Below are 72,089 nucleotides of genomic sequence, written 5' to 3' on the forward strand. Positions count from 1 at the left end.
AAATTCCCACGTACATGCGTCAACGAAGAAGTCACCAATGAACAATAAGCCCACCGATCGAATAACACATATTTTAGAAGAGGAGATGTATTCAAATTTCGACGAGGAACGCCACCAGCTTAGACAAGAGGCCAAGACCAATATTCAGCGGGCACAGGATTCGTACAAGAAGAACTTTGATTCGAATCGAAAACCAGAAGTGAATTATCAAGTTGGAGACCTAGTTGCTATTCGCCGGACACAGTTTATTGCAGGAACGAAACTGGCTGCCGAATATTTGGGGCCGTACGAAAATTTCAAAAGCCAAAAGAAATGGCCGTTACGATGTTCGAAAAGCAGCTGACCCACCAACACTACCACCAGCTGTGATCACATGAAGTTGTGGCGTTACGTGCAGCACAATGATGATGTTTGGTCATCTGAGACAGATGAGTAATCAGGATTTACTGAATGTAAGATGGTGAAGCAGCGGAGCGTCAGCAGAAAGGCAGCAGAATACAAGCAGAAAAAGCAGCAGAATACTAGCAGAAAAAACAGCAGAATATCAGCAGAGGATTAAGCAGTTTATCATTAACATTACAGCAGCAGCTGAAGAGTACATGACGCGCTATGACGTTGGGGAAAAAAAGGATGGCAACGCGGAAGCAAGAGGAAGCGAGATATGAGGAGAAGGAGGAATCGAGAGAGACAGGGAATTGACGCCGAAGCAGAAAAAGTGAAGAAAGCGGAAATAGCCGAACAATCTTGTAGCATTACCAACAATATATAAATACTTATACGTTATAAAAATAAATCGAGTTGAGCATAATAACTCAGCTCATATATATATATATATGTACGTTTGTATGAATGTTTTCGGTGGCACGCTTCGGCCGCTACCCGAATTTCAGATTACTTGAATTGTGCACTTGTTTGGGTAAGTCACTGCTGTTATTTTGTCTTTGTAGGCGAGCGAGTTTTTCGTTGACGGATTGTTTTGCCCGATACACTGCTCATCTTGAGATTCTGTAGGATTGTGGTTTTTCTTCAAGAGTATTCCTCATGCTGGTTCTTGATCCTCCCAGCCTAAGTCCTGGGGGTTGGTGTAGGATTGACTCCTCGCTCTTCTCGGAAGTTTTCTTTTGACCGAAGTTCTTGGCGTTTAAGACATTCCTCACTTAAGCATATATTGTGTTCAGACGAACATAAATATATAAAAGGATTTACATAAGAAATGTATGTATAGCTAGTGAAACGCTGCAGCAATGCCTTATCTAAAAATAAACAACGCCTGAGCGTTAGGATATAGATATTTGGGATAAACAACGAACTCCTGCGTGGGTTTCATTCCTTAAATAAAGATGCAAGCGATCACGTCGCATTTCCTTGAAAATAAGGGATATCTTGCAGTGGAAAATTTCTGCACTTGATACAGTTTTCCACATCTGGAAAACAGATGGCCACTGCGTTGGTCTAGTTAGAGATAAGATTAGAATATATAAAATTTCATGTTAGCTACCTAAGCTAGGACTTAGAAAATAAAGATTGAGTTTGAAATTATCAACTCACAAGTAAAGTCTTCTTATTTGGAACCTTTACATTTGGTCAATCGAGCCTTCGAATAAATTAAACGTCGTAAAACTCTGCAGTTTTCCCCTATATGGTAAGGGACTCAGAATAAGGCCAGCTCCTTTAAGCATTGCTAAGTTTATCTTGCAGCTAAAGGTAGCGAAAATAATTAACTCTTGTTTCCCCCTATATGGTAAGGGACAGAGTATAAAAAAAAAGCAAAAAGATACAAAAGAATCTTTTATGTTTTAAATTAAAACAAACACCTTATAGTGTTTTAATAACTAAAGGTTGTTGTGTTTACCATAATAATTTGTGGTAAGGCGTGCTTGAGGCCATACATCAGCAACTGTGAAAATAAAAAGTGCATAAAATAAAAAGATAAAGTGGCAAATAAATGCCATAGAGCATTATAAATGAACAGCTCATTAATTGAGTGCAGTGTAAATGCCATTAAAGCATTAGTGGAGAAAATGAGTGCTAAATAAATGCCTCTTCTGACTGGACTACTAAAATAAAAAGTGCCAAAAACAAAATCATCGATTAACATCGACGAGAAGAAAGACCAGAACCCTGTGAGAAGATCATCGCCAACAACAGCAGCAGTTAAAACGACAGCGGCGACGTCAGCAGCAGCAACAACAACAGCAGCAGCAAAAACAACAACAGAGCAACGTACCAACATCCAAAAGGACGCAAAAAGATAAGCTCAATATTACTTATTTTAATTGTATTACTCCTAAGAATTTTTTTTCGTATTAAAAAAAAAAATCTTTATAAAAAATCATTATAATGATGTCGGAAAAAAGTATATAATTTTTAAAGAAGCAGTCCGAAATTATTTTGGAAATAAGGAAGTTGGAAGCAAAACCAACATTGTCAGATCCCGATTTAGTAAGCTTAGAGGAGCTTTAAAAATGCTTTATTGCTAATCATAGCAATTTGATAAAGATCGGCGTTGCCGATCATGAATATTTTAATTCAAAGCAGTATGACCTAATAATGATGGTCTTAGCACAGATTAAAATTAAAACTGAAAAAAGTAAAAAGAGTAGTAGTTCCGTTGAGCTCCCAGTCACCATATCAAACCCGGAGAAGAAGGGCATTCAAAAAACAGAGGGTATGACAAAAGAGCCAAGTGAAAACACTTTAAAAATAGAGCAGGCGTTCGGTACTAATGTTGGTCAATTTAGGGTATACCTAGAAGATACGTCAAAAATAATAGACAGTTGTCCAGATTTCCTTCAAATAAAGAAAAACAAAATAGAGTTCCTTTGGAACAAAATATATAACCTGATAGAACAGGTTAATACTTATTTTGAAAGTTCGCTTTTTGATGAAGAAATAAGCGAACTTAAATTTGACAGGCAGAATGTTTTAGCAGCCAAAAATAGTCGACTCAGTGGAGCAAACAACAAAGCTGAAATGTCGACGGTTGTAAAGGCAGAGCAGTTAATTACGAAGGAGAGAATTACGAAGCCACTTGGGAGTTTTTGACCAAGCGGTTTGAAAATAAAAGGAACATTTTCTCAGAGCACATGAATAGGCTAATCGATATGCCAACTTTAAATTTGGAATCGAATAAGCAAATTAAGTCATTTATTGACACAATTAACGAGTCAATTTACATTGTCAAATTAAAGGCCCAGTTGCCAGAAGAAGTGGATGCAATTTTTGCTTACATAATTCTTCGAAAATTTAACAAAGAGTCGCTCAGTTTATTTGAAAGCCATGTCAAAAAAACTAAAGAAATCCAGGCACTTTCTGATGTCATGAACTTTTTAGAGCAAAGGCTCAATTCTATTTCATCATTTTCACCGGAAGTTAAACCTGTAAAGAAAGTTAGCATGAATAAAAATGATAATTGTGCATATTGCAGACTACCAGGGCATTATTTAATGATCTTGTAATTTGTTGACCAATGGCAGATTTCCAATATTTATCAAATTAAATATTATATCAAACTATGTACTGTAAAATTTATAGGGTATACCGAAATAGATCACTTTATCGAATACAAGAGAGATAGCATTTATTATACCCGTTACTCGTAGAGTTACTATACTTATACTTATATAAAGTATATATATTCTTGATCAGGATCAATAGCCGAGTCAAACCGGCCGTCTGTCCGTGAATGCAGCTTCCAGAGACAGACCCGGAGCGCTAGTTTCTTTCAAACAAATGCTGCACGCCCACACTTTTCAACAAGAGAGAACGCTATAGTCGAGTTCCCCGACTATCTGATACCCGTTACTCAGCTATTCGAAGTGCGAAGGAGAGTCTTCAGCACATACAGTTTTTGGCGGTTTTGTGGGCGTTCGAGTGGACGTGGCAAAAAGTTTTTTGGCAAATCGATAGAAATTTACAAGACTAATACAAAATTGAAAAAATATCAAAACATTTTTCAAAAGTGTGGGCGTGGCAGCTTTGGGCGGTTTGTGGGCGTTAGAGGGGCGTGGCAAAAAGTTTTTTGGCAAATCGTTAGAAACTTACAAGACTAATACAAAAATGAAAAAATATCGAAACATTTTTCAAAATTGTGGACGTGGCAGTTTTTTGCGGTTTGTGGGCGTTAGAGCGGGCGTGGCAACATGAATCGACAAACTTGCGCTGCTTCTATGTCTTTGGAGTCTGTATGCTTAATCTCAACTTTCTAGCTTTTGTAGTTCCTGAGATCTCGACGTTCATACGGACAGACGGCCAGACGGACAGACGGACAGACGGACATGGCCAGATCGACTCGGCTACTGATCCTGATCAAGAATATATTTATATGGTCGGAAACACATCCTTCTGCCTGTTACATACTTTTCAACGAATCTAGTATACCCTTTTACTCTACGAGTAACGGGTATAAAAATAGTTTGATATTGTTTAATTATTTTGTTGTAAATTAGTACAGATTTGCAGATAAACTTTTTGCCGCGCCCACTCGAACGTCTACAAACCGCCCAAAACTGCCACATCCAATCTCCAGAAACTTAGACGCAGCGCAAGTTTGTTGACCCATGTTGCCACGCCCACTCTAACGCCGAAAACTGCCCGCCCACACTTTTGATAAATGTTTTAAATTTTTAAAAGTTTTTATTAGTCTTATAAATTTCTATCTATATGCAAAAATATTTTTATCACGAACAAAGCTGCCACGCACACACTTTTGAAAAATGTTTAGATATTTATTCAAATTTTAGTTAGTCTTGTAAATCTCTTTCGATTTGCTAAAAATCTTTTTGCCTCGCCCACTCTCATGCCCACAAACCGCCAAAAAACGGTCAGTGGTAAAATTTCTCCTTCGCACTTTCACTAGCTGAGTAACAGGTATCAGATAGACGGGGAACTCGACAATAGCGTTCTCCCTAGTTATATCCGTTACTCGTAGAGTAAAAGGGTATACTAGATTCGTTGAAAATGTAGTAAAAGGCAGAAGGAAGCGTTTCCGTCGATCTGGCCATGTCCATCCGTCTGTCCGTATGAACGGCGAGATCTCAGGAACTACAAAAGCTAGAAAGATTGAGATTAAGCATACAAACTCCAGAGATATAGACGCATCGCAACTTTGTTGACCCATGTTGCCATGCCCACTCTTACGCCCACAATCCGCCCAAAACTGACACGCCCACAATTTTGAAAACAGTTTTTATATATTTTCCTTTTTTTTATTAGTCTTGTAAATTTCTCTCGATTTGCTTAAAATTTATTTGCCACGCCACAAACCGCCCAAAGCTGCCACGCCCACACTTTCGTAAAATGTTGTGATATTTATTCACTTTTTATTAGTAATGTAAATTTCTATCGATCTGCAGAAAAACTTTTTGCCACGCCCACCATAACGCCCATAAACCGCCCAAAACTGCCACGCCCACACTTTTTGAAAATGTTTTGATTTTTTTTCATAGTTTTATTAGTCTTGCCAATTTCTATCGATTAGCCAAACAACTTTTTGCAACGGCCACGCTAACGCCCACAAACCGCCAAAAACTTTCAGTGTTTAAAAGCCTCCTTCGCAATTCCACTAGCTGCGTAACAGGTATCAGATAGTCGGGGAACTCGACTATAGCGTTCTCTCCTGTTTTTGAAATGAATTTCTATCTTACTTGGTAAAAGTTACTTATCCTATATAGATTCCACAACCACGTGGTGGTAACTATTATTGCTCTTATAAACCAATATCATGAATTTCTATGAATTTCTATCTTACTTGGTAAAAGTTACTTATCCTATATAGATTCCACAACCACGTGGTGGTAACTATTATTGCTCTTATAAACCAATATCATCACTGTATGCTGGCTTCAACCCCTATCAGTGAAATAAACCAATGGAAGATTTTCATACACTCTCCCAAGCTGTCGAGGCGGCGCATCAGAGTATCGTGTTTACAAATTGTAGTGCACGAGGGCCACCCTTTTTAAGACTTTCAACGACGACTTACAGTATCTGTGTAACATCGTTTTAGTCCCAATCTAAGCTTTAAGCGCGACGGTCGAATACAATAAGGGAGATAAATAAACGGAATCACAGTCACCCCTGTAAAATTACCGCAAGCTGATATCGTAATAATTTGTTTTGGATAAAACCATTATAAATAAACGCAAATGTATAAAGCCACGATTCACGGTTAATGCAAATATCTTAACGCGGTTAGTTTTTTTAAAATAAATTTAAATCAATAAATAATAATCTTATATTAATAACTAACTTATGCTTCTTTTAAATACTATTTTTTACCTTTATAATGCAAAGCGGGTTTTAACTTTATTTAGGAAAAAATGACTTGATTTTTTTATTTTAGTTTTCTTGCCTCCAAAATGGGTCAAAAAGAATGTGCCGTATTTAAACTTCCGGTTCCTTTCCTATAAATTTCTGCACTGCTTCTGATTTTATAATAAATGCTAAATTATTTGGGATCTTATATATAACAACAAGCAACATTTGAATAATATCTTTTATAATTTTGCATTGAATAAAAGTTAAGATCGGAAATATTGTAAAAGTAAAAATTGTAAATTACTGGTTGGTCTTGTAGGGAGAAAGCCATAACAAATATTTGTCAATGTATAAATCCGATTTTAAAGATATTTTCAAGGCACCTATTGAAAATTAACAATGTCTGAAATTAAAAAGATTTTGGGTGTCCTAAATGGCGACATTTTTCCACCAACTATATGCTACATGTCATGTTTATGTTGTCTAAATACCGCAAATTAAAATCAAAAGAGAACGTTTTAGTCGAGTTCCTCGACTATCAGATACCTGGTACCCAGCTGAGAGTGCGAACGAACGTTACAAATAAGTTATAAAATGAAAAAAAAATCGTTATAAATTTTCAAAGTATCCGCGTAACACGCTGTTGATGACTGCGGTTCGTGGGCGTTTAAGCGGGGTTTTAAGTAGACCATCTTGCACTGCAAAAGAGGTCCTAGAATCTGCTTGCCTAATCTTGACTCTGAATCTTTTATAGTTCCCAAAATCACAGGGTTTATATGGACGTGCGGACATGCCCATATCGACTCGGCCAGTAATCCTGATCAATTATATAAATACTTTTTAGAGTGGATAACATTTCCGTCTACCTGTTACACTTTTTTTGATAGTATTTTTATAGTATAAATTATAGTATACATTTTATAAAGTATAGTTCGTATGTCCTTTTACTCGACGAGTAACGGCTATTACTATGGAAAACAAAAAAAGCGTTATTCCTTTTTGGCTAAATTATAGAACACGGTAAAGATATTTTATACATTTATTTAGTTCTACAATTTTTTCCGCCGGTTTAAGTTATTAAGAAAAACAATAGACTCTTTTTTTGAAAACCAATAACATTACATACATGATAAATGAATTCTCTTTGTAAAAAAACTTATTAAATTCGGCAAGCCAGCACGATATAAAAACCTTTACCACTCTGACATTTGGAAGACCCACCCTGCTTAGCGGGAAAACCATAAGAAAAATAATAAAAATAAAAACAAAACATTGTTCAAAAGTTCATATGCGCAGACGCATCCGGCTCTGTAAGAAACTGTGTTAATACTGACTGCATGGTTGCCAAATAAAACTGCAAAACATTTGATCAGCAAATATTTTTTATTGATTTTGCAGAATGTTTAAAATGATGGCGAGAAAATAAATTTAAGCAATGTGGCATCATCGTTTACTCAGGGTCCAAAAATTAGGGTTGAACAATATGACACCAACGAGCGATAGCTGGTTTTTGAAGCTAAATATAAATGCCTGAAATAAATTAGCAATTTGTGTGGAAACTGGATTTGGAAACTAAAGAGATCTACGAAGGACCCGTAATAGTTTTTAGGGTCAGACCCCTTCCTTCTACCCATTAAATACGTTTCAACGATTTTAGTATATCCTTATTCATCGAAACTAGTAAGTAGCTTGTGATAATCTGTTTCAGCACCCAAAATATCTTTTATAATTTATTTGTGACGAAAAAGTGAAGAATATTTATTTATGAAATTTATGACATTTACTCACTCGGCGAGAAAATTATCAAAACATTTTTCAAAGGTGTGGGCGTGGATGTTTTGGGAGGTTTGTGGGCGTTAGAGTGGGCGTGCCTCTGGAGTTTGCATGCTGAAACTCAACTTTCTAGCATTTATAGTTCCTAAGATCTCGACGTTCATATGGAAGGACAGACGGACGGACATGGCCAGATCGAGTCGGCTATTGATCCTGATCAAGAATATATATACTTTATATGGTCGGAAACGCATCCTTCTGCCTGTTACATACTTTTCAAGAATCTAGTATACCCTTTTACTCGTAGAGTAAAACTGGTTTTGTGAATGTGAAACTTAATTCACAAATCCACTATTCTCATAACTATGGCTTTTAGCGAGGCGAGAAGCAAAAATAGAAAAATAGAATAGAAGGAAAACAGACAGAAGGAAGCGTTTCCAAAGCGTTATTCCTAATAAGGATCAATAGCCGAGTCGATCTGGCCATGTCCGTCTGTCCGTCCGTCTGTCTGTCCGTATGAACGTAGAGATCTCAGGAACTACAAAAGCTAGAAAGTTGAGATTAAGCATGCAGAGATATAAACGCGGACCCATGCTGCCACACCCACTCTAACGCCCACAAACCGCCAACAACTGCCATGCCCACACTTTTGAAAAATGTTTTGATATATTTTTCTTTTTTTTATTAGTCTGGTAAATTTCTATTGATTGCCAAAAAACTTTTTGCCACTCCCACTCTATCGCCCACAGTGTTGAAATTTCTCCTTCGCACTTCAACTATTTGAGTTACTCAAATAATCGGGAAACTTGACTATAGCGTTCTCTCTTGTTTTTATACCCGTTACTCGTAGAGTAAAAGGGTATACTAGATTCGTTGAAAAGTATGTAACAGGCAGAAGAAAGCGTTTCCGACCATATAAAGTATATATATTCTTGATCAGGATCAATAGCCGAGTCGATCAGACCATGTCCGTCTGTCTGTCTGTCTGTCTGTCTGTCTGTCTGTCCGTCCGTATGAACGTCGAGATCTCAGGAACTATAAAAGCTAGAAAGTTGAGAATAAGCATACAGACTCCAGAGGCATAGGCGCAGCGTAAGTTTGTCGATTCATGTTGCCACGCCCACTCTAACGCCCACAAACCGCCCAAAGCTGCCACGCCCACACTTTTGAAAAATGTTTTGATACTTTCTAGCTTTTATAGTTCCTGAGATCTCAACGTTCATACGGACAGACGGACATGGCCAGATCGACTCGGCTATTGATCCTGATCAAGAATATATATACTTTATATGGTCAGAAACGCTTCCTTCTGCCTGTTACATTCTTTTTAACGAATTTAGTATAGACTTTTAATATACGAGTAACGGGTATAAGTATGGTACTTCGATTCCGCCTTCGTTATAAAACGGGTGCCTTCACTTATTTGACTTTAAGCGTTTTCCCCAAAGCGAAATTTTTCGTCCTTTCTTAACATATTATATAATGGTTAAGAAATGATAGATGAATGAATCTGCGAAAATATGGACATAATATAAGAAATATTTGGAGTGACTGTGTTTTTTTTTGTTTTTTTATATGCGCGAGTCCCACGGCCACACCGCCCAACCGACCGAGGGGCGCGAAGCGCGGGAAGATAGACGCGATATAGAAGACAGTAAAGGACGAGGAAATATATGTTTACTAGTAGTAAGATCTAAGAATTTGTTAAATACATTAGTATTGATCGCTTTAAGATAGGCAGAGAGTCAGAATTAGAGATAATAGGATAAAATCTATTATAGTCAGAACATAATTCTCTGTAGGGATCATGCAACTCATAGTTAGATCTACATTGATTTAAAATTAGAGGTACGTAATTTCTAGTAAATCTGTAATAAGGAGGTAATCTAAGGTTTGCATACCAAGGCGCCGTAAGGCAAAAAGTAAAAAGTTCTTTTGAACCGATTCAATGCGGTCCGAGTAAACTTCATATTGTGGACTCCAAACAGGTGATCCATACTCGAGGATCGAACGGACTAGAGAAATAAATAATTTGCCCGATTCGTTTTACCAATATATCTAACAGGTCATCGATCTGTGGAATAAGGTAGTTGTCCTTAATTAAAAGTTTCCAAAACTCGATGCATAATCTTATGCCTCTTGATTCTTAACTAATACTAGCATAATACAAGCATATTTAAATTTACTAGGTCCTATAATTCCATTTCTTAAGTAGTCATCTAGCAACTGTTTTACAAACAATCTTTTCTAACTGTAAAACTAACCGTCCTAACGGTTTCAAAATCGGTTAACGCGAGCCGGTTCCGTCTTGTCATAGATTTCAAAAGTGTTTTTAAGTTTTCATAATTTTGCATCAGTGTTTTCCTTATTAATTTGTGTATCCGTAAAATTAACTGTAACCGTATTCAAGGTGTTTAGATCTAGCTTTAGCTCGCAAGCATAAAATAAAAGTGCTTCCAAGCACTACTTATGGCTCATAGACTCGTTTGGCATAATATGCAATTAAAAATAACATTTTATTGAACATTAATTTTCAATTGGCTTTTATTCAGCCCAAAATAGTTTTCGGTAACGTTTTCTATATGAATTTTATTTGGTAAAGTACTTATTTTAGCGAACGAGATTGGGCTTCCCGTGCCTATGAGGCATGCTGCAATGAGTGAGAACTTAGAACTGTTATTAAACAACATTTTAACGTATCTTACATAATTACTAGTATTTGCGTTTCTTCACTCTGGAAATTGTCCGACGAAGTGCCCAAAGGTTTCGCAAAATCTGCGCTGCCTTTTTGGCTTGCAGCAATCCCTAGCGTAGTGTACTTTGGAATTGCAGTTATCGCACCGCGCATCCTTCCTGTCTTCAACCTTCTCCGATGTATGTTGCTCGAACGATGCCTGCTCGAGCTGCAGAAACCGCTTTCAAGATCTGCCGTGGTTCGGTAAAACATTGTATGTGAGCCTTGTCTCGCAATCCCAGAATGTGTTCCCTAATTCTCCCTTAGACTTCTTGGTTTCAAATGGCATGATCAGCTGCTCGCATAGGCGATCTGCCGACTCCAGAATACTTGTCTCATTTTCATGTAGCCAATACTGAGCATTTCCTTTGAGCCTAGCGATAAAGAGCAGACGCATCGAAAATGGGTCCAGATTATAGACCTTCGTAATGTTGTGGAACTGTATGATCCAGTCTCGAGCACATAGGCTGCCGTCAAAGTCCATCGTTACTGTCTTTGCTACTAAAAGTGATGCCGCGAGCGATACTAAAGTTTGTTTGCTGTGTAACTTTTTCTCTTTGGCTTTATTGCGGCTGCCCTTCTGTGAATTTGTTAAATGCGGCGGCTCGTTGCCGCGTGGTTCTGGTTTAAGGGCCTGCAGGCGCTCCACTAATTCGGCTTTGAACCTGCTGTTTGCAGTCCGACAGCTGCCAGCCAGGCATAAGTTAGGACTACTTCTTATGTAAAAGACTAAACACACACTCTTGCTTTAATATAACTTTATTTCAACTGTTCCCTTTAAGAGCACGCCACCGAATGACACCTCGAAACGCTACTCTTCTTCCTCTTTCCAAACGAGCCAAAACAAATTCGATTTTATATACTGAATCTACTTGAAAGAAAGGGATGACAATGATGTGCTTAATTCTTACGGGGATTTGTGCTTTTTACTCCATTGCTTCTTATTATATTTTAGAGTGACGCATATACGTATCTGTCGGAGATTAAGTTGGTCTAACGTATTATTTTTGAATATAACCTAAATTGTTATTATTATGTTATAATAAGAATAAAGGACGAGTTACATTTATCAAAGAGAGCGTTCCGTTATTGAGAGAGTCATTATTTGAAGGTATACTCAAATGAGCATGGCGACTGTTGTTGTTTTTGTAGAGCTGGGTGGTAACTAACGCTCCGTGACATGTACAATGCAAATTCTAGCTACCGTAAATATTTGTAATTATACCCGTTACTCGTAGAGTAAAAGGGTATACTAGATTCGTTGAAAAGTATGTAACAGGCAGAAGGAAGCGATTCCGACCATATAAAGTATATATATTCTTGATCAGGATCAATAGCCGAGTCGATCTGACCATGTCCGTCTGTCCGTCCGTCTGTCTGTCCGTCTGTCTGTCCGTCTGTCTGTCCGTCTGTCTGTCCGTCTGTCTGTCCGTCCGTATGAACGTCGAGATCTCAGGAACTATAAAAGCTAGAAAGTAGCATACATGCTGAGAATAAGCATACAGACTCCAGAGACATAGACGCAGCGCAAGTTTGTCGATTCATGTTGCCACGCCCCCTCTAACGCCCACAAACCGCCCAAAACTGCCACGCCCACACTTTTGAAAAATGTTTTAATATTTTTTCATTTTTGTATTAGTCTTGTAAATTTCTATCGATTTGCCAAAAAACTTTTTGCCACGCCCACACTTTAAAAAAATGTTTTAATATTTTTTCATTTTTGTATTAGTCTTGTAAATTTTTATCGATTTGCTAAAAAACTTTTTGCCACGCCCACTCTAACGCCCACAAACCGTCAAAAACTGTCAGTGATGAAGACTCTTCTTCACACTTTCACTAGCTGAGTAACGGGTATCAGATAGTCGGGGAACTCGACTATAGCGTTCTCTCTTGTTTTTCCTTAGAAATCATGTTCCATGTAATCATGTTCAAATATTTGAAGTATGATGTGTTGCTTGGCCCTGAGATTTTAGGTCAAGGTTTTGGTGTGACAATAAGTGCCAGCGATTTTGTGATTATTATTAAACTAATACCGTCAATACACTCACTAGCATTGCCAACATAAATTAAATGGATTCTAGAAATAGAGATAGTAAACGGAGTCAGACCGACAAAGATGAACTTGCAGAAATATTGAAGTCCTATTCACCAAAATTTTTAAATGGTATACCAAATAGCCTTGTTACTACGTCTATTTCATGCTAGTAAAACAATAATGAGGCGTCCATATAGGTTAAGTAATGAAGAAAAGTTGTTGGTGAAAAGTAAAATTCAGGATCTTTTAGCTTCAAATGTTATACACTCAAGCTGCTCCCCATTTGCGAGTCCAATGTTATTGGTAAAAAAAAGGATGGCTGTGATCGTTTGTGCATTGATTACCGAGAATTAAACTCAAATAAAATCTCCGATACATGAACATGTAGTCATTTCTAAAGACGAGCGTTGAGTATCTTGGCTACAAAATTGAGAATAGCGAAATAAAGCCAAATCCACACAAAATTCAAGCATTGACTGCATTGCCGCCGCCCCACACAGTTACACAACTGAGACAGTTTATAAGCTTATCATGTTGCATAAGAAAATACAGAGAAATGGCCGAAATAGTTGCCTGCCAGTAATACCAAATAGAATTGCAGTCCATACCTTAAGTCTCCACACCATGGCATACAGTGCATATGGACATCAGTGGCAAATTAAGTGGTAAAGATAACATCAAAGAATACGTGATAGTTAAAATAGACGCTTTCACTAAATATGTTCATTTGCATTACGCATAAAGCCTTGACACTAACTGCTGCATTGAGACATTCAAAGTTTACCAGCAATGACTTCAAACAGTGCTGTTAGTTAAAAAAAAATTAATTTACATATAATTGCAACGGGTGCTAGTCGCCCGTTAGGCCCTTAAAAGGGTATACTAGATTCGTTCAAAAGTATGTAACAGTATGTATGTACGCCAAAACAGCTAACAATGTCAGTGTTGAAGTCTCTCCTTTTTACCGCACTTACACTAGCTGATTAAAGGGTATCAGATAGTCGGGGAACTCGACTATAGCGTTCTGTCTTGGTTTTCATTGAATTGGGTGTGCCTAGGTATGGATACCATTACAATTGGATTGCAATATGTAGCTTTGCATTTTCTAATAATGCATTACCTAATCTTTTATAAAATTTCGTCTACTACTATTATGTTGTACATGTAGAGATAATGATAACTTTTCACAAGATGCCTAATTTTATCCCTGAAAGTCAAAATGTCAACTTCATGATACTGAATTACAAAGTATTTCACCATTAAATAATGAAGTCATTTGCTCCCTGAACGTGATCGTGCACAGACGTCCGTCTCGGTGCGCAATTAAGTTTCGGTGATTCTTGTGCATTCTTATTCAAAGTTTACCGTTAACAATTGAAATTGAATTTTGTATAAGGAAACAAACTTTTACTACCATTAAGCGTCGTAATTTAATAACGGGTGTTGCCCAGGCACCAGCCAGTTTTAAAATGCCATGTTAAACAAGAGAGAACGCTATAGTCGAGTTCCCCGACTATCTGATACCCGTTACTCAGCTATTCGAAGTGCGAAGGCGAGTCTTCAGCACATACAGTTTTGGCGGTTTTGTGGGCGTTTGAGTGGGCGTGGCAAAAAGTTTTTCGGCAAATCGATAGAAATTTACAAGACTAATACAAAAATGAAAAAATATTAAAACATTTTTCATAAGTGTGGGCGTGGCAGCTTTTGGCGGTTAGTGGGCGTTAGAGGGGGCGTGGCAAAAAGTTTTTTGGCAAATCGTTAGAAATTTACAAGACAAATACAAAAATGAAAAAATATCGAAACATTTTTCAAAAGTGTGGACGTGGCAGTTTTGGGCGGTTTGTGGGCGTTAGAGTGGGCGTGGTAACATGAATCGACAAACTTGCGCTGCGTCTGTGCCCCTGGAGTCTGTATGCTTAATCTAAACTTTCTAGCTTTTGTAGTTCCTGAAATCTCGACGTTCATACGGACGGACAGACGGACGGACAGACGGACAGACGGACGGACAGACGGACATGGCCAAATCGACTCGGCTACTGATCCTGATCAAGAATATATATACTTTATATGGTCGGAAACGCTTCCTTCTGCCTGTTACATACTTTTCAACGAATCTAGTATACCCTTTTACTCTACGAGTAACGGGTATAACAAGAGAGAACGCTATAGTCGAGTTACCCGACTATCTGATACCCGTTACTCAGCTGTCAACACTGACAGTTGTTGGCGGTTTGTGGGCGTTAGAGTGGGCGTGGCAAAAATTTTTTTGGCAAATCAATAGAAATTTTTAAGACTAATTCAAAAATGAAAAAATATCAAAATATTTTTCAAAAGTGTGGGCGTGATAGCTATGGGCGATTTGTGGGAGTTAAAGTGGGCGTGGAAAAAAAGTTTTTTTGGCAAATCGATAGAAATTTACAAGACTAATACAGAAATGAAAAAATATCAAAACATTTTTTAAAAATGTGGGAGTGGCAGCTTTGTGCGGTTTTTGGGCGTTAAGGTGGGCGTGGCAAAAAGTTTTTTGGCAAATCGATAGAAATTTACAAGACTAATACAAAAATGAAAAAATATCAAAACATTTTTAAAAAATGTGGGCGTGGCAGTTTTGGGCGGTTTGTGGGCGTTAGAGTGGGCGTGGCAACATGAATCGACAAACTTGCGCTGCTTCTATGTCTCTGGAGTCTGTATGCTTAATCTGAACTTTCTAGCTCTTATAGTTCCTGAGATCTCGACGTTCATACGGACGGACAGACGGACGGACAGACGGACAGACGAACGGACAGACGGACGGACAGACGAACATGGCCAGATCGTCTCGGCTATTGATCCTGATCAAGAATATATATACTTTATATGGTCGGAAACGCTTCCTTCTGCCTGTTACATACTTTTCAACGAATCTAGTATACCCTTTTACTCTACGAGTAACGGGTATAAAAAGTAATTAAAAGAAGTGAATACGGTAATTATTTTCGCACATCACAAACAATAATGGATGAAAACGAGGTTGGTGACCCTACGGTAGCCGCTTATATAGCTGTTGATAAACCTGCTGATAATACTACTGAAAAAATGACACCTATTACAGTTTATACATTACCTTTTTGCTGTTTTTAACATTCCTGATAATTGCATCAAAACCATATCCATTGGAATTAAAAGTTTTGTTAATGGAGCTAACAATTATGATGTAGACTGAGCAAATCTAAAAGAACTATGCTTACGTACTTAAAAACAATAAACCTTAAAAGGTAGTTCTCTCCGGCCTTGACAAATACTCTGAATCAGAGGTGAAATCAATGCTATGTGAGTTGGGTTTACATTGCATGTATGCTAAAACTGTAGAAAAAATTACAAGAAACAATCACAATTCGCTTTTATACGTAGTGTACCTCGCTCATAAGAGCACAAATTTACAGTTACTGAGAAAAGATTACAAATAAATCAAACAAAGGTTCAATGGGAGTACAAGTCAAAATCACCAAACAAGCTTACCCAATACTACAACTGCCATATATTTGGTCACGGATCGCTACAGTGTGCTGTTAAAATATAATTTGCCTACAGTGCCGGTCGCCATAAAACAATAGACTGCCAGAATAACACAGTCAAAAAATAAAATAGATATTTTATACATTTATTTAGTTCTAAAATTTTTTCCGCCGGTTTTAGTTCTTAAAAAAAACAATAAACTCCTTTTTTGAAATCCAATAACATTACATGATAAATTAATTCTCTTTGTAACTAAACGCTATTTTAGGGTCATAAAACTTATTAAATTCGGCAAGCCAGCACGATATAAAAACCTTTACCACTCTGACATTTGGAAGACCCACCCTGCTTAGCGGGAAAACCATAAGAAAAATAATAAAAATAAAAACAAAACATTGTTCAAATGTGTTCATATGCGCAGACGCATCCGGCTCTGTAAATAGCCTGTGTTTTTAATTCCGCGAAAAATGTAATAAAGAGTTCTTAGCAGTTTAAGAAACTGTTTCAATACTGACTGCATGGTTGCCAAATAAAACTGCAAAACATTTGATCAGCAAATATTTTTTATTGATTTTGCAGAATGTTTAAAATGATGGCGAGAAAATAAATTTAAGCAATGTGGCATCATCGTTTACTCAGGGTCCAAAAATTAGGGTTGAACAATATGACACCAACGAGCGATAGCTGGTTTTTGAAGCTAAATATAAATGCCTGAAATAAATTAGCAATTTGTGTGGAAACTGGATTTGGAAACTAAAGAGATCTACGAAGGACCCGTAATAGTTTTTAGGGTCAGACCCCTTCCTTCTACCCATTAAATACGTTTCAACGATTTTAGTATATCCTTATTCATCGAAACTAGTAAGTAGCTTGTGATAATCTGTTTCAGCACCCAAAATATCTTTTATAATTTATTTGTGACGAAAAAGTGAAGAATATTTATTTATGACATTTACTCACTTGGCGAGAAAATTATCAAAACATTTTTCAAAGGTGTGGGGGTGGATGTTTTGAGAGGTTTGTGGGCGTTAGAGTGGGCGTCTGGAGTTTGCATGTTGAATCTCAACTTTCTTGCTTTTATATTATAGTTCCTGAGATCTCGACGTTCATACGGACGGACAGACGGACATGGCCAGATCGACTCGGCTGATCCTGATCAAGATGTATCAGTGTCGTTTTTGTTGGTTAGTCCGATCAGAGCATTTGCTTTCGATCGAAGGGCTTGAGATTGTTCCATACATATTTTTAGTTCGGCTTAAGTAAGAGAAATCATTTTTGGCGGAGGTGCTTGGTGAGGTAGTTCGATTTTCTTCGGGATTTAAAGTGTTGGCACGAGAAGAGGAATGCGTTGGTGAAAGAGAAGTTGGAACTTTTGTCGAGCTGGTGGACAAGGCGGTGTTCGTAATCGTGACTGGTTTTCGTGTTTTTGTGATGAGAACAGCGGAAGCTGGGTTTTGGTTTGTTGTTTTTGTGTTTGATATTGTGGACATTCTGGTGAGGAAGCTGGGTGTTCGCCGGTGCAGTTTGCACAAAAAATGCGAGTGCAGGGCACGGGGAGATGGGGAGTGAGATTGCATGATACACAGGCGGTTGGGTTCTTGCAGTGCCTTGATGTGTGTGCTAAAAATTGACAAGACCTAAATCTCATCGGGTTCGGTATATATTCTGTAACCTCTACTGTGTGCCAGGAAACGATTAGTTTACGAGGAAGAGTGAAACGGTCAAACGTTACAGGAATTTTTCCAAATGGCTGGGGGTGACGTCAATCATTTTGGTGAACTTAAACACACTGTGTACATTCTGAGATTTTTGTTCCTCAACAATTTCATTTTCTGGAATGTTAATAAGGCAGAGTACGTAAATGGTGCCTTTTACAAAGTTGAGAGTGTTGTTGAGCTTGCACTCGATTTCTCATAAGCCGGTTAAAGAGGTCACCTTGGAATTGAATTTGTCACATATTTCCGTGGAGTTGACCAGCAGGAGAAGGTTACCATCGCGAAGATTAGAGATGGATGTGATGTCTTTCCTGATGTACTTAAGGGCTCTATGGACGGCAAAACAGTTATACTCGGATATGGTTTTCGGAGAGTTTTTTAATAAGACTAATAAAAATCTCGGATTCTTGCCCTGTGTTTCAGGGAGGTCGGGGAAATCAACGGGTAGTTTTTTTTTTGTTTTCTATTCTTTATTGAATTTTTTCTTTGTTTTAAGAGACTTAATCTTAAACTAGCTTTGTTAACTTTACTTAGTGATAGTGTTTGTGATTAATGCCCTAATAAGTTTTGCTGGGTGCAGCTGGCTTTGCCTGCGTACTCGGATTAGTTTTCTCGCGAGGGGATTTGGAGTGGTGGTCAGCTATTGTTGGTATTCCATTTTCTTCTCAGCTATTACTTCGATTACTAAATTGATTTGTAGGTCTCTGTGTATGTCGTCGTTCCGAACGTACCACTGCGCCTGTGCTCGGTAAATAATGTCTATGTTACTTCTGGATGCGTTGCCCCACAGCTCGGAGCTCCTGAAAGGTTTTAAGACGGAGTTGTATAGGAGGACTTTAATCTCCAGACTAAGTGGAGAGCATCTCCAGACTAGAGTGGATTAGCATTTTTTCAAACAACTTTGAGATACAAGTTAGTAAGCTTATCGGTTTATATGATGATTGCTGCGTTTTATCTTTTCCTGCCTTTGGGATCATTACTATGGTTTACTTTTTCCATTTTTGAGGGAAGTATCCAAGCTTGGCGATTGCGTTACAGTCTATTGGACTGCCACTCCCTTCGTAGGCGTCGTTTATTTAATACCAGCCGCTCGAAGGTAATTTCTGAAAAGATTTTTTTTTCTTAGCTTTGGGTCTAACGCCAAAGCAATTATCCCCTAAATTGGGTGGCCCAGGGCCATGGCTAACAAGTTTAAATTTAAAAAAAAATTGTGTTTGTGAAATTGCACGTGTGCGTTGCGAAGAAGTTCAATGTATAGGCGATAGGATGGGCGATGGATTTCGCGATTAGCAAACCACTCACAATTGGAGACACAGACGTCCGTACTCGAAGAGAGATGGTGACTGATTACTTAAATTAAAACTGACTATGCCGACAAAAGCAATCGGAAGGGATATATGAACTAAATTTCAACGTCATAGCTAATGAAACCAGAGAAGGTACGTTTGGTCTAACAGCGATGAGAAAGTTCTTATATGACGAAAAACTCCTTTGTTTTTTAAAATTGAATGCGGTGGCTAAGGCTACTGCGTTGGGACTAGGAACTTCATCGTTGGTAGTGGAATCACTTAAAAGGGTCGGTGGATCATTAATCGTCATGAACAAAAATAGTTACTAGTGCGTAAGTTGTATGTATTAAAAAATAGTTTCTTCTTCGCTTCGTTTCTTCCGCTTAAATGATTCAGTATGAATTTTAATGCTTTTAATTTGTGATTCCATGTACAAAATATGGGTGTCCAACTTTAGAAGCCCAGCGGATAGGGACTAAAACTCCGAGCACCTCTGGGCCGCCGTCCGTGCTGTTAATGATAACAAGTGTCAAACTTTAGAAACCGAGTTTTTCGCCTAAATACCATACTCTTAGATTCACATGATTTACACCTTGGACAAATCCAGCTCAGGCCAATAATTGAATTATGACGGCCAAAGATTTAACCACCAATATGGATAAAATCGACAAAAGACATATGTGTGGAATTATGGCTGTTGGGTCATGCAGCCGCCAAAACTGTGCAGTAGACTAATCGTATACTCTTAATATTGTAAGCCGAATTAGTCAGTGGTAGCAGTTGCGATGCCCATAGTGCAAACCGCGGTTCTCGCACGTATTTATCTGTACGGCGCTCATTCCTTGTTCTCTTTGTTATCTACCTACGTTAAGCTTGGGCGCTGCATTCGGCTGTCTGTCCCGCCAATTGTCACTTCTTCGTTTTTCGGCGAAGACTCAACTTGTGAATTCGATATAGCTGTTGGTCGGCCCTAGCTGCCATAAACAATTAACAAAATAATCAGTATCGGAAAATAAACAAACTTTCTTCGGCTATTTATTATTCGCAACAGCTATTGAAAAAGCTCAATAGCTAAACAATGGCACTATGCTAAAATGGTGCGGCAGATATCTTCCGTTGTTTACATAACTCGTTATGCAGGAACTTTATATTACCACAATAAAGCATTAAAACTAATAAATTATAGCTCGTGTAATATAAATGTTACGAGTCGGAGCTATAAGAAGCAAAATAATAATTTAGAGTCCCTAAACTATTTATTAAATACAGGTTTAGCAGTTGAAAACACTTATATTTTCATACAGCTGCGAATTAGAATGCATAAGTATATGATTACTGTCGACCACAACCGTTTTTTAACGGTTTTATGATTAGATGTCTTTATATAAATACGTATACATGACCCTATAACCAGTATGTATGATATTTCTAAATATTTCTTATCAAATGTTCCGACCACCCGTTATTTTTCGAGAAAATTGAGGACAGAGTAAGGTGCAAACCCTTGAACCGAAATATCACCCCCACCCTTACGACCATCCTTATGACTGCTTGTGCGCGCAGGTAGACCCCCTTCCAAGATTGCTTGTGCGCGAAGGTGCAATTGTAATTTTGAGATGTTTTATGAAAAGTCGTATTTCAGAATCGTGAAACGTACATACATACCATTGGAAAGGCCTTGCTGTCCAATGACACCAAACATTTTGTTTAGAGAGAGATACCCATTGCATATATCGGCGGTTTTTTTCTGTTTTAGGGTAGTAGTGGGAATATACGGTAGCAGCGTTTTGGGAGCGGCGGGTAGTGTAGAAATTAAGTATAGGTGCAGGGTGTCGTAATAAGTTAATCTATTACCTCACTGCCCTTTTCCCGCGATGAACTACTTCCTTCTTATCGTCCAATTGCGGTGTGGTCCAGCGGCGTTAGCGGCTGTCCGTGATTTCTTACAGTGCAACTGCAACTTGGTTGTAATAATGTCTTCTTAAGATGGTTATGTTGGGGAGTTACATTCCTACCTAATCGCTGGCCTTGTGGCTCAGTAATTATACCAGCGACAGATAACATTAATACGCCTAAAGCCGGAACAATGTTTTATCATCAAAGCGTAACGTAAGCTTTCGGATCTTGGACAGAACTGAAGTACAAAAATATATAAAAGCATAAGTCTACCCTAGCTTCAATGCATCACGCCATAAAGTCATGGTTGGCAAGCCAACTCCGCATTCCCATGCACCGAAATGCGGCAATCCGGTTAGGCAGTGTCCGATTACCGCTGCTGGACGTTCCTAGCGCGTAGCGCTGAACTCATTTTGGGCGCGTCAGCATTATTCGCGTAAAACTACTTAGCTGCTAGGGTATTGTTTATGTAAAACTACTTTTTTGCTGAATCAAATATATTGCCTGCTCTCTTCAGTTGTTAACTTGTCTACCGGCACTCGGTGACCGAAAAGGTTTCTTCTTCGTCGAGGCGTAGGATTACTTGTTGGTGTGATACCGGGCAGACGAGGACTCTCTTACATCTGACTTTGACTCTAGGATAGGCTTTTAGTATATGGATAATGTCATCGGACTGGAGAACCCTAATTTTAGCGGCTTTTAATAAACTAACTATTGGAGTGTCTTGTTCAATAAGTGATTTCAGATCGGCATCATCAAGGATCGAGGGGATTACTATGTTAGCTTTGGCCAATGTTACAGTGAGAATTAAATTTTGTATTTCTTTTTGCAGTGCCTCGTACAGATGTGGGGTGTCAACCAAATCGTTTTGTCGGGCTTTGATAATTTTATTAATGGTGACGGTTAGCTTGTTTATCTGTTTTTGAGTTTCTGAATTTATATTAATCTGCCTAGAATTTGAGTCCACTAGCTGAGCTTCTGTCATCCTGATTTTCATGAAATCTGAGGCATCAGTAGTTCCTGCAACTACCATAAGAGCAGTCCCCAAGAAATCTAAACTTCTCGCAATTCGGTGGTGTATTTTTAAAACGGACAACAAGGTTCTCAGATGATCTGTATCAATGTCTAGTAATTTACGCATATGCGACTACTGAAAAGACTCGGACAATTTTTCTGTCTCATCTACCATACTAATAAATTTGGTGCCTCAAGTAGTCACGTTGTTCAAACAGCAGCACATCTCCATCTACGACTGGGATTTAGTTGGCGTGAGAAAAGTCGGTAATCCGTGCATTTGCTACTGCTAGCGTGATGAGCGTTGTGAGGGCGAACCTGCAATCCAAACGTAGAGTGAGACAACGCTGTTTTAACTTAAATATGGCTTACTATTAAAAAATATGCTAGTAGCAAATTAGAAGTGGGGGGATCTATATGAAGTTGTTCTTATGGAACATCCTCCCCTTAATAAGAACATACGTTGCCTGCACTTTTTGTTCCGTGCATAATGGAGTTTGCTTGTATCCTAACCTTTTATTGTTTTTGACAAATACCTCTTCCTCTACCTCAAAACCACGGTTTCGCTTAGCTGGGCTACATCTTTCGATGTTGTTTTGCTGGGCCTTTTTCGGCCTGTCTTTAATGTCTAGGCAGCGATCATCGGAGCCCGTGTGGAGGATCTCGACCGGTTTCTCCTGAGTGATCGAGTGCAGGGTCTTGTTATATTACCGTTGCGCTCAGATTATTCTACGTATTGCTATTTTTTTGCTAGCTTAGACATCTGGCGATTTCTGTCAGGTCTGTGAACCGTTCACTTGACGTTTGACGACTATGTAGGGGCGCGTTTACAATGTCAATGTGGAAGCTATTTTTCAGTAAAGAGGTGATAGTTTCAGAATTGAAGGCGGCCTCATTGTCGCAATATATTGTTCTGATTTTGGGGAACAAGTTTACGAGTTGAAGCAAGGACCCTGTGACATCCATCTGGACAGCACCAGTTGTACTACTGCAAGCAGATGTCAATGTGCAACATTTCGCCGGTGTAACTTGGTATGGGTGTTTCCCCGAGCTCCTGCTTTTTTGGGTGCCTGTCATATTTGGCCTTAGTGCATATTCTGCAATTTGCAACCACTTCCTCTGCTAGGTTGCTCATTTTGGGGAAATAGTAATCGCGGAGGATTTGCTTGATATTTTCCTGAACCGCTTTGTGTGCACGATTGTGTTCTGTCGTGATAATTTCTAACTGTTCGTTTCTATTGGTTACGTCCATAACAACATTTTTACAATAGCGAAACTCTGTAGCCCGGAAATGAGTCATGTTGGAAGCTTGCCAGGGTGGGTAGGTCGCAGTGTATCGTGTTTACGACCACGATTTCTTCCAGTATTTTTAAAATGCTACTTTTGTCGGCGAAATTGATTAGGTGGCGAGATTAGCTACGAAACAACACCAAGCTTCGTTTTAGTTGGAAACGTGCTTCTTCTATAACGATTTTCAAAGCTCTTTTAGGGGCTTGATGTAGTTTTTTGCCGCCCCTGTGTCGATTAAAATTTTTAGTTGCCTCCCTTGCAACTGGCGTTCAATGAACGGCAGTCGGGAGCGCTCCCTAAAAAATTTATCTGACCGCCAGATTCGTAGCCTATTTTGCCTTTGACCTTTGAGGGTTTTTCCCCTTGCCAGGAGCCTTGTGGCTCCTGTGAGCGGCTTTTATTTCTTCGCTGTTCATGGGTGAGTGCCCTATCCTCCAAAACCTTTGCATATGTGGCAGCAAGGGTAGTGCGTTCTATTGTAGCTTCGGATTCCTAGCTAAAGCTAAAGCTGAGGGCAAATCCTTTGGCTTCGCTGGCAAGACTATGGCCATCAAGGGCTTCCTAAGACCAGCAATAAACGCATGGAGGGCATCTTCTCTAACCTCATTATTAAATAAAATAGCACTGTCCGGTTCGTGTTTCTTGACAATCTTATTCGTTATTAACGTTAATCGTTTTTCTACGTCGTCATAGTACAGCACTAGGCTAAGTTCTCCTTGCCGAACTGTTTCAAGTCCCTGCCGAAGGAAACGCAGCGAAGTTTTGTCCGCGTACGTGCAGTCTAATCGAGGCTGACTGTCGCCACGACACATAGTCATCTTGTTCTCCTGTAAAATCTCCCATGGTTTTTACAATGTCCAGCTTGACTTCGCATCAAATATTTGGATCTACGGCTATTCTTTTGTAAGCATCCATTTGTGGTGCTTCCACGCACAAGCTTTGCATCTGCTGTTTCACCTCATTTCACTGTGATTGGAATGCCTGTCTAGCTTCTTGCTGGGCTAAGGCCTGGCTAACGGCTCCAGATCTATTTGCTTGTAACTGGGCAGCGTCCATGTCTGTAGTGTTATCTGTCGTAGTAGGACTCCAAGTTGAATTTACATGGGTTAGATTTTCTTGAAAATAACTCTCCTGGGTATGCCGTTGAGTTCACTTATCAAACTTACGTGTTCTGTATCTTAACTAGCCTGTTAGGTTAAGATTTTGTATTTGATGAGTTGATGGTTGAGCGCCAATTAGGTATCGGTGCAGGTGTAGTAGCAGGTTATGCTGTTACCTCACTGTCCCATTCCCGCGATGAACTACTTCCTTTTTATCGTCCGATTGCGGTGTGGTCCAGCGGCGTTAGCAGCTATCCGTGATTTCTTGCAGTGCAACTGCAACCTGGTTGTAATAATGTCTTCCTAGGATGGTTATGTTGGGGACTTACTTTCCTCCCTATGCGCTGGCCTTGTGGCTCAGTAATTATACCAGTGATAGACAAAATTATTACGGCTAAAGCCGAAGCAATTATAATCGCATTCCCATGCACCGAAATGCGGCACTCCGGTTAGGCAGTGTCAGATTACCGCTGCTGGATGTTCTTAGCGCGGAGCGCTGAACTCATTTTGGGTGTGTCTGCTTTATTCGTGTGAAACTACTTAGCTGCTAGGGTATTGTTTATGTAAAACTACTTTTTTGCTGAATCAAATATATTGGCTGCTCTCTTCAGTTGTTAACTTAGACACCTACCTACGATTAGCCGAGGCACGAACCTGTGATAAGTCCAACACAATTAATTGGATACGTACAATTCTTATTAGAAAATTTATTACGTTTCAGTAAAATCCTGTTCGAAGGTTTGTGTCTAATCGGTGGATACGAAAAATTAGATAGAGAGATCATATTTGGGGTATTGAGCTTACTTCGTCGGGTAGATTTTTATGTCAAGAAGAGTTCCTTACAATTTTAAAAAGGTTTGAGAGATTACTTAAAGAATTATGACTTAGCTTAATAATAATATTGGTGTCAAAGTATCGTTAAATTATTGATAATAATTGGGGTTCTTCAGCGCCAAGCGTGCTGTGAAAACGCTCGCTCCCGTATATTCCCAAAAACGTCGATATATGCTATGGGGATCTCTCTCTAAAAAACAAAAAGTGAGGTGTCATTGGACAGCATTATTTAAGCCCTTTCCAATGGTATCTTTTCAAGATTCTGAATTTAAAAATACGACTTTTCATAAAAACTCTCAAAGTTATAATTGCTCACCTGCACCTTCCTCTGTCCCTAATTTTCTTGTATACGTATACATATATAAAAAGTCATCTAATCATAAAACCGTTAAATAACGGTCGTACCCGTATATTCCAGCTACTTTCAGCTCAAAGCTATGGAACCGTCGAGAAGAAAGCCTCAACAATCTGAACTCATGCGCCTTTCCGCTTTAGGCTACACACGTTTCAATTTATGCCTCGGAAAATATGACTTATACAGTAACACTATATTACGTCGGCGTATTAGTGCCCGTGTCCCGGGTAGGGACCAAGGCCGAGGGAGGGGCATCCGATGTTCAGGCACCATGATGCCAGAGTAAGCTCGTCGATTTTGGGTCGTGGGATCTTGGTAAGCCCCTCACCTCTCCAACAAAACGAGAATAAATATTAGTTGTGCCTGTAAAAGTTCGTACCGCTCGTCAGTCAGCAATCCTTACTGCCCCACAAGCTGTAGCTTGATCGTAAAACGATCCGGCAATGTTTCGGCCACATTCCCTCCCCTTCATGCGTCCGCATGCCATATGGATCGTCGCGGGCCGCGCAATACGATCCGATTTTGTCAAGGTTGTCCGTCAAACGTTATCATTTATGACCTACCCCACTTCTTGCGTCAGCACCCCTTTTGGAAATGTTTACCTACTCATTTTGTTGTAGTTAAAATAATAGCATAATTTTATTGATTATAATTTTATTGATAATAATACATAAACATTCGTGCACCAATAATTTGTAACCGAACAATAAGAAAATATACACAAACAAATAGAAAAACAAGAGAGAACGCTATAGTCGAGTTCCCCGACTATCTGATACCCGTTACTCAGCTAGTGGAAGTGCGAAGGCGAGTCTTCAACACTGACAGTTTTTTTCGGTTTGCGGGCGTTAGAGTGGGCGTGGCAAAAAGTTTTTTGGCAAATCGATAGAAATTTATAGGACTAATACAAAAATGAAAAAATATCAAAACATTTTTCAAAAGTGTGGGCGTAGCAGCTTTGGGCGGTTTGTGGGCGTTAGAGTGGGCGTGGCAACATGAATCGACAAACTTACGCTGCGTCTATGTCTCTGGAGTCTGTATGCTTAATCTCAACTTTCTAGCTTTTGTAGTTCCTGAGATCTCGACGTTCTCTGAGATCTCGACGGACAGACGGACAGACAGACGGTCGGACAGACGGACATGGCCAGATCGACTCGGCTACTGATCCTGATCAAGAATATATATACTTTATATGGTCGGAAACGCTTCCTTCTGCCTGTTACATACTTATCAACGAATCTAGTATACCCTTTTACTCTACGAGTAACGGGTATAATTAAAGGCTAGCAAACAAAGATTATGATAAGTTGACTATACTTGATTTGAGCGAGCAGTATCCAATCCATCACCAGGCAACGGTGCGCACGTCAACAAAAATTGTTGGCTATTCACGACTACAAACGTCGCTCTAAGGGCTCTTGTTTTTGCATAACAAAAACAAGGCGGATACTCGCCGCTGAAAAGTTATTATACCCGTTACTCGTAGAGTAAATATACCCGTTACTCGTAGAGTAAAAGGGTATACTAGATTCATTAAAAAGTAACAGGCAGAATGAAGCGTTTCCGACCATATAAAGTATATATATTCTTGATCAGGATCAGTAGCCGAGTCGATCTGGCCATGTACGTCTGTCCGTCCGTATGAACGTCGAGATCTCAGGAACTATACAAGCTAGAAAGTTGAGATTAAACATACAGACTCCAGAGACATAGACGCTGCGCATGTTTGTTTGTTTGATTCATGTTGCCACGCCCACTCTAACGCCCACAAACCGAATAAAACTGCCACGCCCACACTTTTGAAAAATGTTTTTATCTTTTTTAATTTTTGTATTAGTCTTATAAATTTCTATCGATTCGCCAAAAAACTTTTTGCCACGCCCACTCTAACGCCCACAAACCGCCCAAAACTGCCACGCCCACACTTTTGAAAAATGTTTTAATATTTTTTAATTTTTTTAATAGTCTTATAAATTTCTATCGATTTGCCAAAAAACTTTTTGCCACGCCCACTCTAACGCCCACAAACCGCAAAAAACTGTCAGTGCTAAAGACTCTCCTTCGCACTTCCACTAGCTGAGTAACGGGTATCAGTTAGTCGGGGAACTCGACTATAGGGTTCTCTCTTGTTTTTATTTAAACAATATCAATGAAACACATTGACTGGAAGAGGCTAACAATAAAACATTTTTTCTCTCTACCTGACACCTTTCGGTTACCATTGGTACAAAAATATACTTATATTTACTAATTGTGTGAAAACTGTGTGGCGTTAGAGTGGTTGTGGCAAAAAGTTTATTGGCAAATCGTTAGAATTTTACAAGACTAATACAAAACGGAAAAAATATCAAATCATTTTTCAAAAGTGTGGGCGTGGCAACATGAATCGACAAACTTGCGCTGCGTCTATGTCTCTGGAGTCTGTATGCTTAATCTCTACCTTTCTACCTTTTGTAGTTCCTGAGATCTCGACGTTCATACGGACAGAAAGACGGACAGACGGACGGACAGACGGACGGACGGACAGACGGACGGACAGACGGACATGGCCAGATCGACTCGGCTTTTGATCCTGATCAAGAATATATATACTTTATATGGTCGGAAGTGCTTCCTTATGCCTGTTATATACGTTTCAACGAATCTAGTATACCCTTTTACTTTACGAGTAACGGGTATAATTATAGAGAAAGCTCGGGAACAGTGTTCCTTTAAACTTATCCCACTTAAATTCGGAGCGATGAGATCTCGACGCAATGGATCCTGGGTGTTGCTATATATACTGATGGAGTTATACATACATAAACATTCGTGCACCAATAATTTGTAACCGAACAATAAGAAAATATACACAAACAAATAGAAAAACAAGAAAGAACGCTATAGTCGAGTACCCCGACTATCTGATACCCGTTACTCAGCTAGTGGAAGTGCGCAGAAGTCTTCAATACTACCAGTTTTTGGCGGTTTGTGGGCGTTAAAGTGGGCGTGGCAAAAAGTTTTTTGGCGAATCGATAGAAATTTAAAAGACTAATACAAAAATTAAGATATATCAAAACATTTTTTAAAAGTGTGGGCGTGGCAGTTTTGGGCGGTTTGTGGGCGTTAGAGTGGGCGTGGCAAAAAGTTTTTTGGCGAATCGATAGAAATTTATAAGACTAAGACAAAAATTAAAAAATATAAAAACATTTTTCAAAAGTGTGGGCGTGGCAGCTTTATGCGGTTTGAGGGCGTTAAAGTGGGCGTGGCAAATAGTTTTTTGGCAAATCGATAGAACTTTACAAGACTAATACAAAAATTAAGAAATATCAAAACATTTTTTAAAAGTGTGGGCGTGGCAGCTTTCGGCGGTTTGTGGGCGTTAGAGTGGGCGTGGCAACATGAATCGACAAACTTACGCTGCGCCTATGCCTCTGGAGTCTGTATGCTTAATCTCAACTTTCTACCTTTTGTAGTTCCTGAGATCTCGACGTTCATACGGACGGACAGACGGCCAGACGGACAGACGGACGGACAGACGGACATGGCCAGATCGACTCGGCTATTGATCCTGATCAAGAATATATTATATATACTTTATATGGTCGGAAACGCTTCCTTCTGGGAGTTACATACTTTTCAACGAATTTAGTATACTCTATTACTCTACGAGTAACAGGTATAAAAATGCACTCAGTAAAGGTCATCTTTCTTTAGGTATATGTATATATAAATGAATGAATGATTGAGTTGTTTTTCTGCGGCACTATCCGACTCTCAGATTACTTGGATTATGCACTTTCTTGGAAAGTCCACGCTGTTACTTTGTTTTTGCTGATATCCACATTAACGAAAAATGCACCGGTTTACTTATTCTTTGTTTATTTGATTTACCGTTTGGGTTTTAACTATGCACTTATTGGGGCTGTGGGATGTGGGGATACGATTCTTTCCAGGGCATGGTGATGGTCCCGTCTCCGCTGTAGTGATCTTTTGTACATTTTCACTAGCTTCAATAGTGCCAGCAATAGTAATAGGGCGGCGATGAACTTCACGGTATGCTGTACACCTGCTATTTCCTCTTTGTGGTCGACGACCTCCACGGTGTTGATCACATTGGCGGTGTTGTCGGAGGCTTTAGACTTTTTTTCTGTGACCTATTGCGACCTATTGGTCATCGGACACTCGTTTATTGTCGACTTGTATTTTCTTTGTCGCAATCCGTCTGACTCAAAGCGATGATAGTACCCCATCCCCTGATTTAGGTTGTGAATCTTCAAAGTCTTATGATCTTACAAAAAGGGTGTACGTAACAGGCTCGAAGTGATCGATGCGTTTACGGATGGAATGACTTCGCAAAAGAAACTCGTACGCCATTTTTTTTATTGATTTTCTTTCCCTGTTCTCATCAGGCGCCCATGAACGTGTGGCATCGACCTACCATACTCTGCTGACTGCGCTATCTAGTAGTGCCAGTGTTTCTATTCCATCACCCTGATGTCTTGATGTCTTGTTGTACGCTCATCTCTGTGTCCGCGACTTTCTGTCTAAAGCGTCGGTGTTCAGTTATGTTTTCATAAAGTTTTTGTGTCTTGCGAGCGTTCCGTGCGATGTTACCCTCTTCCTCGACGCTGTTGAGGAATCGTGCCAATGCATATTCCAGCTCTCGTTGTTCTAGGTTCTTATGTGATGGGTAATTCTGCATGAGCTTGAGGTCATTTACGGGTATGACAAATTCCCGGTCTTGTTTGGCGGACTCCGTGGAAAACCCATTTGTTTATCGTCATTACCTAACTTCTGGCAAAAACGACAAGTGGACTCATGGAATCGAGACGTGCATGGATTGTTGTTTGCGGGGTGTTGGCGGTTGAAATCCACTCCGTATACACACATATAGCAAATCATACCGTGCAAAGAGTTTGTGCACCCAGGCGCTGTTCCGTTGGACTCGCAGCTGTCTCCCGGTTTGCGTTGGACTTCTTCCACAAGGACACCATCGGGAATACCTCCTTGCATGTCTGGTCGTTGGATCGCATTAACTGGTCTATTTCGCATCGGTTTTCCATGGTTTTTTAGCCACCGATCCACTCTGAGCCCCTTCTGTTTAAGCTCTGTCAGAGATCTTATTGGGGACGTCAATAATAAACCACCCATTTGGGAGTTAATGTTGTCTTTTAAAAGTTCGCTGAATGACTCGTTATACACTTGTTTATTCTCCATCAATTCTTTGACCTTCATTAAGTCACTTCCAGTTGTGGAAAAAGCCCGTTTAATTTCCCTGGTGAGCGAATGGTAATCAAAATCGTAATCTTCGGCTCGATCCTCCATGAGTTGCCAATACCACTTGCTGGCTGCGCCGATCAGCAGACTATGGAATTCCCTGAACACTTGCTGTCGACTTATTTCATATAATTCTTGTAACCGTTCCACACGGAATAAAAAACTTTCAACGGTCATACCGCGGCCGGTTCCGTCAAATTTTAAGTTCCATTTATCCAGCCGAACGCCCTTTGGTGCTGGCGCTTGAAACGTTAGACTACGATCTAACTAGGGGTGAAATTGGTGACTGGTCTCTGCGGCTACGCATTGTTCAGGTATCTGCTGCGGAGTGGCCGTTCGCCTGGGCTCCCTCAATCGATGCATCTGGCTGTTAAAACACTCTTGCGACACTTGTTCTGGTGTCGGGGTGTCTTAATGCCTTAGAAACCTATCCGTGGTGTTTCTGGGCAGTCCAGGTGGTGGTGACATTCTTGGTTGCTCCGTAAATGGCTTGTGCGGCTTGCAACTCAGCCACTCTCATCTTTAGAGCGTTTATTTGATTGAGTATCCCTACTTTGTCTCACTAAATCCATCCGTTCTTTCTCCCGCCTATCGGCAGCATTTGACCGGTCTACCGATCTTCCCTGGTCCTAGTGGTAAATCCATTCCTCCGGCTGCTTCATCCATTGTGTTCCTCCTCCGGCTGGTTTTCAAAGTTTGCAAGACTCTCTTGATTAAGTGCATCATATAGTCGGGGGGTGTCTCCCGCACTTGCACTTCGCGGTGCACGACTCTCTTCTTGTGTTCGCAATCGGGTTACTCTCCCGGTGGAGGGTTGAAACAACACTTTCTTTTTTGCCACCCTTCATTTATGTAGTTGGGTTTTTCTATTTAAGAATTATTTTCTGTGTTCTGCCTGTTATGCTGCTAAATATATGACACGATCTACCGGGAGCGTTGCTGACAACAACTTGTTATAATAAGATAGGTAAGTTGGGGTAATAGGTAATAAGTCTCTCCTAAGTCAAAACCTCTTCCGGTAGCTAAGCCCAAACAAAAAAAACATGCCAACATGCCTCCGTCTGCTTACGGAACTTTTACTAGGTTCGGACAGTGTATGTCCGAAAACCCCTTCCCGCCAGTCGTCGGAAAATCAGGCTGTTTGACCGATACTTGCGGACTCCACAACCTGCTGCTATTTGACCAATACGTTCGGAATCCACAACAGTTTTCCTATTTCCCTGGCCACGAGTCTCACAAACGACCTGGCTACTTGGCCTAGTACGTCGGCAGCGTGAACCAAAGAAACTAAAATTGTCCCCCGCCCAAAATTAGTCATAGAAAGCCGTAAAGACTCGAGCCTCTCAAACGACCTGGCTTCTCGATTTTGGGTCGTGGGATCTTTATAAGTCCCTCACCTCTCCAACATAACGAGAATAAATATTAGTTGTGCCTGTAAAAGTTCGTACCGCTCGTCAGTCAGCAATCCTTACTGCCCCACAGGCTGTAGCTTGATCGTAAAACGATCCGGCAATGTTTCGGCCACATTCCCTCCCCTTCATGCGTCCGCATGCCGGATGGATCGGGGCGGGCCGCGCAATACGATCCCCTTTTGTCAAGGTTGTCCGTCAAACGTTATGTCATCGTTTTTGACGTACCCCACTTCTCGCGTCAGCACCCCTTTTGGAAATGTTTACCTACTCATTTTGTTGTAGTTAAAATAATAGCATAATTTTATTGATTAATAAATTTTTGGAAAGTGGAATGTGTAATACAAAATTAAAGGCTAGCATACAAAGATTATGATAAGTTGACTATATTTGTTTTGAGCGGATTGTTTGTTAGCGCAACGGTGCGCACGTCAACAAAAATAGTTGGCTATTCACGACTAGTGGCATGACACAAACGTCGCTCTGAGGGCTCTTGTATTTCCATAACAAAAACAAGGCGGTGAAAAGTTATTTTCATTTAAACAATATCGTACATTAAATATTTTATTTCTATCAATAAAATACATTGCCTGAATTTAATATCAAATTTCTATCAATGAAATACATTGCCTGGAAGAGGCTTACAATAAAATATTTTTTCTCTCTACCTGACACCCTTCGGCTACCATTGTTACAAAAATATACTTATATTTAGTAAATGTGAGAAATTGTAATTGTGTGAAAATAAAATAAGCACGAGAATATATGTATATATATGTATATATATAAAATTAGAGAGAAAACTCGGGAACTGTGTTCCGTCAAACTTACCCTACTTTAATCTGGAGTGATGATATCTCGACGCGTTGGATCCTGGGTGTTGCTATATATACTGATGGAGTTATACATACATATATATTCATGCACCAATAATTTGTAACCGAACAATAAGAAAATATTTATATGAATGAATGAATGAGTTGTTTTTCTGCGGCACTCCTCGGCTGCTATCCGACTCTCAAATTACTTGGATTATGCACTTTCTTGGAAAGTCCACGCTGTTACTTTGTTTTTGCTGATATCCACATTAACGAAAAATGCCCCGGTTTACTTGTTCTTTGTTTATTTGATTTACCGTTTGAGTTTTAATTATGCACTTATTGGGGCATGGTGATGGTCCCGTCTCCGCTGTAGTGATCTTTTGTACATTTTCACTAGCTTTAATAGTGCTAGCAATATTAATAGGGCGGCGATGAACTCCACGGTATGCTGCACACCTGCTATTTCCTCTTTGTGGTCGACGACCTCCACGGTGTTGATCACATTGGCGTGATCTTCTTAAAACTTCTATAGAATTGGGGTTCTTCTTCAAACGTGTTCCTTGTATTGGTCCTGGATACTTCCAGACTACTTCCTGTTATTCTAGGGGTTGATAGAGTCCTCGCTCCTCGACACCTTTTCTTTGACTGAAGTTATTCTCGAGTATTGGCTTTCAGGTAGTCAATTCGAGTCTTCCCGGATATTCACTTTCGGGTGTTCACTTTGAGTCTTCCCGGCTATAGAGTAACGGATAATCGCCCGGGTATTCACCGGTTATCGACCTACGGATATTCACCCGGGTATTAACTTACGGGTATTCATCTGGGTATTGACTTACGGGTATTCACCCGGATATTGATTTTTTTTATCGGTGGGCCACGGTATTTTTATACCGGCATAGAGCTTTTCTGGTCTATCGGTCTTTTATGCCAAGTGTTCCCACCTAGGAGGCATATTTCTAAATTTTCCCTATTTTGGGAGTCAATACCCCCTTCGGTGAACTGTGCCCGTAACTGAACTGGTCATCGGACACTTGTTTATTGTCGACTTGCATTTTCTTTGTCGCAAACCGTCTGACTCAACGCGATGATAGTACCCCTTTCCCTGATTTTTATTCTGGTTGTGAATCTTTAAAGTCTAATGATCTCACAAAAAAGGGTGTACGTAACCACTAACCAGTAATCATTAATAGTTTCCTTAGCCGTGACTGCGGTCATCCGAAATAATTCCCTAAAGAGATATGTATTTCAGATTATCTGTGATCTGTCTCCCATAAAATCAAATATTTATGACTCTTTGAACATATTATCGAGAAAGTCAAGCGGCTATTTACCTGCGTCCAAAACCTTAGCTCGCCCTCCTTTTTTGACTTCCCCATTATAGTCTGTGCAGGCTGCAGTCTGTGGAGGCTCTTTAATTCGAGAACCAATCAGGTGCATTCTTAGAGTAGACACCCCCGATACATGTCAAACTCTCTAATCCTCGTGTATAAAAATGGATCCCCTTAAATTGCTCAGGATCAGTTCTTATAATACCTCAGCACTGCATTCTAATAATATAATTTCGTTCGAACTTGCTCGGGGTATCAAGTCTAACCGTTATAATTGTTTGTGTGGACTCAAGCCATTTACTGTAAAATATTTAAATAACAAATTAAAATATATAAATATAAAATATTTATAAACAATTTAAAATGGAATCGTCAGTGGCTTGTGATTTGTGCAACAAATGCATCGAAATTAGTGTAGTAAACTACTAACGCTGTGAAGGATCCCGAAATGCATTCAACATTTTAATGGTAAGAGGAAAACTGAATGATCCACAAAACCGATCAAATCATCAAGAAGACCACCCTATGACATCAGCTAAGTTTTTGAAACGATTGAGGATGAGAGAGGATTAAGAAATATCTAACGGCCCCAAAATCAAATTGACTTAAGAAGGGAACTCATATGTCCTACTTGCGGTGAAAAGTACAAGGCATCCAGAGAACGTCAACATATATTAACCGATATTCATAAAAATGTGTCGACCATAGAATTTAAGGACAATGCTAATATCATATTGCTTACATCTGGGACGACATTTCCTGTGAAATCATTTTGAATTGATAGTCCATTTAATAATATGATTGATTTAAAAGTGTTTTATCAGCAGTGTCAAAAAAATATATCTGATTTTATAAAGCATTGTATGGTAGATTACAGAACCATTAAATGTATAAATGTAGCCTAAGTGTACATACTTTAAAACTGCCTACAAATCTGTATACATAAATGAAGACATTATTGATGATCTAAATTCGGCCATAGATTGCTTACTTACATTGAGCAGTGAATTCCAAGAAAAAGACTCAAGCTGGGCTACTAAAAATTTTAACTACATATATTGAAAATACTACAACAAAATTGGAAAACATTCCTGCCAGCGGATACATAAAAGGTCCTAAAAAAATAAAAGCACGAATGTGCCTTTAAACGTGCAGAATGCTAACGTATTTTGTTTCAAGTGGTGTATACTAACATTTATAGCTAATAAAAACCATGAAAATAGGACTTACAACCTCACAGCGAAGGAAATATTCGAGAAAAAGAATGACAAAGCCTCAAAGCTATAACATTAATATTAATGATGAAATTATTGTGTATGGCGGAATGACTTAAGATTTTTAGGAAATTAAATTTCCAATCGAAAAAATCGGAGTTCGACATTTTGAGACTATGAGAACATTGGCATAAATATTTATGGAATTGATAATGCTGGTAAAAAGTTGTTGGTCCCACGATTAAAACAAAAGATAAAGAGCGGAACCGCACTAACGTATTGGGAATCGATAATATTACCCAAAACATTATGTATTATGCGTATAAAACAAAACTTTATACGTTATGCTCTTAACAATTTTCTAAAGGAAAATCGGAAGGATATTTTTGTGAGAACTACAGTGTTATCTCGTAAAACGCACTAATCAACCACTCAACAAACTTAAATGCTGAAAAGTGTCATCATTTTATCCTGACCCTAATGCGACAACATCGTTTAAGGGCTATCACAAAAAATTATATCCTCCAGTGGTGATTTACGCCGACATGGAGGCTGTTCTTAAAAATTACAAAACTTGCTTAAATTCTTCTGGTACTTCGTCAACCACCCAAGTACAAAAGCATACGGCATGTGCAGTATCCTTTTATGATGCCCATAAAGAAGTTCCTAATCTTAACGAGCTGTGGACCTACGAAGGTAAATAGAAAAACATTTTTATTAAAATATATTTAACTTACGTATTAAAATTTTATAATTTTATATTTGTTGATTGTATACAAACATTTTGTAAAACTTTAAAAAACTTTGTGCCTATATTTAAAAATATTGGGCCAATAATATGAGAAAGATCCTGATCAAGAATATATATACTTTATATGGTCGGAAACGCTTCCTTCTGTCTGTTACATACTTTTCAACGAATCTACATAGTATACCCTTTTACTCTACGAGTAACGGGTATAAATATAGCATCTGATGGTAGTATATTGTAGAAGTTTATTCAGAGTTCCCTGCCGATAAACATGATTTACATAATTATTTACCATTCTGTCCTAAAAATATAATTCCACCCGGGGGAAAGAAATGAAAGCTTATTGCTGATTTAACCAATAAAAGTGAATACATAATTCATTTAAAACAGCTTCAATTTTGTTTAGAGCATGGTCTAATTGTAAGAAAATTACACAAAGTTTTGTCTTGTTGGAAATCATGCTGGCTGAAGCCTTATTGTAGCTGTAGTTAAACATGATCAATGCTAGCAAAATTCTCCAGGTTTTAGACAGCGCATTGCTAGAAATGATTTTCATAGCATATATATAGGAGTAACGGTTTTAGAACTCTAAAAATGGTTTATGTAGGAATTTTATTAAAACTTCATTTTAAATAAAACTCCTTCTACGAAATTAATATGTGTGGTTACAGATTCATTTACAAGAAGATTTTTATCAAACTATAAAACACAACCCACAACGCTTAGACCTCGTCTAATACGATTTATTAGAGTTCGATTCAACCTGATCTGACTGAATGTTCTTAGATCTACATTTACTATTTCTAAAAACAGTTTCCATTGTCTGTACTACATCTGGGGCAGACTTTGTCTTAACCGCATCGGCAAACGGATACTTTGAAAAAGTGTCAATTACATTCAGTAAATATTGATATCTTTTTCATTACTAAATGAAATCATATCGACTAAATAAATTTGCCATATATATTTTTTTTCTTTTTGAAAGAATTTTCGGCGTTTAAAGTTTATACGAGCAGGCTTATGAATTTTATTAACAACTTGTTGTTTGATGATGATCAGGATTTAATATGTTTCAGTTATTTTTTATTATAAGACGTTGCTTGATTATTGATTGCTTAAAGTTAAAGTTAGATCCTATTACTATACTAGTACATCCAGTTTTATTTCAACATGCATCATAGGAATCATAGGTATCATAGGAACCCTCTAAATCAGACAGTTGAATATCTAACTTTTGTAAGGATGCACACTTAGGAAGTATATGTTTGTGATAAAGATAAAGGGCCTCGTGGTGTAGTGGATAGTGTAACTACCTGCTAACCACGGGGTCGTGGGTTCAAACCCCACCCATGACGAGAGCATGGCCATACAAAAACTTCCTCTCTGAAAATGCTTTTCTAACTTTTAGAAAGTATTCTTCCACATAAAAACTGCCTATTACAACAATTTTCGGCAACTTCCACTTGCCACAATATTTCCACACAAAGATGTCCACAAATACTCCTGGACATCTCCAAGTGGTAATACGCGCAACCAGATCGACCACATATGCATTAGCAGGAAATGGAGACACTCGCTACTGGACGTACGGAAGAAAAGGGGAGCAGCCATAGACAGTGATCATGAGTTGGTCATAGGAGAACTTTCAATAAAGCTCAACCGCAACCACTCAAGGAACACTGGCAACAGTCAACACCGGCGAGCGCCCCCCCTGAACCTGCACCTCCTTAGCGACTCTACTCTGAAGGTAAGAATGACGTCCACGCTGCGAGAACAGCTTATCCCCCTAGAAGACCACCCATGGGAGCACACCTGCAGGCAACTAAGGACCACGGCGGAGGAAATACTTGGCCTGCAACAACGCGGAAGAACGGACTGGATATCTGAAGGGACCTGGGACATGATTAGAAGGAGGAACCCCACCTGAAGCCTCTGGCGGACCAGCTCACGCAGTACCGTGAGGAGTATCGCGGACTATGCAGAGCGGTGAAAAGGTCGGCCAGAAAGGACAAAAGAGCACAGCTGGATAGACTTGCCGCAGACGCAGAAGAAGCAGCCGGCGAGAACAACATGCGCTCGCTATACCAGCAGATCTCACGGATCACAGGAACCCATCACAGACAGAACAAACCAGTCAGAGATCTAAAAGGTAACCTCTTATCCAATGATGACGCACAAATCCGAAGATGGCGCCAACACTTCATGGGAATTAGCCACACCACATCACCAAACGTGGCCATAGACTACAGGAGTGTTGTGCCGCCAAGTGGGAGTAGCAGGATACCCTCTGCACCCCCGAATGTAAGAGAAATCGTGAATACAATAAAGAAGCTGAAGCACAACAGGGCAGCTGGCGAAGACAACATACCAGCCGAATTGCTTCAAGTTGACACCCAACTGATGGCTGAAACATTGCATCCACACTTCTCACGCATATGGGAAGGCGAGTCGGTGTCAGACTCCTGGAAAAGCGGAATCATTGTGAAGCTTCCCAAAAAAGGCGACCTTAGTGACTGCAACAACTGGAGAGGGATAACACTGCTCAACACCAGCTACAAGATCTTAGCTACACTTCTGAACGAACGTCTCCAGGAAAAAATTGAGCCAACAATACGAGACGGCTTCAGACCACACAGGAGTTGCGTAGACCAGGCAAATACACTACGCATAATAACCGAGCAAGCTGTGGAATGGAGAGCCCCGCTTTACCTCCTGTACATCGACTTCAAGAAGGCCTTCGACTCAGTTGAAAGAGCAGCAATATGGCAAGCACTTGCAAGAAAAGGACGATGCCAACCTGGCGGTACTGCACAATGGAAAAACTAGTGCACCTTTCCAGACGAACACCGGAATTCGGCAAGGATGCCCGCTGTCACCACTCCTCTTCAACATCGTAGTCGACGAGTTAATAAGCGAAGTATGCTCTTCCAAGCGCGGAATTTCGTGGAACCTCACCAGACACCTTGTGGACTTGGACTACGCAGACGACATCTGTCTCATATCGCACAGACTCGGCGACATACAGAGGAAAAGTGACGACCTCGTCAGGATAGCCAGCAGCGTAGGGCTCGAGATAAACATAGCGAAAACAAAAGCTATGCGCTTCAACCACTCCAGCCAAGGAAACATCAACATAAATGGAAACCCAATCGAGTTCATTACCAGTTTCCCATACCTTGGCACCATCATATCCAACAGTGGTGGAGTGGATGATGATGTCTCCAGTCGTCTTGGCAAAGCCCGCTCAGCATTTGGGAGACTATACCGCATATGGAAAGACCGAAAAATCAGCCGACGAACAAAGCTCAGGATCTACAATGCGTGTGTGAAATCCATACTGCTATACGGAAGTGAGACATGGCTCGCCATGCAGAAGCTACAGGCTTTCAGCAACAAATGCCTAAGAGTCATATGTGGGGTATTCTGACCAAACAGAATAGCCAACACAGAACTGTGGCGCGTTACAGACGATTCCCCGATTCACATACAAATAAGGAAGAAAAAATGGATGTGGATAGGGCACGCTCTCAGAAGAAACCCGAGTAGCATTGTGAGGATGGCACTAGACTGGAACACCAAGGAAGCAGGAGAGTAGGAAGGCCAAGAGCAACCTGAAGAAGAACCGCTCACCAAGAACTAGCCCAAATAAACACTACATGGGAAAGTGCAAAACAGACAGCTCAAAATAGAGTTAGATGGAAAGCTCTCGTAGAAGCCGTAAGTTCCCGAGAGGAATAGAAGGAATTAAAAAAAGATAAATAACTTGTTGTCGTAATATGGAATTCCAGCACAAAAATGTGGTAAAAAAGATACCCAATCTTAATAAAGATCTCCAGGACTTACAATCGAACTCAATTTTGTTACCATATTGATTAATTACAAAAACGTACTGCTTATCTGATTTCCTAAATCTAAAATACACTTTATTGAGGGCATACAAGGATGATCAATAATAGTATCTGGCATCAGGAAGTCATATTGGTCAAGCTTAGGCTGTATATAATAAACTTTGTTGGTTGTTGATTTAATTGAAAAAAATATATTTTCCTTTAATCTTTATTTGAATGAGTTTCACCAGAGGTCAGTTAAGAACTAATTTACAAATATATTCTTTCGGCCCAGCAATCCTTTTACAGAGGATTAACATAAGCCTTTTAAGTTCTACTTAGCTTTGTATGTCAAGCTTACCAGATCATTAAGATCGTTACCGTTAAACGGTTCGTATCTTGGGAGAATGTTATTTATGAGGCTTTTGAAGAGTGAAAGATCAGCTTTAGCTTTTTTATATGGAGAGTGAATATGTCGTATAAAGAATGAATATACCTGTGGGATTGGTTTTTAATGACAAATCCCACTGTTTTGTTGTTTTATTTGATGTTTGATAGTTATACCCGTTACTCATAGAGTATAAGGGTATACTGGATTCGTTGAAAAGCATGTAACAGGCAGAAGGAACCGTTTCCGAGTATATAAAGTATATATATTCTTGATCAGGATCAATAGCCGAGCCGATCTGACTATGTCCGTCTGTCTGTCCGTCCGTATGAACGTCGAGATCTCAGGAACTATAAAAGCTAGAAAGTGGAGAATAAGCATACAGATCCAGAGACATAGAAGCAGCGCAAGTTTGTCGCTTCATGTTGCCACGCCCACTCTAACGCCCACAAACCGCCCAAAATTGCCACGCCCACACTTTTGAAAAATGTTTTGATATTTTTTCAGTGTCTTCTTAGTATTGTAAATTTCAATCGATCAGCAGAAAAACTTGTTGCCACGCCCATCCTAACGCCCACAAACCGCCAAAAACTGCCACGCCCATACTTTTGAAAAATGTTGTGAAATATTTTGAAATTTTTGTTCGTCTTGTAAATTTATACCAAAAATCTTTTTGCCACGCCCACTCTAACGCCCACAAACCGCCAAAAACGGTCAGTGTTGTAATTTCTCTTCGCACTTTCACCAGCTGAGTAACGGGTATCAGATAGTCGGGGAACCCGACTATAGCGTTCTATCTTGTTTTATTACTGAAAAATAGTGCTAAGTATAGCTCGGATAAGTTTAGGATATAATGCAAATTTGAATAGAATTTAACACCGTTTAATATATTTTCGTCGTTGTTTCTTCGTTGTAGTTTTCTGCGTCTTCTAAGCGTCGTCTCTCGTTTTCCACTCCTCGCTTTTCACCTCCCCGTGAATCTCCTTTTCTCCTCACAACACTGTTCGGCTGAACAGTGACGCCAGACCCATTTCCACAACTCGGCCATCGTTCTAATCATTCGTCCCGAATGGATCATCGACGCCCTCGGAGGGTATCTGAATCCATGTTTTCATGTATTCGGCACAAGAGGTAGTATATCTCGGCCCTTCGGAAGATACTGATTCTTTTGCGACATCGTAGGTAGCTCTCGGCTTGACTTTGGTAACTTTATACGGACCCAAATACTTAGGCTTAAGCTTAAGTCCACCACCAAGTTGAGTGCGTTTGATAGCTACAAGATCGCCTAATTTGTATGTCAAAGCGGGTTTACGTCTCAGATTATAGGTATGCCTATTTTCGTTCTGCATAAGGATTTTCTTGGCTGTCTGGCGTATCTTGTCACGATGATCCTGGAACATGTGGATAAACTCTCGCTGGATCATTTTCTTAAGCTGGACGTCTATTTTAGTGCGCATCTTGACGCCTACAAGAAGCTCATATGGAGTCGTATGTGTACTCCTGCAGTACGTAGAATTAATTCACTGCTAAACCTTGCTGACGAACTTGTACCATTTGCTGTGGTCCTCTATGGATAGCTTTGACAGGACAGGTACAATAGTGGCGTTCTACTTGCCCGTTTGCTCTGGGAAGTCCAGTCGATATTGCATGAATTTCAATGTTCTCGTTTTCGCAATACTGCTTAAACTCGTCAGATGTGAATCCTGTGCCTCGATCGGATATTATTTGAACAGGGTTTCCAAAAATTTTGCTCTGTGCCTTCACTCTTTCGATAACGTCCTTGGATGATGTATATTTCGTAGGATACAGCCAACAGAATTTTGTGAATCCGTCAATGACAGCTAGAATGTGCTTGTACGCCTTATGAGTCAATTCAAGAGGTCCCAAAAAAATCTTCGGTAACGGGTGCAACTCTCCTTCTTTTTTGCCAAGCTTAATGTTGGATACAATACACGGAATGCAACATCTAATCTGCCGTATAATCTTGTCCTCGAGTTTTGGAATGTAGTACTCCTTTGCGACGATTTCTTTGGTTTTCTTTACGGAAAAATTTCCTCTTTCATGTGCTTGTCGAATAATTTCGCGTTGGAGGGTTAATGGCACAACTCATCGTCGTTGACCAGTTTGTGAAGAAGACCGGCTTTTAAAAAGAAATTGTTGTGAGTAGTTTTCTCAGCAAGAACGTCAATAATGGCTTTTAATTCCTCGCCCTGCGATTGAACATATTTCAATTTAACGGCTTAAAGCATCAGCATGACGTATGCGTGTGCCCGATCTGTGCTCGACGTCATCGTCAAACTCTTGAAGTTCGAGAATTCAACGTGCGTCTCTGGAGTTTTCGTAAAGGCGTTGCAATCGCTTATCAGCTTAAAATGTATACCCAAAAGGTAGACTCTAAACTTACGTCTTTTTATATATATAATAAACAGGATGAATCTGGTTATTGTGAGATGACTTTTGGAGTAGAACTGCTCCGAAACCATCAATCGATGCATCCATGTGTAGTTCCGTTTCTTGCTGCGGATTAAAAATCTTGAGCATCGGCTTCTGGGTAATCAAAGTCTATCAGTAAAGCAAAACTTGGCGACGTGTTTCATCAAATCTGTCAAAGGCTTGGCGATGATCGAAAAGTTCAATATAAACTTTCGAAAATATCCAACCAGACCCAGGAAGCTTTGCAGTTGCTTATGGTTTGTTGGAGTAGGGAACTTCGTAACAGATTTCGTCTGAGATACTGATCACTATTACATTTAGATTGATCACCAAGCCATACTCTTCGCAGCACTTAATGACTATCTTGAGATTGGATACTGCTTCACTTTCGTCTTTAGCTGGAACTATGATGTCGTCGACATATGGAATCGCAATACTACAACGTGTCAAATCACTAAAAATTGCGTTTACGTGCCTTTGAAATACGCCTGGAGAATTTGTAAGACCAAAATAACTTTCAAGAACTGGTACTGGCCATTGTGAGTTACAAAAGACGTGAGCTTGCGGCTTTCTTTATTGACATTAACGTGAAAGAATCCGTTTTTGAGATCAAGCGTGCTGAATATTTGAGCGTTTTGCAAACGGTCCAATTGATCCTCAATCAGGGGAAGGGGAAAAAGATCTTTTACTATTACCTTATTAATCCTTCTGTAATCGATGCAAAGTCGTGTTGTATTACCGCGTTTCTTTACTAATACGACCGGACTGCTGTACTCAGACTCGGACTGCTCGATAATTCCGTCTGTCAGCCATTGTTCGATTTGATCGTCGATTCATACGCGGACGCGAATGCACAGGAGTGTCGTCTTTTAAAACGATACGTATCTCGACATTGCTTGTTTTCGTGTTCGAAGGGGTATAGTTCTTAATTAGGCTGTAAACTTCGCTTTTGCCTTGACTGGTTGCATTTTCGTTAATTTTGATGATTATATTTTCGACACTTTCAACGGTTATTTTCATAAGCGAACTTATTTCGGTTTGGGCGTCATGATTTTCAGGACTTATAATTTCTATACCGTTGCGATTAATTTGAATTTCAGCGTTGTTACAAAATTCTGCGCACAACACAACGTCTACGTCCAAAAAGTCTGATGAAACCACCAAAAAGTTTTCTTGAAATATTTGACTGTCAACCTCGAATTCTTCTTTAGATGAACCGAATGGTTTCACTTTGTTATTATTTCCGAAACCGAAGCGAAATATGTTTGCAGCGCCCAGTTTTGGCTTGTTCAATTGTAAGTACGTTGTTTCACTTATAATGTTGTATTTGTTGCCTGAGCCGAGTAATGCTGATAACTTCTTCTACTTCATATAAATTTCTTTATACATCTACAATTTATCATCGAAAAATTTAGGCGTATTACGCTTGGATTTGCAACCGTTTCTTTCTTACTTGAAGGACAGTCTTTCGATATATGTCCAAAATTATTACAATTAAAACACTTCCGACCATTACTCCAATTAGCACACTGATAGAGGTATGTCTAACCTCCCCACAATTGTAGCAATGTACGTTTTTTTTCATGACTGAGTCTTTCTGAGCAGCAACGTCTTTAGAAATCGGATATTTAAACTTCTCATCATAGTTTTTAGATTTTCCACATTTCGAACGTATTTTCTCGAAACACTTCAATTTTTCCTTGAACTCTTTCATGTAGATTTATTCACACTCAAATCATTAATGCCATCGATCACGTATTGCATAAGTGCACTGTTTGCACGTTTTCATTTTTTTTTATTTTTCTTTCGTTCAACAATTTCACTCGGGCTTTGAACTCCTGGATCAAGGCGTTCTTCAACATTAATACCACTATTAATACCACGTTCACTCATAATGTACATTTTAGCGAGACCCTTGAGAGCTTTTCGCGAAAATGAATTTTTGCAGGTCATCCCAATACATAATAGAAGCCATTACTTCAAAAGCGTTAATCCAAACCTCAACTGGAAGGTTTTCATCTCCACTAAATGGTCTGATTGAGTCTTCAATATCTCGAAAGTTCACTGAAAATCTTGCCGAACTCATGCCGAAACTTTTGGCAGGAACGTAATCGTTATTTTCGGACGCCACTGTAGAATTCTCCATGGTGTTGTCTCGCACATTCGTTTGTTTGCGTGTTTTGCTTTGCACTGATCGAACCTCTTCTTTATCGCTCGAACTTTTCGACGGCTCGACACTCTCGTTCTTTTCATCTTCGTCGTCCTCTTTATCAGCGTCCTTAAGCAAATTTCCGGTGCGCAAATTTCGGAAAATATGTAGCATCAAATCGTTCTTGTCATGTTGCAACCTCAATATGTTGCAAATTACAGCCAAATCGTTATTAGTCAAATTTTCCGCGACATACGAAACTTTCTCATTTAAGGGTCGACCACTCTCCGAAAATTCAAAACCCTCAAAAGAACGCAATTGTTTTCGGTTATCTCGATCGCCGTCGTATTCGTAAACAAACTTATGTAATAGGCGAACATTTTTCGTTTTTTCAGTTTTTAATGCCTGTAGAACAAAATCAAAGTCAGCTAGACGCGAAATGTTTCTCTTTACTCTTTGTACTCGTTGTTCTTTTCGTTGTTTCTTTTTCCCCGACTATCTGATACGCGTTACTCAGCTAGGGAAAGTGTGAAGGAGAGTCTTCAACACTGGTTTTTAGCGGTTTGTAGGCGTTAGAGTGGGCGTATCAAAAAGTTGTTTGGCAAATCGGTAGAAAATTACAAGTCTAATACAAAAATAAGAAAAAAAATTTTTTATTTAATATTTTTCAAAAGTATGGGCGTGGCAGCTTTGGGTTTGTGGGCGGTAGAGTGGGCGGTAGAGTGGGCGGTAGAGTGGGCGTGGCAACATGAACCGACAAACTTGCGCTGCGTCTATGTCTCTGGAGTCTGTATGCTTTATATCAAGTTTCTAGCTTTTTTAGTTCCTGAGATCTCAACGTTCATACGGACAGACGGACGGAAAGACGGACGGACAGACGGACGGACAGACGGACACGGCCAGATCGACTTGGCTACTGATCCTAATCAAGAATATATATACTTTATATGGTGGGAAACGCTTCCTTCTGCCTGTTACATACTTTTCAACGAATCTAGTATACACTTTTACTCTACGAGTAACGGGTATAATAATTTGCAAGCCATTTAGATGATTTACTATGGATTTCGTTGCAAAAGTTTTTTGGTAATAATACCGAGAAGAAAGGATACTCTCGACTTATTTATTGTAATTATTGAAGATCTGATACGCATTTCGAGAAGAACTGCGCCAAGGAAGGCGACCAGGAAAATCATAAAAAAGCATAGTATAGACATAGACAAATATATAAGAAATTATAGAATAAATAAACATTTTATAATTTATCTTGTATAAAATAAATCAGATAATATAAATCAGTGAAAAATGTTTAGACAATTTATACATCCTTTCTGTTAGTTTGTGGACCCTCGGGATCGGGAAAAATAACATTTCTAGAAAATCTGATGACCAAGAAGAATGATCTTTTTAATGTTTCAATTTATCGAATTATTTGGTGTTATGGGGAGGAGAGTGCTAAGTCTTATTTTAATAATATTGAATACTTTTGACGACGCTCGAACTATCACGGGGTGCATTGCAAAGTAACGCCCAAGAAAACACCTCGTGTTCGATAACAAACAGAGTATTTGGGTCTTATGTTTTATTCTGTGGGATATACAATGGTTAACTTAACCTGCAATACAGTCTTTATCTTACATACCGCAGTTTCCCTTCCCACTCAGTGTGATGCTCAAATCGTAGTAATACTACCCGCCAAAATTAAGCATAACTTTACATGATTTAGTGTGCCCGAATTACACATTCACGAGATTCCTGACACAAATATCTCTAAGTTCTGGCGGCTCTAAAATGCAACTTGACTGACTATCGATAGCCCTAAACCGTTCCGCGACATCCCCACCCCCGTGAAGCACTCGCCTTCACCACGTCCAGGACAGCTAGCCTCGAAGCGGGACGCATCATCGTCTTGGCTCGATCGTTAGTCCGCACCGCCGCTCGACGAGGGATTCCATCTCTTCCGGTGAACACCTCTTCCACGACGCCTCGCTTCCACTCTCTTCGTGGTATGGCCGGATCACATATGAACACCAGGTCTCCTCGACGAATGGGCTCGACATGCTTGCACCATCTCTCCCTGCGCACAAGCGTTGGCAGGTACTCATGCACCCATCTCTTCCAGAATCGATCCCGCATCATTCTCGCTATGCGCCACTGCTTCCTGGTAGCGCATCCGTTGGACTCCTGTCCATTATCCTTGGGAAGATCCGGAACATCGGGTACTCCTTTCAGCAGATCGTTGGGTGTCAGTGGAGCCTCCTGGTCCACCGTCACTGGTAGATGAGTGAGCGGACGAGAGTTCACTATACTCTCCGCCTCAATCAACAGGTTCTCCAGTACGTGCTCCTTGGGCGCGAGCTCCTTCATTGTGTGCGCCAGCACCTTCTTCACGCACTGCACCATCCTTTCCCAGGCGCCTCCCTCAGCTGGGTTCGCCGGGCAATTGAAGATCCATTCGATTCCTTTGGACGACAGCTCGCCCTGGATCTTTGCAGGCTCAAACACTTCGCTGAACTTCCTGGCCTCTCTGTCGGCTCCAACGAAGTTCTTCCCGTTGTCGCTCCTTATCCTGACCACCGGTCCACGGCGGCTCATGAAGTTCCTCATGGCGATTATACAGGAATCTGTAGACAAATCGTGGGCCATCTCCAAGTGGATAGCCCTTGTGGTTAGACACGTAAACAATGCCACCCACCTTTTCTCTGTGTGACGTCCAACAGTCACAAATAGCGGTCCAAAATAGTCCAGGCCGGTATACTTAAATGGCCATCCGTTGGCTTCCAGCCGGTCCTCTGGCAGGGGACCCATCTCTGGCTGCGTAGGCCGCGCCTTCCGCAGCTTGCATACATTGCAGTTGCTCATCACCTTCCGTAGCAGCCTCCTTAAGTTCGTAATCCAGAACTTCTGCCGGATCGCTCCAATAGTTGCCTCCACGTTTTGGTGGCACATCTTCTCGTGGTGATGCTGCACGATCATCTCCGCCAGTGCCTCTTCGTGAGACAGTATGATCGGCCGTCGCGCGCTGTATGGCACACACGCCGCGTCGTCGATCCTTCCGCTGGCTCTCATCACTCCGTCCTTGTCGAAGTACGGTGACAACCCATACAGTCGGCTGCCCTTGGCGGCCTTTCCATGGCTGTCCACGGCAAACGCTTCTCGCTGTGATTGCCTTATCAGTGTGCGCTCTGCCTCAGCGCACTCCATCGACGTCAGTCCGTGGTCCTCTCGAACGCTACGTAGTCCACGACATCGTCGAATAAATCTGAGCACCCATGCGGTGCTCCTCACCAATCGGTTGTAACTTGAAAATCTCTGTAACGATATAAAGTTCGCCATGACTAGGGCAAACTCACATTTCATCTCCTCTTCATCTGGCGTCGGGGGATTCCAGCCCTCGCGCGATCTCGGCCAGCTTTCTTCTGATCCTCGTAAGAATGGTGGACCACTCAGCCACCGCGATCCAATGGACAGGTCCACGCACTCGCGCGGCCTTGTCGCGTCATCTGCCACGTTTTCGGCAGACGGAATCCATCTCCATTGGGACGCCTCCGTGGATTCTAAGATCTCTGCCACCCGGTTTCCGACGAATTGCTTGTATCTCCGGTGGGTGCTGCTTATCCAGTGCAGCACAGTCTTAGAATCCGTCCATAGTACGCAGCTGCTGATCGCCACACCGTGCTCTTGCTTGACGGTGTCCATCAGTCTCGTTCCTAATACTGCTGCTTGAAGTTCCAGTCGCGGGATTGACATAGTCCTCATCGGAGCGCACTTCGTCTTCGAACATATGAAATGCGCCTGCACATCTCCGCTTGCGTATGTGGCCCGCCAATAGGCCGCTGCTGCGAACGCCGACTGGCTTGAATCCACGAAGATATGCAGCTGTAGTGTCCGCACTCGTCCATCGCCGAAATAGTAGCGTGGACATCGGAATTCTTCGATCTTCTTCATCCCTTGCCGCCAGCTCTCAAAGGCTGCGGCCAACGTGTCTGGTAGCGGCTCGTCCCAGCCGACTCCTCTCCGCCAAATCTCTCGCATTAGTACTTTAGCGGTCACCATGTAGCAGCTCAAAAACCCAATCGGGTCGAACGTGGACATGACCAGGCTCAGGAACTCCCTCTTCGTGGGGACGCGTTCTCCTGTCATCACACTTCTTGGGACTCGATGGTATTTGACGCCGAACTTGAAGTCATCTGTAGCTGGCTGCCAGTACATTCCTAGTACCTTCTCCTCAGCTTCGGTCCATCTAACGCTAGCGATGGATTCAAGTGGGTTCAACGCTCTGACCACACTTGCCGAACTGGAAGTAAATCGACACAAATTAAAACCAGCTTCTGCATGTATATCTCTCACCCGTGACGAGACGGCGATAGCTTCTTCTTCACTGGGGAAACTGTCGACGTAGTCATCCACGTAGTGATACTCGTTGATCGCCAGGACTGCTCGCGGATCCGTGCTGCTATACTGCGAAGCATTCACGGTCTTCACATAATCCGCCGAGCATGGTGAGCAGGCCGCTCCAAACGTCATCACCTGCATCTCGTATATGTCGGGCTCCCGACGATCTTCTCCGTTCCTCCATAGGAACCTCTGGGCACATCTGTCCTTTGGCTGCATCAATACCTGATGAAACATCTCCTTGATGTCGGCACAAACCCCAACTGCTCCTTCCCGGAAATGGAAGAGCACCGCTGGGAGGGGTTTGTAGCGCTGTGGGCCTTTCATCAGCGCTGAGTTCAGGGACACTCCGTTCACCTTGGCAGCCGCGTCGAAGACCAGCCGGATTTTTCCAGGCTTGTTCGGGTTCTCTACTCCGAAGTGCGGCAGGTACCATACCTTGCCTTCCTGGGACCTCTGGACTTCCTGGGGCTCCAGTCGTCGTGCGTAACCCTTCTTGACGTAATCGTCCATAATTCCTTTGTAGGCCCGCGCGAAGTCCACATCGCGCTTCATTTTCCGCTCAATGTTGACAAGTCTGTTGAGTGCCATACTGTAGCTCTCTGGCAGTCTCACCTCGTCGTCTCTCCATAGCAGCCCAGTCTCGTATCGTCGGCCTACTCGCTTAGTCGTCTCCTCCAGGATACTCAGGGCCCGTGCGTTGCCGTCATCTGCGACTGACGGCGCCAGCTCCACTCCGCCAGCTGCGACTGGCTGTGCCGGCTTCACTCCGAAACTCTCGATCTCGAAGTAATCGCTGACCATCTTCTCCAGAAGATTATCCTGTGGCACGGCTAGGAGGCACGATCTCTGAAGCGGTGAACTTGCCTTTCCTTTCACCGGTCCATATACCACCCACCCAAGTGGCGTGGCTGCTGCGTATGGCCCTCCAGATCCATAGCTCCTGGTTCTGAAGGGTATTCCTAGGTGCGCATGATCCAATCCAATTAGGATCCTTGGCGCCGCATTGTTGTACGGCTTTACAGGCAGACGCACACTCGCGCCCGCTGCCTTCACATCCTCTCGACGCAAGCTCTGCATCGGGAGACTCAGGTTTGCTACTCCGTACACATTCTTCAGCGCATGGCGCTTCGGCTTGCCCGCTGCGCTGATCTGCAGGCTAACCATCCTTGTGTGCTCTTTGACGGATTTTCCGCCGAACCATTGCACATTTAGTTGTCGACTCTCGCCTCTCAGGTTCAGGCTGCGGATGAGCTCGTCGTCAATGAGCGTGACGGACGAACCTTCATCCAGCAGTGCGTAGGTGTCGACCTGCGTATTCTCCCCGTACAACGTCACGGGCAAAATCCGGAACAGCAGGTGACCTCCATCCGAATCGACACAACTCAAGTTCCGGTGCGATAATTCCTGGCGGTCGCATGTCGATCGCCTCTCATCCTCCTTACGTCCCGCGTCTATAACTGCAGCTGACGTAGGCAGGCTCTTCTCGTTGGAATCCACTGACTGTGGCATTCGTATCCGTCGGCCGCTGTCTCTGTACAGCTGCCGGTCTTGACTGCTCCGCTGATCCCTCCTGCGGCCTCCATCTGCGACTGGCGGTCGTCTGGGATGTCCAGCTGGGTCATGGAGTAGGTAATGATGCCTCATCCGGCATCCGTAGACGTTGCATCCTCGATCCTTCGTGCAGAACCGGGCCATATGTCCATACTCCAGACACGAAAAACATAACCTCAACCTCTTCGCGGACTCGATCCGCCTCGTTGTAGAAGCTCGGTTGAATTCCTTGCAGTCCTTGATGCTGTGTTGTCCCTCACACAAGGGGCAACATCTGGGGCGGTCTGCATACCGCTCCTCCTCGCGAACACTATTCGCGTGCAATACCCTTCGTCTCGGGTGCTCCTTGATTCCGACGTCCGTGACAGTGCACACCAATTTAGCGAATTCATGAAGCCACTCGCTTAGATGCACCACTGTCGGATATGGCTGTATCGTAGCCGCGTGCTTCGCCCAGTCCAACCTCTTGCTCACAGGCAACTTGGCGATCAGCTCCTCCATTAGGGTTGGATTCCCTAAGTGCTGGCTGCCGGTCGTGGTTGACTGCAGGAACGCTGCCAGGTTGCTCACCCTTGTGGCGAACGGCACGATCCTTGCGATGTTGGCCTCCTGTATTGGCTGCACATCGCGCACGCTCTCCAGTTGGCTACGGATCAAAAGCTCCGGACGTCCATACCGGAATCGTAGCTGCTCCATAACAGCTTGCACATTGCTGGGGTGGATGAGCAGCGACTTCACAGCTGCTCGGGCTTCACCCTTCAGGGCTTTCACTAGCCTCTGGTTATTCTCCAAATCTGTACACTGGTAAGCTGCCGTTGTCTCCGTGAACGCGCACAAGAATATTGGCCATTCCTCTGGCTGACCCTCAAACTCGGGAAGATCAGGCAGTCTGCGTGGCGTCCATCCAGGTATGCTCGTCGCCGCCATTCCATATGATAGGGGCGATGGCGTTGATACCTCCAAATTGTGTGTTGGCTCCCGTGGCGGGTGAACATAACCTCGTTCAGGCTGCGCCGTGGCGGTAACACAAAATGGCGGAGAATAGCTCACTGTTGTTGTTGTACAACTCCGTGTGACAGGTTGCCCGTTTGCCCAATGGCCGCCAAGCGTCGGCGCCAAATTTCCACTCAATTGTGGCGGCAAACTTGCACTCAATTGTGCCGGCAACTGCGCATCCAAAGATGGCGTCACTCCAAGCTCCGGTTGCAGATTGTCACTCATAATCTGCCTGGGCAGGCTCTCACTCGAGCCCTGTCGTGGTGCTGCTCTCAGACATGGCACCGTTTCACTCAAACATGGCGGTGTATTCGCCGTACCGCTCACTCCAACGCCGCGTGCCCCGACTCCAACGGGATCCCTGGCGGCCTCTGCATGCCCTTCATTTGCCCTTGCCTTCACCAGCTCCGACTCTAGATGTGCGATCCTTTCCATGAGGGCCGCCACTTGTACAGTCGTGGAGTCCGTAAGCTGCCCCGTAGCTGCGGGCTGCAGGTTACTTGCCGCTTCACTGGCGGCTACTCCACTTTCCTTCGGAGTCTGTGGCCGCTGCCGATCACCAGCCACACTCGCAGAGCTGGCCGGCTTGCCAGTTGCTGTGGCTGTGGTGGTCGCAGTTGCGGGAGCACCCCCGACATCCAGTCTGGGGCTCCGCCGGGGCGAATGCTTCATTGGCATCTTCTCGCAGAGTGCAAATCCAATGCACCTTGCGAATGCAGAGTGCGAATAAAAGAAAATGACGACGCTCGAACTATCACGGGGTGCATTGCAAAGTAACGCCCAAGAAAACACCTCGTGTTCGATAACAAACAGAGTATTTGGGTCTTATGTTTTATTCTGTGGGATATACAATGGTTAACTTAACCTGCAATACAGTCTTTATCTTACATACCGCAGTTTCCCTTCCCACTCAGTGTGATGCTCAAATCGTAGTAATACTACCCGCCAAAATTAAGCATAACTTTACATGATTTAGTGTGCCCGAATTACACATTCACGAGATTCCTGACACAAATATCTCTAAGTTCTGGCGGCTCTAAAATGCAACTTGACTAACTATCGATAGCCCTAAACCGTTCCGCGACAACTTTAAAGAAGTTGCTGAAACCATCGAAATGAAACTAATGAGCCCACTAAAATTTATCTGTTATTGTGGTTACTCAAAATATATTTTACAAATCATTGCATACCAGAGATATTGCACTTAACACTAAATATATAATTGCATTTAAAAATCCTCGTGACAAACTTCAATTTTAATGCCTGACAAATTTTTTGCAAGACAAATTTTTTTGGAAAACGCCATGAAGTTATTTAGAACAACCACACGGGTATTTACTTATTGATCTCACTCAGGAAATAAACGATCTCTTGAGATTTAATTTTTGATTCGAAATATACAGTGTGCTTTTCCGACGAAAATGGTTTACAAACAGAGCCTAAATTTCTTGATAGCGAAAAAACATAAATTGTATGTTTTTTGTAGACAATTATAAGCAATGGTGATAATTAGCTGGTAAAAGCAATAGTAGAAATAGTTTTAAACTCATCATAAAATCATAAAGTCACTAAAGCCCACCTAAGTCCTATAAAAATGCATTACGATACATTTCATGTCCAAAGCGTACATTAAACTCTAAGAGAAAAGTCCTAATTTAAAAAGGTGGGTTTTAACCAATTTTAATTAGTTCATTGCTTTCAGGAATTTTTGGAAAAATTGTAAAAAATTATTAAATATAAGCATAATTTAAATAAAGTAATGCATTAATAGTAATGCCTTACAACAATTACATAACAATGATCGAATTACAAAATTTTTACCAATTTTAAATAATAAACAAGAGAGAACGCTATAGTCGGGTTCCACGACTATCTGATACCCGTTACTCAGCTCTTTCACTGAGCGAACAGAAATTACAACACTGACTGTTTTCGGCGGTTTGTGGGCGTGGGCGTGGAAAAAGAATTGTTGGTATATAGAGTTAAATTTACAAGACGAACAAAACTATAAAAATATCAAAACAATTTTCAGAAGTGTGGGCGTGGCAGTTTTGGGCGGTTTTTGGGCGTTAGAGTGGGCGTGGCAACATGAATCGACAAACTTGCGCTGCTTCTATGTCTCTGCAGTCTGCATGCCGAATCTCAATTTTCTAGCTTTTATAGTTCCTGAGATCACGACGTTCATACGGACGGACAGACGGACATGGCCAGATCGACTCGGCTATTGATCCTGATCAAGAATATACATATATACTTTATATAGTCGGAATCACTTCCTTCTGCCTGTTACATACTTTTCAACGAATCTAGTATACTCTTTTACTCTACGAGTAACGGATATAAAAAGAGAGAACGCTGATACCCGTTACTCAGCTATGAAAGTGCAAAGGAGGTCCTTCAACCTTTGTCGGTTTGGGGGCGTTAGAGTAGGCGTGGCAAAAAGTTGTTTGGCAAATCGATAGAAATTTACAAGACGATACTACATTAGGAACTGCTAATCAAGAGCATATCAGTATGACTAGAAATAGGTCGAACTAGTCAGTTAATCCACACAAAGTGTCAAACATTATCCAGAGTTGGCAGATTAAATTCGATGGCGCACGTGATGGCTTTCAGACCGAAGAATTCCTTTACCGTGTGTTAATCCTAACCCAAAAAAACCTAAACGGAGACCGACAGAATCTGTGTTACCATTTACACTTATTTTTTAATGGTAAACCCAATGAATGTTATTGGAAGTTCCATCGTACAAATCCAAACTTCACATGGAGAAAGTTCTGTGAAGAATTTCGTAAAAAGTTCTGTGGGAACCTGTACCAAACAGCGACGCTAATGGAGCAAGCCGCGACGTCACGGATGTGGGAGCGGGAGAGACAGGGTGATGAGTGAGCACTGAGAGAGGGGGAGTCAGTCGATTCTGAACCACCGGACTGCAGACTGTTGCGTTTTCCTTGCCAGATGCTATTGTCGATGTAGCAGAGGGAATAGATGTGTTTCAGATATTAATTAACAAGTTGAACACCTACTTTTCCCCTAAACAAAACTCTACATTTGAGAGGCATTTATTTCGCAGCTTGGCTCCGTTAGAAAATGAAGATTTTTCAAAATTTGTTTTGCGGCTACGCTAACAAATGTATAAATGCTCATTTGGAGTATCTAAAACCGAGATAGAGGAGATTTGCCTCAAAGATAAAATAATTGACTCGTGGGCCCCTATAGAGTTAAAGAAAAAACTGCTGGCCAAAGAACATTCACTAGATGAAATAATTGAAGCATGTCAAGTGGAAGAGCAGATTAATAAACAGTCTGAGGTAATGGTGTCGAAATCTGATGTCGACGCAATTAGGAAGATTTCTACTCGGAAGACAAAACCACAAGGGGAATGTTCAAGATGCGGACGTTTTGGTCACGCTATTTATGACTCATCATGCCCAGCAAGGCAAGGAAAATGCAACAAATGTTCAAAAATTGGTCATTTTTCCCGAAAGTGTAGAACCACCCTGAAGAGACGGAATTCTCAGTGTAATTTTGAAAATGTTAAGAAACGTAAGACGAATGTTCGTTGTGTGGAGGGCGAGAACACAGAGCTCGAATTGGAAAAGGAGAACACAAACTGTTTCAAAATAGCAAGTGATGAGGAAGAAGAGGTTATATACTGCCGGGTGGGAGCCAGAAAATTCCTCTAGTTATTGACTCAGGATCAAGGTTCAATCTCATCAGCAGCTCGGATTGGCAACTGCTACAAAAGAAAGGCGCTATAATATTCAATGACAGATCACATTCTGAAAAACAGTTTCGAGGCTATGCTTCTGAACAATTGCTTGAGGTAATTCGTATTTTTGAGGCACCCATTTCGGCTGAAAGAGATATTGAAGTGATTGCGACATTTTACGTTATCAAAAATGGTCGACAATCATTGTTGGGGCGAGACACAGCTATACAACTCAATGTCCTTCGCCTAGGTTTGAATGTCAACCGCGTTGAAGAGCCTACACCGTTCCCAAAGTGGAAAGGCGTCAAAGTAAAACTATGCATAGATCCCGAGATTAGGCCGGTGCAACAGCCGGTAAGAAGAATTCCGGTAGCTTTAGAGGAGAAAGTTCATGCTAAGCTGGAGGAAGCCCTTGGACATGACATAATCGAACCAGTTTTAGGTCCAAGTTCTTGGATCTCTCCCATCGTACTGGCATTTAAAGAGAATGGAGACATTCGGTTATGCGTGGATATGCGATTGGCAAATAAGGCAATTCAGCGAGAGAACTACCCTATACCCATTTTTGAATCATTTATGACAAAGTTAAAAGACGCAAAGTTCTTCTCCCGCCTTGATCTTAAGGATGCCTATCACCAATTAGAATTGGAAGAGTCTAGTAGGGAGATTACAACGTTTATAACGTCAAAGGGGCTCTTCCGATATAAGAGATTGATGTTTGGGGTGAATTCGGCTCCTGAGATTTTTCAGCGCCGGCTGGAAACACTGTTAGCTGCATTCCCGAATGCAATTACATCGATGACGTGATCATTCTTGGTGCCAACGAACTCGAACATGACGAAACAGAAAAAGCAGTTTGCAAAGTCTTTAACGACAATAATGTTTTATTAAACAAACAAAAGTGCACTTGGAAAACAAACAGGCTAAAATTCTTGGAGCACATTTTGTCCGACTCGGGAATCGAAGTTGACCCCGAGAAGATAGAGGTTATTAAGTCTTTTAGAGCCCCCAAGAATAAGGAAGAAACCCGCAGTTTTCTCGGCCTCATTACATATGTGGGAAAATTTATTCCTGATTTGGCCGATAACACGGAGCCCCTACGCCTATTATTACGAAAAGACAGCATATTTCAATGGGGCAACACCGAGGAAAAGGCTTTTCAAAAGTTGAAGTGTCATTTAGCACATGTTCCTAATCTTGCTTATTTTAATCCAAAGAACCGTACCCGTTTAATAGCGGACGCTAGTCCTGTAGCTCTTGGATCGGTCCTTCTGCAGTTTGATGGTAAAGGCGATCCGTTGATTATATCATTTGCCAGCAAAGCCCTGTCTGAGGTTGAAAGGCGCTACTCTCAAACGGAGAAAGAGAGTTTAGCACTTGTCTGGGCAGTAGAGAAATTCTACTATTACCTAGCTGGTCTACACTTCGAGCTGGTAACAGATCATAAGCCCTTAGAGGCTATCTTCAAACCGACATCGAAGCCCCCGGCTCGTATTGAGAGATGGTTACTACGCCTTCAATCATACCGTTTTAAAGTAATCTATAAAACCGGAAAAGAAAATATATCTGATATATTGTCTCGACTTTGCCAATCATCATCAAGTCCAACTACCAATAGAATGGAGTACAGCATCCTGCGGGTAGTGGAAAGCGCTATTCCCAAGTCAATGACCATCTCCGAGATCGCTGAATCGTCATTGCGAGACGAAGAAGTTGTCGATGCAATAAACAGTCTAGAGAATGACTCTTGGGAAGGAGAAAAATCAACAAAATTACATCCATTTCGATTTGAACTGTCGACCAGGTCCTCCTGCTAAAAGGAAACCGCATTGTGATCCCAACAAACCTTCGCAAACGGGTACTTGAATTGGCACATGAAGGACACCCAGGAGAATCAGCTATGAAACGCCGCCTAAGATCCAAGGTATGGTGGCCGCTGATCGACAGAGATGCAGAAGAATTGGTAAGAACATGCAGAGACTGCCTTCTGGTATCCCAGTCAATAAGACCAGCCCCGATGAACAGAAATCCATTTCCAACGGGTCCGTGGATATGGGTGGCGTCAGATCTCTTGGGACCCCTGCCTAACAATGAATTCATCTTAGTTTTTATAGACTATTTTTCTCGCTATATGGAGTTTAAGTTTTTGCGGTCGATCTCATCGAGCAGTTTGATTGGAGTCATGAAAGAAATATTTTGTAGATTGGGCTATCCAAAATACTTACGTACCGACAATGGACGGCAATATATTAGCGATGAATTCTCAGAATATTGTAAGACATGCGGCATAGAACAAGTAAGAACCCCACCATACTGGCCTCAGGCTAATGGGGAGGTAGAAAACATGAATAAATCCTTAGTCAAACGGCTAAAAATTGCCTACTCAAATTCAAAAAACTATAAGGAGGAGATACAAAAGTTTGTTCTAATGCATAATGTGACTCCCCATGGAACCACAGGGATAGCCCCAACCCAATTAATGTTTAATAGGATAATACGCGACAAATTACCAGGGATAGAAGAATTAAATGAACAGTTCACAGACTCTGCGGAAAGAGATAGAGATATCATCCAAAAAGAAAAAGGGAAGGAAGCAGCAGATAAAAAGAGAGGAGCTAAGAATATTGATATTAAGATTGGCGATAAAGTGTTGGTACGAAACGTAGTTTTTCAAAATAAACTAACGCCGACTTTTGACCAAACTGAGTTCGAGGTATTAGAGAGACATAAAAACATAGTGAAGATAGCAGGTGGCGGCAAAACATTAATGAGGAACATTGCGCATTTAAAGAAGATACCAGGCGACGTATATGTCCCACCAGCGCCCGAGTCGGGTACTCTCCAAACTATTCCAGCATCGTTTCAAGAGGCCCTAGAAGACCAGCCGTCGGAAATACCTGTTCAACACTCTCCTCCGAAGGTGAAACCACTGAAACTCCGTCTCATAAATAAAGGAGGGATGTGGGAACCTGTACCAAACAGCGACGCTAATGGAGCAAGCCGCGACGTCACGGATGTGGGAGCGGGAGAGACAGGGTGATGAGTGAGCACTGAGAGAGGGGGAGTCAGTCGATTCTGAACCACCGGACTGATAAGTGTATTACTGAAGGACAAATAAAACAACCAAATAACAGAAGCTCGGCGTATATTAATTGTGAATTCGGGGGTCTTTACAAGTTCTAAGACATTTACACTGATATGGATATTTGGAAAGCGATAAATAGTAGGCGTCAAGGAGAAAAATAACCTTTTGAAGAGATCCAGTTTTATGTAGAGACTCGTAGCCCGAAGAATCTTAAGTGTGGTTACTTATCAGACATGCCAGAACTTATTAAAATTGTGCATTTAAGGATCAATACTTTGTCTCGTCTCCGTGAAGAATTGCACGCGCATGAACAGTATTGTAAGCAACCCATGAAAAGCTAGTTTATTCCTAGGCCAATTGTATCCCAATTGGATGAAGAATGCGACGAACAAGATGCTGAAGAAGTTGCCGCATTACAGCGAAAGCCCTTAAAGCATTCGACAAATGTCTAGAAAATCAGCGTCGGATCTTTAGCTACGGATGCGGAGCTAAGAATGTATTTTAACCTCAATTTCAGACTTGTAAGCCAACGGAAAACCGACAGAAAGATGCGTCAGCCAACACCCAGCTGTCGCATCCGAAACATTAGATGTACAAGGGGACTAAGAGACTGGGTAAAGACACTCAGTTATAGGCGATAGCAGTTCAGATGAAAATTGGAAAGCGTACATATCAGAAAAGGCCAGTGTAACAAAGCTAGAAAGCTAATATACGGAAAAGTTAATTGCCTATGACTATAAACCAAAGAGATCAATCTTGCGAGCCGGAAGGCTTTTGGAAAAGAGTTAGAGACAGTCGTAAGCGCTAAATATCGGCTATATTTTTTAACAGAGACAGCCGACTGTATACGGATATTGTAAGTGATGATCAGTAATATGTCGCGTTATTAAACTCAGGCGCTTTAGTAGGTCGCGAAGATCAACAAAATACACTTAGCCAAGTCATAAGAGTTTTGGTTCAGAGGGGGGAAAGACTCTGTTATGTCTAAACTTGCGCGAACTGAATAGGGTTACCCTAAAGGACGCTTACCCATTGCCTCACGTCGATGGCATTCTAAGCAGACCTGGCATATAACTCTTAAGGAGAAATTTCACCATAACGAATCGACCCTTATACCAGTATAAGGAAATGCCGTTTGGTCTATGCAATGCGGCTCTTACCCTCTGCAGAATAATGAACCAAGTCATACCGCTGAAGTTGAGAACAAGAGTATTCGTCTATCTAGACGATCTCCAGCTCCTCCCGGATGAATCACATATGAAACTGATCGAGGAAGCGACGAAATATTTTCGTAAGGCTAATTTGACAATTTTAGGTTTATTATGGGGAAATGGCAGCTGAAAACCGATCCAGACAAGATCTTAGCGATTAAGGACTTTTTAATCCCTATTACTGCCAAGCAACTCAGCAGATTTTTAGGTCTTGCTGGATGGTATAGGCGATTTGTTGAGAATTATGCCTCCATCGCCGCAAATACGTTTGTTTGAATGGAACGCAGAAGCAGATAGAGCATTTATCCACCCTTCTTGCGCACGCCTGACTTCTCGAAACCGTTTATTCTCCTTTGTTGTGCCAGTCTGCATGGTATAGGGTGCGTTTTGGCGCAAACAGATAAAGAAGAACCCGAGCTTTCCATAGCAAATAAGTCTGAAAAACTCTCGAAAGCGCAGCGTAACTGTTCGGTAACTGAATTGGAGTGCCTAGCTGTCCTCAGAGGAATAAAGAAGTTCAGAGCCTACGTTGAGGGGCAATAGTTTGCAGAAGTAACCGAGCACGCTTCGTTGCAGTGGCTGATGAAAAAGAAAGCTTTGTCAGGAAGATTAGGTAGGTGATCCGTCCGATTACATGGGTTTTCTTACGAAATTAAACATCGGAAATTAACACAAAACGTAGTGGCGGACGAGGCAAAATCGTAGTGAATGAAATCCAAGATGGTGGTCTTATGATTGATTTGTCGTATACAAATACAGGAAAACCAGTCAAAATTGAACGCCTGCAAGAATCCAATGGACCAACCTTAATACCGTTCAGCAAAGAGCACGTTATCCAGCTGACTAGGGATGGGACGGAAGGTACAGAAACTTAAGCACTACTCCTGTTGGCCGGGTATGATCACTTAAATCCGCTCGTACATATCTAGATGTACTACGTGTAAAGCCACTAAATGTGCTAACGTAATCCATAGGCCATCCAATGACGTCGGACAGACCCTTTAAAAAATTTTACATGGACTTATAGGACTATATCTGAAAAAAATCCTAGATTTCCTAGTAAAGCACGTATTTTATACCTTCAACGTTCCCGAGGCGATCTGAACGGACAACGGTTGGCAGTTTAGTCGGCTCAGTTTAAAGCCTTTCAGACACGTTTCGGCGTTTCCCATATCTGTACAGCGAACTATCCTCCTCAAGCTAACGCAAGCGAACGGCAAAATTGTAGGGTTATTATTTATTGTATTTGAAAGCGAAAAAAGGGTAACATCTAGCTCAAATTACATACATTACAGTTACACGTGTTCAAAGTTGAACCTTTATTTGGTTGCAAAAAAGCAGGTCGATTTTTAGGTAAAATATGTAACCGACCGGCTTGGTTATGGTCTCTATGGAAAGGTCATAAAATCTCGGTAAAACCAAGGTAGAATAAATGCATAATATTCTTTGCACGTGCAGGCATACCTGTTTTACCGAAGTATTAATTTTCACATATTTATACCCGTTACTCGTAGAGTAAAAGGGTATACTAGATTCGTTGAAAAGTATGTAACAGGCAGAAGGAAGCGTTTCCGACCATATAAAGTATATATATTCTTGATCAGGATCAGTAGCCGAGTCGATCTGGCCATGTCCGTCTGTCCGTCCGTCTGTCCGTCCGTCCGTCCGTCTGTCCGTCTGTCCGTATGAACGTCGAGATCTCAGGAACTACAAAAGTTAAAAAGTTGAGATTAAACATACGGACTCCAGAGACATAGACGCAGCGCATGTTTGTTGATTCATGTTGCCACGCCCACTCTAACGCCCACAAACCGCCCAAAACTGCCATGCCCACACTTTTGAAAAATATTTTGATATTTTTTCATTTTTGTATTAGACTTGTAAATTTCTATCGATTTGCCAAAAAACTTTTTGCCACGCCCACTCTAACGCCCTCAAACCGAAAAAAACTGTCAGTGTTGAAGACTCGCCTTCGCACTTTCACTAGCTGAGTAACGGGTATCAGATAGTCGGGGAACTCGACTATAGCGTTCTCTCTTGTTTTCAACTTTGATGGATAAAGCGATTCCCTTTCATTCCCTGGGCTTGGCGTATGAGGTGTTGTTCTTGAATATGTTCTTTATCATATTCAAATAAAATCGGGTCCGGCCACGTCTAACTCCGAATTTTCCAAGCAAAAGACACTTTCAACTAAGCGTAAAAAACGCGCGGCTTAGTGCAAATTCTGCTACAAGCGCAGTTGCTGCGCAGTACGAAATTGTATGGCGGGCATACATTTTTTCCTGTATTGGCGTCTTGTTTTTCAATCCCTGACTTTGTAGAATGTTAAAAGAATGTATAATGATTAACTATTCTTCAACAATATAAAATGAAGTAAAATTGAATGATTATTTTGAACAAAAAGTGAATTATTAAAAAAAAAAAATAGGTAATAATAGATGAAAAATTGACAAAATAAAAAAAAAAACTTTTTTTTAAATTTAATTATTTTTTGTTTTAAACATAAAATATTAGCATTTTCAAAACAAATGAAAAGTATTTGTCTAAATTGGATAAAAATTGAGAAAACTGCCTCCAAAAACATTAATTTTCGATTATAAAATCTACTATTTATCACACCATATTGTATGACCACTTAATCGAAAGGTACTAAAATTACCTTTCATTTAAAAATTATGAAAATAGGTCAACTGGTTCAAGAGATTTTTGTAACCCAAATGTACATATCTAAGGCGCCACTGTGCGTCGATGTAAATTGCGAGGGCACTTTCAACGTAAATTCCTGTACTCGAGGCCCAACTATGGATAAACCTTTTATTTAAAGGATTAACGTAAGTGATGCTAAAACACATTGAGTATCGACATGATAACTGCGAAGCGGTAAAATCACTATTCTCGTGTGTTTTTCCTTTGGTTTTGTTTTTGGTGAAATCTTAAATGAGCGAATAAGTTTTCTTTAAATATGATAAAAGCTTTTATTTTGAGGACATAGTTTTAATTAAATCCACTATTCAATTTGAAGTCTAAATGAAGAAATTTAATTTAAGTCTAATAAGAGAAATAAAACGGAAAGAATTAAGTCAAATTATAAAGTAATGAAATAGTGGAAACAACATGTCTAAAGTTTTATAGAACTTAATTAGCATCAAACAAGGGGTACCTACTGGAAAACGTACACCTGCTACCAAGGAAGAAGGGTGGGTATGGAATAGGGAGGCTTATGAGCCTCTTGTTGTATAGGTGGCGATTGCCGTATCACCAAGCGATAAAAAGCGTAAACGAAATTGAACGGTTATGCATTGCACTTCGTCTTTTTATATCCCAAAAATGTTCCGTCTCACTCATACGCGTACGCTTTCAGCTTTTTTTTCGGAATACTCTTTGTGTCTATGTTTGTATTTATAGTTTTTGACAATGTACAAAACAATGCAAAAACAATTCTTCTTCGTTTTGCATTCTGCAAACATGTTCGGCAGAAGTGAAAAAGTGGAAGAGTAATACAGTCACATAGGACAAGTGTGATACAAATCGAACAATAAACTTAAATAACATCATTGCAATAACAGAAAGGTAATTTTAATTAATACATAAATATGTACTGTAAAAGGCACAAAATTCGAATCAAGCAACAAATAAAAAAAAAGGATAAAGATAAATTAAATTGTGATGCGCCAAAAAATAATGTAAAATCTGATGCAATACCAATGTCAGAAGACAATGGCATTGAGAGCAAATATGTGATGGCTTTCAGGGTAAAGCTCATTACTAAGCTTAGTTCGCAGCACTTAATTTTATTAAAATGTACATCGTACACTCAGGGAAAAACTAACACTTTTCGATATTGATTCTGATCAAGAATATATATACTTTATATGTTCGGAAGTGCTTCCTTCTGCCTGTTAAATACTTTTCAACGAATCTAGTATACCCTTTTACTCTACGAGTAACGGGTATAATAACGTGTAACGAGGTATTAGAGAGACATAAAAACATAGTGAAGATAGCAGGTGGCGGCAAAACATTAATGAGGAACATTGCGCATTTAAAGAAGATACCAGGCGACGTATATGTCCCACCAGCGCCCGAGTCGGGTACTCTCCAAACTATTCCAGCATCGTTTCAAGAGGCCCTAGAAGACCAGCCGTCGGAAATACCTGTTCAACACTCTCCTCCGAAGGTGAAACCACTGAAACTCCGTCTCATAAATAAAGGAGGGATGTGGGAACCTGTACCAAACAGCGACGCTAATGGAGCAAGCCGCGACGTCACGGATGTGGGAGCGGGAGAGACAGGGTGATGAGTGAGCACTGAGAGAGGGGGAGTCAGTCGATTCTGAACCACCGGACTGATAAGTGTATTACTGAAGGACAAATAAAACAACCAAATAACAGAAGCTCGGCGTATATTAATTGTGAATTCGGGGGTCTTTACAAGTTCTAAGACATTTACACTGATATGGATATTTGGAAAGCGATAAATAGTAGGCGTCAAGGAGAAAAATAACCTTTTGAAGAGATCCAGTTTTATGTAGAGACTCGTAGCCCGAAGAATCTTAAGTGTGGTTACTTATCAGACATGCCAGAACTTATTAAAATTGTGCATTTAAGGATCAATACTTTGTCTCGTCTCCGTGAAGAATTGCACGCGCATGAACAGTATTGTAAGCAACCCATGAAAAGCTAGTTTATTCCTAGGCCAATTGTATCCCAATTGGATGAAGAATGCGACGAACAAGATGCTGAAGAAGTTGCCGCATTACAGCGAAAGCCCTTAAAGCATTCGACAAATGTCTAGAAAATCAGCGTCGGATCTTTAGCTACGGATGCGGAGCTAAGAATGTATTTTAACCTCAATTTCAGACTTGTAAGCCAACGGAAAACCGACAGAAAGATGCGTCAGCCAACACCCAGCTGTCGCATCCGAAACATTAGATGTACAAGGGGACTAAGAGACTGGGTAAAGACACTCAGTTATAGGCGATAGCAGTTCAGATGAAAATTGGAAAGCGTACATATCAGAAAAGGCCAGTGTAACAAAGCTAGAAAGCTAATATACGGAAAAGTTAATTGCCTATGACTATAAACCAAAGAGATCAATCTTGCGAGCCGGAAGGCTTTTGGAAAAGAGTTAGAGACAGTCGTAAGCGCTAAATATCGGCTATATTTTTTAACAGAGACAGCCGACTGTATACGGATATTGTAAGTGATGATCAGTAATATGTCGCGTTATTAAACTCAGGCGCTTTAGTAGGTCGCGAAGATCAACAAAATACACTTAGCCAAGTCATAAGAGTTTTGGTTCAGAGGGGGGAAAGACTCTGTTATGTCTAAACTTGCGCGAACTGAATAGGGTTACCCTAAAGGACGCTTACCCATTGCCTCACGTCGATGGCATTCTAAGCAGACCTGGCATATAACTCTTAAGGAGAAATTTCACCATAACGAATCGACCCTTATACCAGTATAAGGAAATGCCGTTTGGTCTATGCAATGCGGCTCTTACCCTCTGCAGAATAATGAACCAAGTCATACCGCTGAAGTTGAGAACAAGAGTATTCGTCTATCTAGACGATCTCCAGCTCCTCCCGGATGAATCACATATGAAACTGATCGAGGAAGCGACGAAATATTTTCGTAAGGCTAATTTGACAATTTTAGGTTTATTATGGGGAAATGGCAGCTGAAAACCGATCCAGACAAGATCTTAGCGATTAAGGACTTTTTAATCCCTATTACTGCCAAGCAACTCAGCAGATTTTTAGGTCTTGCTGGATGGTATAGGCGATTTGTTGAGAATTATGCCTCCATCGCCGCAAATACGTTTGTTTGAATGGAACGCAGAAGCAGATAGAGCATTTATCCACCCTTCTTGCGCACGCCTGACTTCTCGAAACCGTTTATTCTCCTTTGTTGTGCCAGTCTGCATGGTATAGGGTGCGTTTTGGCGCAAACAGATAAAGAAGAACCCGAGCTTTCCATAGCAAATAAGTCTGAAAAACTCTCGAAAGCGCAGCGTAACTGTTCGGTAACTGAATTGGAGTGCCTAGCTGTCCTCAGAGGAATAAAGAAGTTCAGAGCCTACGTTGAGGGGCAATAGTTTGCAGAAGTAACCGAGCACGCTTCGTTGCAGTGGCTGATGAAAAAGAAAGCTTTGTCAGGAAGATTAGGTAGGTGATCCGTCCGATTACATGGGTTTTCTTACGAAATTAAACATCGGAAATTAACACAAAACGTAGTGGCGGACGAGGCAAAATCGTAGTGAATGAAATCCAAGATGGTGGTCTTATGATTGATTTGTCGTATACAAATACAGGAAAACCAGTCAAAATTGAACGCCTGCAAGAATCCAATGGACCAACCTTAATACCGTTCAGCAAAGAGCACGTTATCCAGCTGACTAGGGATGGGACGGAAGGTACAGAAACTTAAGCACTACTCCTGTTGGCCGGGTATGATCACTTAAATCCGCTCGTACATATCTAGATGTACTACGTGTAAAGCCACTAAATGTGCTAACGTAATCCATAGGCCATCCAATGACGTCGGACAGACCCTTTAAAAAATTTTACATGGACTTATAGGACTATATCTGAAAAAAATCCTAGATTTCCTAGTAAAGCACGTATTTTATACCTTCAACGTTCCCGAGGCGATCTGAACGGACAACGGTTGGCAGTTTAGTCGGCTCAGTTTAAAGCCTTTCAGACACGTTTCGGCGTTTCCCATATCTGTACAGCGAACTATCCTCCTCAAGCTAACGCAAGCGAACGGCAAAATTGTAGGGTTATTATTTATTGTATTTGAAAGCGAAAAAAGGGTAACATCTAGCTCAAATTACATACATTACAGTTACACGTGTTCAAAGTTGAACCTTTATTTGGTTGCAAAAAAGCAGGTCGATTTTTAGGTAAAATATGTAACCGACCGGCTTGGTTATGGTCTCTATGGAAAGGTCATAAAATCTCGGTAAAACCAAGGTAGAATAAATGCATAATATTCTTTGCACGTGCAGGCATACCTGTTTTACCGAAGTATTAATTTTCACATATTTATACCCGTTACTCGTAGAGTAAAAGGGTATACTAGATTCGTTGAAAAGTATGTAACAGGCAGAAGGAAGCGTTTCCGACCATATAAAGTATATATATTCTTGATCAGGATCAGTAGCCGAGTCGATCTGGCCATGTCCGTCTGTCCGTCCGTCTGTCCGTCCGTCCGTCCGTCTGTCCGTCTGTCCGTATGAACGTCGAGATCTCAGGAACTACAAAAGTTAAAAAGTTGAGATTAAACATACGGACTCCAGAGACATAGACGCAGCGCATGTTTGTTGATTCATGTTGCCACGCCCACTCTAACGCCCACAAACCGCCCAAAACTGCCATGCCCACACTTTTGAAAAATATTTTGATATTTTTTCATTTTTGTATTAGACTTGTAAATTTCTATCGATTTGCCAAAAAACTTTTTGCCACGCCCACTCTAACGCCCTCAAACCGAAAAAAACTGTCAGTGTTGAAGACTCGCCTTCGCACTTTCACTAGCTGAGTAACGGGTATCAGATAGTCGGGGAACTCGACTATAGCGTTCTCTCTTGTTTTCAACTTTGATGGATAAAGCGATTCCCTTTCATTCCCTGGGCTTGGCGTATGAGGTGTTGTTCTTGAATATGTTCTTTATCATATTCAAATAAAATCGGGTCCGGCCACGTCTAACTCCGAATTTTCCAAGCAAAAGACACTTTCAACTAAGCGTAAAAAACGCGCGGCTTAGTGCAAATTCTGCTACAAGCGCAGTTGCTGCGCAGTACGAAATTGTATGGCGGGCATACATTTTTTCCTGTATTGGCGTCTTGTTTTTCAATCCCTGACTTTGTAGAATGTTAAAAGAATGTATAATGATTAACTATTCTTCAACAATATAAAATGAAGTAAAATTGAATGATTATTTTGAACAAAAAGTGAATTATTAAAAAAAAAAAATAGGTAATAATAGATGAAAAATTGACAAAATAAAAAAAAAAACTTTTTTTTAAATTTAATTATTTTTTGTTTTAAACATAAAATATTAGCATTTTCAAAACAAATGAAAAGTATTTGTCTAAATTGGATAAAAATTGAGAAAACTGCCTCCAAAAACATTAATTTTCGATTATAAAATCTACTATTTATCACACCATATTGTATGACCACTTAATCGAAAGGTACTAAAATTACCTTTCATTTAAAAATTATGAAAATAGGTCAACTGGTTCAAGAGATTTTTGTAACCCAAATGTACATATCTAAGGCGCCACTGTGCGTCGATGTAAATTGCGAGGGCACTTTCAACGTAAATTCCTGTACTCGAGGCCCAACTATGGATAAACCTTTTATTTAAAGGATTAACGTAAGTGATGCTAAAACACATTGAGTATCGACATGATAACTGCGAAGCGGTAAAATCACTATTCTCGTGTGTTTTTCCTTTGGTTTTGTTTTTGGTGAAATCTTAAATGAGCGAATAAGTTTTCTTTAAATATGATAAAAGCTTTTATTTTGAGGACATAGTTTTAATTAAATCCACTATTCAATTTGAAGTCTAAATGAAGAAATTTAATTTAAGTCTAATAAGAGAAATAAAACGGAAAGAATTAAGTCAAATTATAAAGTAATGAAATAGTGGAAACAACATGTCTAAAGTTTTATAGAACTTAATTAGCATCAAACAAGGGGTACCTACTGGAAAACGTACACCTGCTACCAAGGAAGAAGGGTGGGTATGGAATAGGGAGGCTTATGAGCCTCTTGTTGTATAGGTGGCGATTGCCGTATCACCAAGCGATAAAAAGCGTAAACGAAATTGAACGGTTATGCATTGCACTTCGTCTTTTTATATCCCAAAAATGTTCCGTCTCACTCATACGCGTACGCTTTCAGCTTTTTTTTCGGAATACTCTTTGTGTCTATGTTTGTATTTATAGTTTTTGACAATGTACAAAACAATGCAAAAACAATTCTTCTTCGTTTTGCATTCTGCAAACATGTTCGGCAGAAGTGAAAAAGTGGAAGAGTAATACAGTCACATAGGACAAGTGTGATACAAATCGAACAATAAACTTAAATAACATCATTGCAATAACAGAAAGGTAATTTTAATTAATACATAAATATGTACTGTAAAAGGCACAAAATTCGAATCAAGCAACAAATAAAAAAAAAGGATAAAGATAAATTAAATTGTGATGCGCCAAAAAATAATGTAAAATCTGATGCAATACCAATGTCAGAAGACAATGGCATTGAGAGCAAATATGTGATGGCTTTCAGGGTAAAGCTCATTACTAAGCTTAGTTCGCAGCACTTAATTTTATTAAAATGTACATCGTACACTCAGGGAAAAACTAACGATATTGATCCTGATCAAGAATATATATACTTTATATGTTCGGAAGTGCTTCCTTCTGCCTGTTAAATACTTTTCAACGAATCTAGTATACCCTTTTACTCTACGAGTAACGGGTATAATAACGTGTACTTTATGTAAGAAAAGTTTGTTTTAAGATCGAATCATTATTAATAACGAATCATTCATTATTAAGAACGAATTGTTAAATTCTACGTTAAAACGAATTTAAGATTTTTTTTTTTTTTATATATATTGTACATATATACATAAAAACTTCAATTTATGGGATATGTAAGGGTGCGGTGTCGATTTCATCTAATTTTTTGTAAAAGCTCTATAACACAGCCAATATCGTAGGCGCGAAAATGTTTATTAAAATTATAATCTTCGTTACGTAAAAACCGCCTATGGCGCTTATAGTAGTTTAGGCAATCTAATCGCATCACCATAGTATTCTGCGCATCTGCTATAGTCCTTAGCAGTTCTTAGTTTTCCTTTCTTTTTCAATATCGAAACGCGCTGTCGGTTGCAGCACGGTATTAAGAAAAATATCAAATAAAAAGTCCTAGGCATCTACAAAAAACGAAGACAAATATCACAATAAGTAAATTGTTATTAGTTATAGTGGCTTTATTTATTGCCGACTTTGCTTCCGTAAGCTGTTGCCAGCTGCGATGGTTTTTTATTTTCCTATTGTAAAAAGGAAAAACTTTGCGCTTCAGGTCATCCCATTTCGAAACCAATCCATGCTCTTTGGGCTCAGGGGCTTCTTTCTCAGAAGTCGATTTTTACCTAAATATTACACAATAATTCATAAATTTATTTAATTTAGAAAATTAAGTTAGATTTGGCAACACATTAAGGTTGTATACATACATACATAAAAAAACGCATATACATACATAAATACATATGTGTGCATGCAAACCCGTGCGTAGGCCACCGACACTTAATCTTGGAGGTTTTTTATTGCTTTCGTGTTGCACTTTCTTGGTTAAAAATGTTTTCTCACGTGTTTGTATATGTACATATGTCACATTTGCTTGTTCTTGGAACCGTGGAACCCTCCTTACAATGACCCCTAATTAAACATATATAAGGGGACACAACTTTACACGGTGGCCCCTGAGAAGAAATGCAAGTGTAAAAATTTAAATTCGAAAAGTTTTGTGTGTAAATAGATTACGTTAGATCGCGGCCACGTTAAGTTGCAATTCGACTCGGTAAATAATAATAATAATAATAATAAATAATGAAATAATTTAAACGCATAATAAATAAAACTGCGATAAATAGGCTTTGGCTTCTTCTTCTTCGCCTATTTTTGGCTTGGCGAAAGACGGGAAAGGAAGACGGCGATACATAGGCGCTGCAAGTGACGCTCGCTTTTATTGTTTTTTGGCGGCTTTTTCGAACAAGTTGTGTGCGGGACAAGAATTTATTGAATTTTTCTTATTACATGATTATTTGGGGTGGTGAGTTAAGCAAAGTTTGGTTGTTTTTACACTCGTCATCATGAAATCGGATTCAGAGGCTCCGACATTGGAGCAATTAGTAAATTTGCAGCCAAATCGGTACCAGTCCCTCAAATCGACTTTTTAGAATTTCAAGAAGGATTCGCAGTCAAGGAAAACGAGGATTTATTTAAAGAAGCGTCTAGAGCAAGTGGAAGAGCTGCGGAACGCTTTTCGGGACACGGATTCCGTGATCGTGAACCTAGAAGGATTCGCTGGTTCGAACTATGTCGCGAAGAATTTCCAGTCGGAATTCGACGAGCGCTATATGGACGCCTATTGCGCAATCGCCGAGGAATTGGAGAAACTCCCACCCGAGAATCCTCCGCCGCCGACACAAGCGGGCGGGGGCGCCGATCCGGAAGTGCGGCTAAACATGCCACAGATGTCAGTGCCCAAATTTTTGGGTGAGTGTGTGGACTGGCTATTATGACGCCTTCGCCAGCCTTATACACAACAACAACAATCTGAGCAATGTGCAACGGTTGCACTTTCTCAAAGAGTCGTCGCCAGGAGGGCGCAATAATGACATCCGACAAATGCAGCTTACGGAGGCAAATTACGCCGTGGCTTGGGGACTGATGATTAAAAGATACAACAATCCTAGTCTTGTTTATTTGCACCACATGAACGCTATTTACGCGTTGCCAAGGCTGCAAAAGGAAAATACAGAAGCAATACGGACGATGTTAGGCACGGTCAATGTTTGCTGGCTGCATTACGCAGCGTTCAAGCCTTAGACGGGGAATCGCAGTACTGGTTGGCGCATTACGTAGCATCGAGGTTGCCCAAGGAGACTCACAACGCTTGGGAGCACCATCAAGGAAGGGGTGCCACCGTTCCTACTTATAGAGATTTAGAATCGTTTTTCA

The 72,089-nt window shown here is 40.8% G+C and overlaps 1 protein-coding gene across 1 annotated transcript; it reads right to left on the bottom strand.

Annotated features, from left to right (window-relative positions):
* Positions 1–43,470: 43,470 nt before the first annotated feature.
* Positions 43,471–53,229, bottom strand: LOC122624487. Its single transcript, XM_043804074.1, has 3 exons — positions 53,205–53,229; positions 47,211–53,149; positions 43,471–43,654 (listed from the first exon to the last, which is right to left on the bottom strand). Exons 2-3 carry the CDS (start codon positions 52,988–52,990, stop codon positions 43,471–43,473), a joined length of 5,964 nt encoding a protein of 1,987 aa, XP_043660009.1. The 5' UTR covers positions 52,991–53,149; positions 53,205–53,229.
* Between the last annotated feature and the right edge of the window lie 18,860 nt (positions 53,230–72,089).

This window comes from Drosophila teissieri, chromosome 2L (assembly GCF_016746235.2).
Source record: "Drosophila teissieri strain GT53w chromosome 2L, Prin_Dtei_1.1, whole genome shotgun sequence".
Taxonomy (NCBI): domain Eukaryota; kingdom Metazoa; phylum Arthropoda; class Insecta; order Diptera; family Drosophilidae; genus Drosophila; species Drosophila teissieri.

Bases quoted from the DNA above. Each gene is read 5' to 3' on its own strand.
- LOC122624487 (XM_043804074.1), bottom strand. From the start codon at position 52,990: ATGCCAATGAAGCATTCGCCCCGGCGGAGCCCCAGACTGGATGTCGGG. The intron at 43,655-47,210 runs GTGGGGATGTCG...GACACGTTGTAG, and splicing joins AAGGCGAGTGCTTCACGGGG to TATTGCGATTCCATATGTCG.